Raw genomic sequence first — 62,310 nt, 5'->3', positions numbered from 1 at the left:
AGAGAGAGAGAGAGAGAGAGAGAGAGAGAGAGTGTGGAACTTCCATTTCCCAAACAGGGAACAGTTTTATATTCTCCAATGTTATACCTTGATAGCGTAATAACATTGTTTTCAACTTCTATAAACTGGAACTGTTTGGAAGACATAATTTCTTGAAGCGGTAGATGGTTATAGCTAATGCTGCATGTTAAAATAATTTCATAGGAATTTTATATTGCAAAACAAATCACAGTACTGGATTCAAAGAAGCTTTTCTATTCTCCTTCAGTCATACACAAGTTTTTATCTGACAATTTTAATTAAGTTTCCACACAACCTTATAAGTAGGAACATTATATGTGCAAGTAGAGTATAGTATACTTTGATCAGTGTTAAAAAAGGATTTAACTTTTGAAAGAAAAAGTTTAACTGATAAAAGTTAGTGAAAAAGATAAACAAAGCATCCTGGATCTCGTTTCAACATAGGAAAAATATAAGTAGGCCAAAGATTAAATAACAAAAAAAGAAACTTCCTAACCTTGAGTAGTAAGGAAGCAATCATAATTTTTTTTTTTTTCCAAGCTTAATATTAAGCTCATTTAATTTAATAAAATTGCAAAGAAGATGTAAACATTGAATAATTTTTTTTTTTTTAAAATGGGTGGTCTAGTAAAATTGATAAGATCGTGGTTTTGTCAAGCTAGGATGTTCAACTTACAGATTAGTGGACATATGAGTAGAAAAAAGATGTTGAAAGACCCCCAAGCATCCTGTGGTGAATTGGATAAATTTTTTTTTTTTACTTTATTTAGTTTATTCACAACTGTAAAAGTATTTTTACAACCAGCGAATGAGATGTAGAGAGAGAAAAAAAAAATAATAATAAAAAAAGGCATGAAGGTTAAGGTCATCCAATGATGCCTCTCCATTAAAATTGAAATTTAAAAATCAATTTAAGAGGTCCCTATTCCAGCTCCTTCGTAAACGTTGTTTCGTATCTGGTAAGTCTAGTGTTGATAGTCCTCGAATTAGTGGGTTAGTGTGTGTTGGAAGTGCGTCATGAAACCGTTTATACAATGATTTAATGGTTGTTTGTACGTAGGGATTGGATAAATTTAAAGCACAATAAGAAATTTAATAAAAAAAACTTTGAGTAGAGGAGAGTGAGCAGATGACAATGTGGTTTGTGACAGGTAGGAAAAAATTAAAATTAATATGATGGCCATTTAATAAAAAACATTTTAACTGACGAGACTGCTCTATTTTTGAAAGCCAAATAAAACAATTTACAGTCTATTAAGAGTTTAAAATGTAAATATCCTCACTTAATTGTTTTTTTAAATTTATTTAATACCAGATCGGCTTGGTGGGCCTTATGTAGTTAATGTAAGAGGTACATTTTTTTAAACAATTGATTACTTAATTGCTGTCTTGGTTGGCACTATAGAGCTAGAGAAGTTTTGGCTGCCCAAACCAGCCTTCTCCAAGCCTGCTTATCTTGGGCTACTGCTTTCCACTTTGCTGCATGCAGCTCCTTCACATCTTGGTTGATTTATGAATATACCTATAGGTATATGTTTTAAATAGAGGTACATGTATGACTATACAAAATAAAGTCATTATAAATTCTTTTCAGGCACTTCGTTGCATTTTCCAAATCCAATTCTCACTTAATTTGTTTTTTGTTTTTTTTTGCTGTTTGACGTTTTAGCCAAGTTCCTATTTTGAAATTGTTTGTTTTATATAATAAATTATTGTTTCTCAGTGATATCTGGTTAAGAGAAGTTTCATTGTTTACATCTCCTTCCATATTTATTGGACAAATCACAATGTTCTTAGATTCAGCTCATCCTTATGACCTATCCTTTACACAAAACATTTACAACATCCTTTAATCACATTTCCAAAATTCATTTTATAAAAACTACACTCCCCATTGAAAAAATCACAACACTTAATATGGAGAGGTCATGAGACTGTTGCAAGGGGTTATATCTAATAACTCAAAAAGTTATAGAGTTCTTAACGAAATACCACATTAATGAAAAAATAGACCTCTGAATAATAACTTTAAAAATTACAACGTTGACATGTTTCACAACTGTAAAATTACTTGCCCTGCAGATAAAAGAAAAACAAATAAAGCTATTAATAATAATCAACTGACCTGTCTACTAAATACTAAGAACAAATATAAAAATTGTTCAACTTTCAAGATCTTGATGTGTCAAAAAATTGATAGTAGTGATTAGACTAAGATTAGATTTGAAGAAGTACAGTAAATGCAACACAAGATAACATTTAAAAAATCAGGCTAATAGTTGATCATCAAAGATAAAAATTCAAATGAATTCATTAGACCTTTCTTCTGTAAAAAGTATGGCTTCTTTTCAAGCTATTTTGAAAAAATGGAGACACTTCGGTAATAAACCTTCATTTTATGTGATAGAAAGGATATATCCTAGGATTTTATGATACACATCCATGGGTCTAGAGGAACATCATCAAGAACTAGAAAAATAACAAAATAGGATATCTTTCTGATCACATGGGAATCAGTTAGCACTCAGATAAATCACAATTATATTTTTGGTAATACATATGACAGCTTCAAGTACTTTTTATCTTTTTTATTTTTAATTCACCATTTAAGTATCATGAAGTGCGAGTCATTTTTTTATCTAACAATTAGTTCACATAAATGTTAAAATAATTTTTAAAGTATTAATATATAACATATATTGGGAATTATTGTTTGAATTATTAGTAATTTGTACTTTTAGCCCTGAAGAAAAAAAGAAAAGCCAAAAACATTGCTAACAAAAAAATAGTTATAAGAAGGAAACCTGCTTTAACACTCTTACCAAGATTGAAAGGTTGGACAAAATAACTAATGCATCCAGAAAATTTAAAAAATAAATCGTAACACAAGATTAGATTTATACTAATCCAACAAACTTCTATTAGTAAAGGATAAATAAAACCAGTGAACACTATAAATAATGATCATAGTATAATAAATTAATAATAGGCCATAGACTGTTTTAAACAACTAGAAAATAAAAATTAATATAAATTGTTTGATATTATCTTACCTTTTTCAGATCTACATTGTCATTTTCCTTGTCTCTGTCTTTGTATTTTTTACTTGAAGGAATGATTTGTTCAAATTTGTTATCTGTAATAAAATATTTATGCCATTAATTGATGAAATATAAAATATATATATAAATTAAATTGAAGACAACTGTAAGGCAATACAGTATATTGCATAAGCCATAAAACCAGATTTATTTCCAATTTAAGATTGATTACTACAGCTACAGCACTAGGATGACAAAAAAAAAATAAAAATAAGGGTCCAGTAGTCTTGGGAGGACTGCATTTTTCTTTTCTTAGCTTTTGGTATAACAAATGAAAAATACTTTATATATTTCTTCTATGTTCATAAATCTCACACATGTGTAAATGAAACCTTTTAATCGGCCACCATTTTGAAATAAAATAATGGGAGGTAAGGTTAATTCTTTATCACAAGTGGCGAGGATAATCATCAAAATGACGATTCAAACATTAATTTTATTAAATTATTAAGAAAGATAGGGCATAGAAAAAAAATCCTTAAGAAATAACATACATATAAGGATTATGTAGACGTGGAATATCAGTAACTGGATTTATACATGGTATTGGTACCTGTCCCAAAATCACCAAGTTTTTGTTTCTTTCACTTTTGATGAAATAATTACTGTTTTATAGTACTTTTTGAATTTTAAAAATATTTCAATGAAAAAAAAAAAAAAAAAGAACTCCGACAATCAGGGGCTTCTTGAGGCTAGGAGATCCAAACCAAGTTGTCCCATTCGCTCCCATATTCCTACGCACCCGGCACATTCTGTTTATGAATGGATCTCAAAATACAGCATAAGAATTGCTTAAAATTTAAAATAAGAGTTTTTGGGCCTTATAAATCAATTTGCATGTTCCATTGCTCTTGCAAAACTTACTTAAGAAATGAAAATTGCAGACAAATGCAAAAAAACCTAACATTAAAAGATATTTAATAAACCTCAGTAATTTATCACAGTCAAATCGTATTACAAGAAATATTTTTATAATAAACAATGTATCTATTAAAAATTATATATTTTGTTTTTCAATTTGGTACTTCTGTACAAAACAAATCCCAGCAGCGTGAACTTCAAAATTCATGATTCCTATTGATACTGTCATTATTACTGCTTTAATTAGATCAGACCTATCAACATCTGGTTGCTACATTCACTCTAAAGGGATAAACAAACACCCTAAAGGATCCTTTTCAGAGAAAAGTGAGTTTTCAAGTTTCTCCCGAAGGAGTTTGTTTTGTACAAAATTAACTTCAATTTTATTTTCTCTTCATTTCTACTAAAATATAAATTTAAATATTTTCAAAGAAATCAAGGGACAATAAAATGAACAATTAAGAAAGTAGAAGCAGTGTTTGTTTTCTGTTTTGAACTTATTAATCATTACATATAAATATCATATGTTATAAATTTATAGTAGTAATCTATTGCATTAAATGTTGTAATAAACATACATTGAATAAAGTAAAATACTGCACAACATATAACTATTATATTTCTTTTATTCCACCTTGACTAATTAAATTAAATAATTTCTAGCATAGCTCAGTACCTAGACTCAAATCATGAACTAAAATATAAATTATATGATGAGCTCAAGAGTAAATAAGATAAAATAGTGTGGTTATACAATTATAGAAGGAAAACAAAGGTAACAACTTCAAACATTATCCAATCGGAAAAGAAAATTGACAAGAACATGGTAATGAAAAAGCATGACAATCTTTAAACACAAAGATATTCATCAATGTATGTGAATGTATTCAGATTCACAAACCCGAAGTCAAATTGTTCTTGTTTTGGTTCATCATGCATGCCAAAAAATTATAATAAACTGAAAAAGTTATCATGAAGCTCATTACAGATCAGATCACAAATTAGCGATCGAGAAACTGTAGATAAAACTGGTAATAAACAAGCAAACAGAAAACCGTTCTCTCCTGAAAAATTTAACCCAAACAAATTAAAAACACCTATAGAAAAAGAAAATTTCATATTAGAAGTAAAGAATTTATATTAAGTTCCAGTAACTTTAAAGGAAAGCAGAGACAAAGAAAAATTGTGGTCATAAATCAGGGAATATCAAATAGGTCAAGCTGTCATTGATGCTGATATCTATATTTTATACTTTAAATAATCTCAACGCTAACCCTAAAAAATAAATAAGAGATCATCTTTAAATAAAAATCAGAGAAATAGAAACTAAAAGAATCAAAAATAACATGGGAGATGAGGACAAGGATATTAAACAATGTTTTGAAACCTTTGAATTTGAAATGACTGACATTAAGAATGAAAATAAAAATAACTTGCTGGATCCTTAATATTGATTAAGACCTAAATTATATTTTTACTATGGTAAATAATAAAACTCAGATCAGAAATAGTAGTTGAAAAATTAAAATCATAAAAGGCAACCAGAATCAAAAATGGTCATAAAGTACAATATTCAAAGAATAGGCTGGATTTAATTTTGTCTACAATGTAGAAAATGGACTACTTCATCCTATTTCACCTATCTCGGGTTAAATAAAAAATTAGTGTCCTTATTTTTATTCTTTAAATAAAAAAAAAATTATATTAAAGCATATAAAATTGTCTACATTTTGTCTGTAAGATTTTTCTCTAAGATCAACCACTACTCTGCAAGAGCACTATAATAAGGGTCAAATTTGCCAAAGTGGCATAAACGTGATCAAGGTTTTTTTTTTTTTATCAACAACTCAAAAACTAACCATTTTTTGAATGCAAATATTCAATAAAAAATTAAAGTAGGGATTTCAAACAAATTATAAGCATCAATTATATTTTACTTTTGACCAACCCGCAACACTGTAAAATAGCATTTAAGAATGGTCACTTTTCGGTTTGTTGTGAAAAACACAATGAAACTTCCTTTTTACTGTCTGGTTAGGTCTAAGCATACCTGACATTTGTAGTTAGATAAATGTATACAACATTAATATAATATATGCATTTTTAACTAAGAACCGAAAAAAAAACTTTTTTACTCAGTCTACCAACAGGTTGGTCGAAAATGAAATATAAGATCAGCAGTTCATAGGAAATTTGGTTTGCTTTAATTTTTTATTATATGTTTTATTCAGTTTTTAAGTTATGAGCAAAGTACCCAAACAATTACATTTTTATTTTCTACTTTCATTGTGAAGCCACTGAGAAGACAAAAACCTGAAATTTGGATAGAGCACCACAAAAAACACATACAGAACAGGGACGACTAGCCCTGGTAGGGGTAAGTTTAAACCTGAAGACTCTACGAGGAATCAGCCTCGCTCTGTTACAAGCCCTAGAGGAGAGAGGTACCAGCTTAACAGGCAGCGAGTGTGGCAATGTCATAATTCATTAAAACGTCTTTTTTGCAGGCTAATTGCACATGTCATATATCTTCAAAAACAAAAAATAAAATAAAATTAATATCATAACAGTTTCAATAGTTTTTAAAAATGGTTGTTCACTTGCAAATCACAGGTTGAAGGTAGGTTTTATTGTTAGTATTGTTGATGAGTTTAATAGAAAAGGAAAAACGACTGTTAAAGGATAGTTTTGTATAGAAGTGATTTCTAAGCCAACCATTTATAAAAAAAATTTATTGAAGCTGTTATGATATTGATTTTTGTCTTTGAAGATATACAACATGGGCAATTAGCCTGTAAAAAAGACATTTTAATGAATTATGACAATTCAATGATTAGGGTATGTTCAAAAATATTAGTATTATGTGAGGAGGTAATACAGTAATGGCCTAAGGGCTGAAACATTGAAAGTTTTAAAATAACAAGTAGAGAGTAAAATTGGATCATTGAAGTTTGTGTAAATATTAATGTAAACCACCCTCAAGAAATCAAAACATTAAATCAGTAATCATGCTATTTATGTTAAATTGTAAGAGGGGAAAAGCAAAACAAAATTTGTTTCTAGTCTCACTGTGAGGGGAAAATGGATTTTAATATAATTTATATAATATTCGATATTAAATAAGTTTTAAATGGTTTATGGGGACATTATTTTTATTTATCAAAATTTACTTCTTAACCACAAGGATTCGTCTTAATTTTGTAGAAGGAGAAATAATTTATTTTATAATAGATTTACTTCAATAAGTTTTCTAAATGATAAAAGAAAATGAAAATTATATTTTATACTACAACTTAATATATTTAAAAAATATATAGATAATCTCATCTACAAATAAAATAAAATAGTTTTTTAATAATCTATATAATTTTGGCTACTTGGATTTCTTTAGTAACAATTTTATTGGCATCAAATCAAAAACCCTATATCTCTGCAATCTATAAAATCTTGGTTTCACAACATAATAAGGTAGTACTGCTTATATATACCAATGTCAATGCAAGGAAGTAATTATGCTAAACTACTAAGCTTCCCCTTCTAGTCCCTTGAACAATCAAGTACCTACTATGAAGAGTGTGAGTGTGCTTCAAGATGGTCTCCCAACTCCAGAGTCAATCCATGGTCCAAGACCCAAAAATCAATTTGTCAGTCTAACTCACACCATTCAGGGCTTAGGTATGAGTTAGACTGACAAATTAATTTTGTCCCAATGACAATGAGGCCAGTCCTAATTACTTCCCGAAATTAACACTCCCTAATTGACAATACAGTAGCTAAAATTATTTAGCTCCCATGCTCTATAATTTTGAAAATAGAACCTACTGGACATATCAACTACACAATTAATTAACAATTCTGCAAATATTTAAGCGTTTTAGTGTATATATTTATTTCCTAGATTTATAGGTTATGTATACAACTACAAGGTTAGAGGCACCGTATTATTAATTCTGTGGTTACATTTGTCAATTAAGTTTGTTCTCCTTTAGAAACTCTAACAGGTTCTTACACTTTTCTGGCAGTGAGGTTTGACGCTGTCCCCGGACGCCAAAAGAGGTTCTTGATGAGTCCAAACGCGAACAGTGCTCCAGGATATGCTCCATGGTCAGGATACATTTACAGTTATTACATGTCAGTGGAGGATTCCCTTCAAGGAGGTGCTTATAGGTTAAACTAGTATGTCCGATCCTGAGTCGGGTTATGATGGTTTGTTGTAAACAATTTCCTAAGATTGGTGGCAGAGATTGAGTATCACCAAGTGTTTTCTTCATTTTATTTGTTACAAGGACCTTAGACCAAAATAATTCCATACTTCCTTGCATTGGTTCAGAACTGATATATTATAATCATACAGCGCTAGGTTACAATTAGGTATAGGAAGTAAGGTGCATGCTTCTTTGGAAATTGTGTCAGCCAGGTCGTTCCCCATTATACCTGCATTACTGGGGAGCCACAGAGAAGCTTACTTTTTTATGTTTGTTTTTTTTTAATTAGTGTTATGATGGAAAATACAATGGGGTTGTGCGAAATTTGGAAATTTTGAATTGCCTTGAGGCTCTAGTAGGAATTGCTACAGACCACAATAGAGGTGCCATTTACTTCACGTGTTAGCGATAAAGATAAATAGATTGCATATAGCTCGGATGAAAACACTAAGAAAGTGAGTGCAAGACTGTAGCGGTTTTCATAGGTAGAACTACTGAACAACCAGCATAATCAAAGTATTTTGACTGACCTGAATAAAGACATGCACAACCCCTGTAGCTAAAGAGAGGACTTAAAAAACATTGCATGAGCTCTTCAGGAGGGTTATTTGAAGTAGTAATTCTGTATTACTATATGTACTAAGCGAATATATATTTAGTTTATATAGAATTCATATAGGGCTCAAATATTTCTGCATTTATTATATGGATACAAATAGTAAACAAAATAATCCTCCTAAAACAATAGATTCAGCTTATACTTTTACCAAAAACTTCTGTACTAACTTCAAGATAATACTTATCCATTACCACTGCAACCTTTCAACAGGTCTTGGATTCAGTGTATTGTAAGGAAGTATTGTTTCAAAACAAACTGTCTTGTAAGAAAGAGATTTAGTCAAGATCTAGCTCACAGATACGCTTATACCCCTAATTATGGATACACATTTTGAATAGGCTGGGTGTGCTCTAAGAGGGCTTCTGAACCCATAAGGTCAACCATGCGGATTTACCAGAATAAATAATTATCAACCACATCCAAACTCGAATTCAGCTCTGTGAAATAGCATGATAGCCCCTAACTTACTGCACTGCTCTCTAAATTTAATTCTCACACAGTAGATAATTATTGGTATTAAGAAAAGTTATAGATAAACACATTGGAAACTAAATAGTAACATTCAAGTGATGAATCTGAATTTTGAATATACAATAATTGGCTCTTTCAAGGGAAAAACCAAGTTAAATAAGTAATATTTAAGGATGTTAAAATAATATAAGATAAGTTGTAAAGGACATCTCTAGTCTCAACTAAGATGAGATATAATAACAATTAATATTCCTACTCGATGGAATTATTCCAATACATTCCACCTGAATTAAATAATTATTAAATAGCATTACTGCTCTTTAAAAAATCTATGATTAATCTGTAACAGAAATTATAAATGTAATAAAACAAACAAATATATAACATTTGAATAAATAATATTACATTAAATTTTCAGGCCAAAACTATAATAAAACATTTACTATCTGTAATCACTAATCATTAAATTCCAAAATATGCCTTAATATCCATTTAAAAAATTAAATGGTTTGATAAGACAACATATCACCCACTGTTAAGACACACAGGTTTAAAATAATGTGGCTAACAGTTCAAAAAGAAGAAGAATATAACAACTAGAATATTACTGTGTACAATAATTACAGTATAATAACTGTTCTCATCAAAAACAAACGGAACAAATAATAACTAAAAACAATATATCAAAATATATGATAATTAACAGCAGTAAGACTATTGATAGTTAACATTCATAAATAAAAAAATATTTTCATGGCAAAAAACACATACCGCTATCTTGTTAAACGTTTTTTTCGAATACCTCTAATTATACCCCTAACTTAGTATCCACTACTGACAATAATGTCAACATAAATAGTAGGCTTGATAAAATCTAAGATAAATAATAACTATCCTATATTTACATAAATTTAAAAACTATCAACTTGCAGAACAATACTCATTCAATAAGCTTGTAAATGATAAAAAATACTCACCCTTAGTTGTTTCAACAGCATCTTGTTGTGATTGTTGATTATCAAAATCTACTAAAGAATCACTGGGTTCAATGACATTTTCACTACCTGTATCACAATTAAAACTAATATCAGTTTTGCAAACGATATCAGTCACACTCACAAAATTGGAGTAGTTCCCATCTTCCAAAACATCACTAATATTATTTTCCTGTTCTGTTTCTCTCTTCTGAGAATCAACCAAGAGTCCTGGAAAGTTTAAGCGCGCAATACTTCTATTTTCAACAGCATCCATTGATAATCCTAAAATTGCTACATTTTCATTACAAGAATCACTGCTATCTTTAATGGGGTTGTCCTGACAATCAGAATCACAAACGATTGACATCCCACAAGTTTCCAATGCTTCAGCTGCCATTTTAGTTTGCAGTTGCTCTCTAACGCCTCTAAAGCAATTGAACAGAGAGAATCACGCAATGTCAAACAAAAACTAATCAACTTCTAAGCTTTCACTTCAATTGGTAATGATTTACCCATGAATAAAGACGACACTGTAAAACATTAGTTTTAATATAAGTTTTTATTTTTGAACAGGTAAAATAAACACGCAACTAATTTAGTGATCATTATATCGATATTACTAAGAGGTGACTAGAGATGAATTAAGACGTAAAATGGTAGACCTCGTTGTAGTTCTGGTTAGATCGTTTCAGGTAGAGATTCTTGCAAATAAACATATAAACATATATATATATATATATATATATGACTGTTTCAGGCTGTGACTGTTTTCAGGAAAACTATATTCAATAAGTAAGGTATGCTGGATAGGAAGTAAATTGACAACAATATTAGTGAGTTTTATGGATATTTGCCGTAAATCATCGAAGGATGGCAAGTCCTGGCGTTATTCGTCTTAGGTCCTTGCAGGAACTGATTTTACTCTATGTAAGGAATTTACTTATTGTCGAGAGGGTATTCAGCTGTGCAGTTATCCACTGTAGATCATGCAGAAAGAACAGAGGGTACAGGAGGTGAGATCCAGATAAAGTAGAGTGGAATAATATCACATTTTAACTAATCTAAAAATAATGACAGAAAGTACTAAATTACTAATGTATATTATTCTCACTGCCTCCTAAGGAGGTGAATCCGTGAGGCAGATTTTCCTGGTTTGTCAAGTGTGTTAAGTGATCTCTCTGGGCTAAAAAAAAAACGCCATCTAGAGATGCTACATATAAGATATTAGCTCATAGTGGATCAGAACATTTTATTGTGATCTTTATTGGTTCAAATAATAAATTAATAAATACAACAATATAATAAATGGTTATATTAATAACATAATAAATGATTTAACAAAATAAATGGTTTAAGTTAAAGTATTTACACAATTATTACAAATTAATATGGAATGATAGTTTAAAGACTGCAGAAGTTCACGTCTCGGCAGTTGGGCCACAACGGTTTTAGCGGTAGCTAGAGCGGTAACCAAAAGATAGTAGTAGTGTCGCTACAGCCTCAAACCTAAGTTCCACTAAATCATGCACTAAGGTGGTGAGATAATAATTAGTAGTACAGTGCGGAGAATTCCTGTAGTCAAGCAAGAACAGGCAGTGCCAAAAAAAAAATTACTCTACATTCCTCATTATATAGATGAAGGTAACTTACACTACACTAGTTTAATAGTTCCTGTAGAAGTCTACAGACCACTGAGACACACTGGACAATTTCAAATTTCAATGTCTGTCAACCAATTTCAATTTTTTTTCTTCCTTTTATTCATGTGTAGATAACAATTTAATGTGTTTTATTCAGTCTAATATAATAAATATATTTTTTATTAAATATCTAGTTGTTTTTATTTTACTGTTCCACGGGGTACATTTAGAGCTTATTTTATCCATACTCCTATAGTGGCGATATCTATCAGAGACCGGCCGTACTAGCATCGACAAACCTCCTCATGTCACCTTTCGTTTTTCTTATGAAAATATTGTATTAATTTATTTTTTTAATGTGTAAATAATATTTTATTATACACAAGTAAATAGCATTATAACTGTAAATTCGTTGAACCCATAAAGAAAATTGGCAAAGAGGAATATATTGTACCACAAACAAGTACGTTCTCACAGGCGGTGCATCTCGCCGGCCTTTGTAAATTTAACAGAATCATTACCCCATCAACATTATGACGTTCAATATATTTTCTCAAGGTATTATTTTTTGTTGAAATGAATTTTCTTAATTCAAGTTTCCTCCTCTGTGGTTACCTCTTTCCTCTACCTAATATCCTTTCGCAGGATCCGGCGGTAGCTATCCTACGGGCTTACGTACCTCCTCCGTATTTACTGGAATAGCACTGGTAGAACGATGGCACCTTTCTGCACGACCTGGCGGCTAGCTACCCTTCAGGCTTCCATACCTCTTTTGTAACTACAGGAATAATACCCGGTAGGTCGAGGTTACCATCCTATGAGATATTACGGCTGTCACCCGTTAGTCCCATTCTATCTCATCATCTTCCTTGTCAATCACCTTACCTTTATAAATTAAACACGCGTTGTCGAGGCCTTCTGGTCATGCGGAATCAGAAAGAAAATAACCACCTCGACACTCCATACAAATCGATCGTTCAATTTGAACATCGAAGGTAAAATAAGTGACTTAGTTGATGACTACTTTACTGATTTTTTTTTTCTGATAAAGATGATTATATTCATCTTACTAAAAAAGTCAAATTGACTTTATTTTTAACAAAAAAATTGGTTTGGATCACTTATAACTAAATTTAAATATAAATGTATTGGTTTTTTATTTGTATATTGCCCACTATTGACACCTTGGTTCTGTCATATTTGAAAATCGCCACAACTAAGGAGAAAAGTCACTATTTCTTGCTTCGAGGAGGAGAAAGGTGAATCTTTGTGGGTTGGGAGGAGTGGATAGGGTCTTAGGGAGGGGTGGGCGCCTCTGTGTAATATAATAAGTTAATCCGAGCTTATCAACATTAAATACGTGACAATGGCCAGAGGCTTTATATTGACAATTTAGGACCGTTCTGTAACGTCTTTAACCTAGTAATCATATAATACCCATTTAAAGTGGCATGAAGTGTTTCCTACATCTTTGATGTCTTTGTACATAACAATTTGTTTGCTGAGACCGGGTTTGTCAAATTTGGACTTTATGAGAAAATTGATTCTGACAACATTTGTTCATTTAATTCGGGAAAAAATATTAAAACACGATGATATAACATTAAAACATCAGGCACCTTTTCATCTTCAACCTTATGGCACAACTGAAAAAATTATAAACAGTATTTTAAAATTTACACATTCTGAATGCTCGACTGATATAAATGCTGTCTCTTCTTCAAATTCTTGCTCGATTTCAGGAATACTCCCCACTGTACCACTGGTATCTCACAAGCTAAAAGCATAATTGGGGTGGTAAGAACTGAGAACCCGACTAGATTTATTTCAACCCCCATCGAACATCTGTAAAAGTTAAGAGATGATAAGAAAATCAGATAAAAACAAATATGGAGGAATGTTAAGTCTTTTTTAGTAGCCCGTTCTGCTTGGATTCATAACTATGGAAAAGGTCACGAGTGGATTCCTGCTACAGTTATACTCTTAAAATATCTGTGTCCTCAACGACGTTTAGTTTTCATCCCTTCATTGTCGCTGAAGTGGCAAGACATGTAGGTCTCTGGGATTGAAGATTATTACAACAAAAGAAACAAGAAAGCTGAATCAAATTATGAAGAAAACAACATACAAGAGAAAAATTGGAAGAAAATAGTGAATTATATGAAGTAGATTGTAGGAAGAAGGTCCAGGAGGTGGTTAATAAAGGTACATAGTAAAAAAAAAACTATTTTCATAACTTCGTTAATAGTACAAGTAATGTCAGTTGACTAACAGTCGTATTACCTGCCACGTTTAACTGTCATATGTATACGCCTTGAGAGCGAACCATCACAACATATTAACCTTACCTAATATAATGACAGTAGGTGGGAAAACATTGTTCCTATATATTTGCCATTAAAAAATAAAATTTTTATCAGCCCTGGGCCCAAAGATAAACCGCCCCGGAATCCAAAAATAATCCGCCCAGGGCATCAAACACCAATCACCTACGGACCACAAATACAAATTTACCTTAGACCTTAAAATTTTATCAGGACCCGGACCCCCAAAATAATCCACCTATGATACCAGAAATGTTTCCACCCCAAGCCCCACAAATAAATCCGTGCAAGGTCGAATAAAGTATATTCATCCCACCCCTCAAAAATAAATCAATCCGGGCCCCAAATAGTCTAAGTACGCCCATGTTCTACAGTTCAAGGAACAATAATATATTGTCAGTAATAGGAAAAATGTCTATGGATTAACTAAAAAAATTAGTCAAAGGACTAGTGTGACAGCTTTAGCGCTCTACATGTAACATATAGCCATATACCCCAACTCCGACAGTGACCCACTAAGGTGAAAGATAGCCGAAAATCGGGTAAATACCCGCAAATCGGCAACATTGCGCGCGACTAGCTTCGTGTTTAGTACAGCTTTGATCCCCCATAATTTTTTCCCCGTCTACTTTAACACTTTGATTATTAAGAATAATTGTTAGAAGTATATAGATAGCAAACAGAACTCTCAACAGAATTACCGAAAAACTACACAAATTTTTGAACTATTTACAAACTGAAAAGTGATGAAAATTACAAATTCTGAAGGGTGACTACTAAAACTTTAAAAAGAACTGCCGGTTATCCATGAAATTTTCAGCAACGATTTCATGAAAATATCTAAAAAAACATACATGATACAAGAAGACATAATGAAAAAACCATCGTGACTCAATTGTTTAAAAAAAGTCTATTATTCATGGTTATCAAGCATGCTAGATTTTGTGAAGCCATTTTTGAACGTGGGTTGGGCGTAGGCTGTGCTAGTGCTGGGGGATTGCTGTTCTAAACCTACAATGCTTTAAACTAACGAAGATGTGACGTCATGAAGTCAAGTTTTGTAAAACGGCGGTAGGGAGAACACTAATTCTAATGCTTTGGTAGCTTTTTGATTCTCTACTCAGATGTTAGTCGTTCAGTGATTTAGTTGAGTCAAAAGTGTAAGCTAATGCCTTTATTCAAAGGTAATTATTTTTTAAATTTTGAATCGAAATATAGACAGATTTTTAATTTAGCTTTCATGGTGATTCAATTTAATAATTCTCCTATTCAAATTACGTTAATGAATACTTGATGCACAGTGACATGCATTTTTGTTTATATTGCACTCTTGTTGTTCTTATTGTTTGTTAAAGAATGATTCCTTTTAATTTTCATTACATTTTGTGTGAAATACGTTTTGCTTGACTTATTTTAATTCAAGGAAATGTACTTACTCATTTAAATATTATTATTGTTGAGAAGTCATCACTTTCTTAAGTGTTAGATGTTTATTTCTATTGAGCTCTATCTTAAAAACTAATTATGTGATTTCCCCTCCATAATATTGTTTTATTTTGTATTTATTAAAGATCCATGAATGTTTCTTGTTGAAAACTGAATAATTTTATATAATCTTAAATTTTATAAATGAGTTAAATTAAATCATATTGTTAAATAATAAGCTGTGATCACGGTTATTTTACCTATTTAACCACAAGATTGTTAATCAACACTGTTAACAGCATTAATGTAGATGAATATCTTTATTTATTTTTTCCATTTTAATTAATTAATGCTAAGGTAGTAGACAGAGAGTGTTGTGTCAGGTGATTATATTAATGATACCTTCATATTGTACCACATAACACTTAATAGCTCAGCTTCCTTATCCCTCGAATCTTCATTTAGGTATCCTCTTGTACATTTCTATGATGTTATGAATGGAATATAAATTTTTCTAATTAATAAAATTAAATATTGTCATTTACGTTAATTTAGATTGTTTACTGTCCATAATAGAAAGGTAACATTCTTTGTTTCATAAATTTAGTAAAAGGTAACAGCCTGGTTTTATAAATTTTCCATGGATCCTGATCTTTCATTCATCATAGATGTACGTTTCATTCTTCCCAAACAGTGAGTTCATTTTGTTGAAGTATGTATCCCTTAACCATACTAATTACCAGTACTAATTTGACATTAAAAACTATTGCTGTTGCTAATTTTTGATCCATGTTCTAGCTGGAGGAATATTTAAACCTCTGAAAGTTCCTGAGCCAATGTGACAAGACTTTATTTGCAGGAATGCCATTGAGTACTGTTTAGACTTATATTCCTCTTTTGTGTTACTACATAAAATAAAGCATAGGGGTGTTCAGTCAGTACTAGCATTGTTCTAGGTTTTTTGGTGGAAATTTTTACCTCTCCGCTTGCACAAATGGTCAGCATATTCCAGGTGCGACATCTTTGGTTCGTCTCAAGGTCTTCTGCCATCATATACGTAGTCCATAGTTATTAGTGGATCTCAGTAATCCTTCATCCTGACTACATGGCCAAACCACTTCATCTGGCGAGCCTCATGGAGCTCCTTTTGCATTAAAAGATTTGATGAAAAAAAAATTTTATTGCCATTTATTATTTTTAACAAAAATGCCTGTGGTATTTATTAGTAAAACATTTATACAGCATATTCAGGACTTGACCCCTTTTTACAAGTTTTGGGAATTTCTAAACAAAACTTGGTAGCTCTTCATAATTGGGAAGTTATAAAGTTATTGTTAGGGAAGTCAATTGTGTAACCTCCAGTTCAATTAAATCTCGAATTTCGAATGGAAAGAGGGTTTTTAACAAAAAATCAAATTTTAAAGCTATTTATATCAGTGATTTTTTCGATCCAAGGTAGGTATAAACAGCAAAAAACCATGAACAATTTTGTATTAGTTTTGATGATTTAAAGATAATTGGTGTGGAAAAGCAAACGAACATAAAGAACAAAATCATGTGAGAATTCAATGTCCTGTAAGAATTATCATGACATGCGATTAATTCTCCTCAGTAGGAATTAAGCTGGAAGGAATTTTTAGGCTGAGTTCTAATAAAATTGTTTGCAATTGTCCCTTAATGCTTGAGGGCTCATTGGATTCGAAAAATCACCAATTTAAAGTTGGATTTTCTATGAAAATCCTTCACTGAAAATATTTCTTTCCATTAGAAATTCTTGATTATTTTCTGTTAAGTGTTGGAGAATAAATAAAAGAGATTACAAGAACAACTTTTCTTCCATTTTTCATTACTGAGATCTAACAAGTTCCATTTCATAAGTCTCAAAACTCAAAAAAAGATGGGTTTCAGTCTCGAGTCTGGAACTATCTGCATATAGTTAATTTATGTCTTAGTTGTTTTTTATTTTAGTCATTTTTTCTTTTCAGCTGTGTATTATTGACATTATGTTGATTTGTATCATAGATAATTAAATTTATCAAATCATTAATCTAATTACTAGCTCCATGCTTGTTTTTAATTTTAGTGAAGGTATCAACTTTTAATTAATAAAATTGTAATATTATATTTCAGTTAATATTAAGTGGGGTCGTGAGACGTTCAAGGAGGTAGAGGTCAATACTGATGATGATCCTTTGGTTTTTAAAGCACAGCTCTATGCCCTAACAGGAGTTATTCCAGAAAGACAAAAAGTAATGTTTAAAGGTTCATCTCTGAAAGATGACACATGGAATGGTATAAGAGTTGAAAATGTAAGAATTTTTTTTTTCATTTTTCAATATGTATCCAAGTATTGTAGTACATATGATCTATTATCTTATTGTCTCTTTTTAAATTATATTTAGTTTTACTAATGCTGTATAATCTTTCTTTTCTTTTCAAGGGAAAAAATATGCTTACTACTTCCTATCTCTTTATTTTATGTTCCAAACAACATTTCAGACACATTCCTTTATCTAATCCAATTTTAATTATTCTGTACCTCATATCTCCCCTTTAAGGGATTTGGCCTTACTTCTACGATATGTTATATCTGTATTCCTAAAACTATCTGTTTCTCTCCTTACTATTGGATATATGCAACATTCCTTCATATTGGATAAATGCATTATGCCTTCTTATTGGAAATATGCAGTATGCAAATAGTTTCAGGACTAAAGATATGAATAAATAGGTTTAGAAGTCAGGACAAATCCCTTAAAGGAAAGATGTGAGACATAAAGTAATTAAGATTGGACTAGGTTGAAGAAGTCAGGACAAATCTCTTTAAGGGAAAATGTAAGATATAGAGTTATTAAGATTGGACTAGATAATCGACGGGTGCCCGAAATGTCAGGGAGATAAAATAGAGAAATAAGAACTAGTGTGGGTTTGTTTTCATTGGAAAGAAAACAAATAAGTACAAAATATTTTAAACCCTTTGCCACTGATTAAATAATGAAGATTTACCAAAACTATTTTTTAAGATCTAGCATTTTATATGTATTTAATAGTTCCATAACTGATTTAATGTTTGAGGATTTATCTTTTTTTTTTCTGACCCCATATATACCATTTATTTTAGTTTTATCATCATGATTTTAGTAATATGATTATTTAAGTATGTTCTTATTCTCTCTCAGTATCTATGATTACTTTTATCTGAATATGCATTTTTTTTGTTATTTCTTTTATATACTATTTTTTATATTTATGGCTCAAGTCTTCCGTTAATGCAGTAACGGATTGGGAATGTCAATATTCATATTTTGGGACCACCGTACTATAAACATTGACTTGGTTCAGGTGGGAATCGAACCCACAACGTTCTGAACCAAGCACTCTGGTATCCTAGTATAAAAAAGTTATGTATTTAAGAAATTAATTGATTCCTCAGGTTTTTTTTTTGTTACCTCGGTTTTTTTAAGTACGGACCCCTGGTGGGTTGCCCTATTCTTCTAGGGACGGAGTGACCTACTCGTGGGTTTTGGAGTATGGGGGAAGTCATACCTCTCATAAAGATAAAAAATATGCTTCTTGTGCCATCAAAACTTTTAAAAATAATTTCATAGACTAGATGTATTCTCTAGTGACTCTAATGGATCAGATGTTAATTAAAACATCATTCCTACCAACCCTACGTGTATTATTTAGGTATAGACTATTTCCTCTTTGTTTTCAATTATTTACATTAGTTAAATTGGAACTGCAGCACTAAATAAAATCATGGAACTTGAGCACTAAATCTTTGACTTTTCATATAATATTGAAAATCCCAGACATTAATTCAAACAAGAAATTTTTCAAAAAATATGAACGTTATTCATGTTATAAATGAAATATCGGTCAATAAATGCCCAAAAAAGAGCCAATAGAGAAAATGGAGGGAGGGAGATGAAGAGTTTGATTTCAGAATTTTGTTAAGGGCACATTGGAAATAAACATATTAAAAGTTTCTGCCCCTACTCCTTGCATAACATATGGATAGGGGGAGTAAAGGTCCCCTTTTTTTTTTTTTTTTTTTTTTTCAGTTTTTCACTTATACAGTGAAAACAGTATGTCTTATGAAAACAAATGTATCAAAAATTAAATCATTAAACACTTTCTTTATGAATGTTTATATTAGGTTGTTTTTTTTGTATCTGTTTTAGTTTTTCAGATATTTGCTATCTAAAATTGATAATTTCTGAAAAATTGATATTATCAAACTCATGTTTTGTTTTTTTTACAATTTAGCCTGTAGTTTAAAAAAAAAAAAAAAAAAAAAATCAACTGAAAGGAAGTTTTAGCCAATTTTATTTTCTTTAAAAGTATATATTTTTTAAAAGATGCTAATAGTTGACCATAGATCAATATGAGGAGAAGATGGTCAGGGGATGCGGTCAACAAATAAACACATATAAACAAAAACTTATTTATTTGTGCCGTTGTTTCGACTTGAATTTCAGCCCTTCATCAGGGATGCTCCAGCAGAGTTTCTGACCATAGTGGGTATTTCCATTTGCAATATTATTTCAAATTATCTCCAACACCCTCCAACTTTTTTCTTACAATTTTTCTCCCCTACTTTTTAAAATGAAGAGAAGATGGTTGGGGTAGGATGGGTCAGAAAATAAACTAAACTTAATTATTTGTGCTGACTTTTCGACGTGAATTTAAGTTCTTTACTCTAATTAGAGACTGCTTGAGCATCCCTGATCAAGGTCTGAAATTCAAGTCAAAACGTAGGCGCAAATAAATAATTTTTTGTCACTGCAGCCACTAAATTTTTTACTCATTAATCTTCATCTTAATAAAGTTATGGCACTTTGATATTGTCTGCTGAATTTTGTGATCTGTACAAAATGGTACTTTAGCTTTTATTTTAATTGTTATCATTTTATTCAAATATAATTAATTATACTCAGTATTATTGTTATTCATAATTGCTTATACAAGCCAATATGTTGACTACTTATGTATCAAGGGTATTTACTGTATCTTAATAAAGTAAATAATTATGTAAGTGGTTTATATATATTTGATCTATTAAAAAGTTACATTTTTTCCCTAATTGGGTCACAATCCCATTTAAAAATACATTAACCATGATGGCTTGTCAAGTGAAAGTCACAGTCACTCAAAATAGTTTTGTCTCTAGAACTGAAGGCACTGCCTTCTGTAGATACTAATTAATATAGTAATAACTATATTAGTTATTTGTTGAATTGCCTATATTAGTTATTGTTTTTTAATACTAATTTCACTATTTGGAAATAAATTTGTGTTCAGAACATAACATTATGTACTGCCTGTTCTTAAACAAATCTCAGGCTGGTTATACAGATGGATATTCAAATGTTATTTGTACTTATACTTCACATATACTCAATGTTTCATTCAGTTGTTTCACTTGAGGTCAACATTAGACTTTCTTTCACTATGACTTTGAACAATTTACGATCTTTAAATTGAAATATTACTATGATTATTTTAATCAATATTTAAATCATGTTGAAACAGATTTGAACCTGCTATTTACTTATAAAATGCAAGTTAATACATAAAATAATTTTATTTAATTAGGGAATTATCTATGAATTGTTAATAATTATTAATTTAAAATTATAACACTAATCTCATTAATTTTAAAGCATTTAATTTAAATAGTTATGAAACAATACTGTAATTGAATCCTCTTCATATAAACTCATAGCATTTAATAGGATAACATCTAATTTTATACAAGATGTTAGCAAATAAAAAGTTGGCCTATAATTATTTTCTGTTTTACTGTAGCCGTGAGTCAGCCCTGTAGGTTCGAGAGAGCCCTCTGGGGTTCACCCAGCCTTATTAACTGGGTACCCTTTATTGGATAAAATTCTGGCAGTTCAGCGTGATTCTGACCAAATCACCTCCTTGCACCAACCGTTGGTCTAGTAACAGTGCAAATTTAATTTATATAGATTTAGTGGGTAAACTATTTTACCACCCCTTGACTACGTTTAGACAGTAAAACATTGAGGGACATAAGGACGTGAACGACCCCTGTGTTTGACTATTTCTGATGCGTGAAGATTTTTTCTATGGAATATGGTAATCAGCCTTATGTCCAACCAGTTAAGCTTAGAACAATGTCAGACACAACCAGAATGTCATTGTATCAGCCTCTTGTGAGTTGAAGACCTCAAATTGGGCCATGTGTTCTTCCTTTGTGGATTACCCTTAATGCTGAAGTTCCTGGAAAACTTTCTTCAAAACTCCTTGTATCTCTTCTTGGGATTCTGTCAGTTGTTCATCTTTTCCTCAAATTTTTGTTTTTCTCACTTTATAACATCTAACTTCATGTTCAATACTCGTTTTATGGAGACTTTTGCCTAAATTGGGGTTTTCTATTAATCTTGGTATCAGAATCTGGTCTAAAGCATTCTATCTTGTCTAATTAATCTTAGAAATAATATTTCATCTCATCTTATTTATCATCGGTTTCATACATGTTAATAATTGTGGTATTCCACCAACAGCCTATTATACTTATCCTCTCATTGATCGGGGTGAAGTTTATTAATAATTTACTTTCTGCCATACTTACTATAAATCCAATAGGGGTATTCATGATCTTTGGTTTAACATGTTAAAGCGTGTTAAATGGAAAAACTCATGTTAAATCGAAAAAAATTGCCTTCTTTTACCGTGGTAAAACGAAATAACATTTAACATGGCTGAGATTCTGTTACTTGGTCTGTTAAATGGAGAATGACGTCACACAATAGACCAGTTGAGATCGTCGCCATTTTTGTTGTGACAGCTCAGTTCTTTCGTGTGTTTGTGGTATTCATATCCCTGTTATTAAACTAGAATGGATAATTTTAATGATACATTTGAGAAAAAAACAATGTAATTTCATTCTACTATCTGAAAATTTGTAAACGCTCGCCAGATAAAAATCTCACTATATGAACCATGTAATTATTCTTAGGAGACATATGTCCCAGAATAAAGTTATTTTTTCATTTCATTTCATAAGCTAAACTTTCACACAAATTCCACTTTTCACTCACTCTAGGCATGTTGTAATTAATTACTTAAATCAAAACTGAAGTAAACAATAACATGAGGGTCTGGAAGGAAGGTTATAAACATAAAGGCTTATACAACAAGTTGCTGAGAAAATCCGCTAGGGGCTCTTATGCATTTAACGTTTAACATGACTTCAAATAGGGCTGCTCACAATCTTATAGTTATAACATTTAACATGGTAAAACATTTAACATTTAACACAACATTATGAATACCCCTAATAGATATAACTTCTGTTTCAATCTTTTTGTTTCTTCCAATGTAGAACACAGTGTAGCCATCGATTGTGGTTTCACCATCCTCTGGCCATTTTACACACTTAATAATTGGTAACGGTATGTTGAACCTTTTTACTTTATTCACTACCATTCGGGCAGCCTTTGTTCTGTGTAAGCTCCCAATATTCCAATATAGAGTCTTTTAAAATTCAGATTTTCTGAGGATTGTTTTAGGTTGCGTGATTAGATATTTTTTGGTGGAATAAGATTATCAGCCCTATGCCCAACCTCCAACTTGGAGAGCCTGTATCTATGTTATACAAAGGGGTTGCTTAGCTCTCTATGCTTTTCAGTATGTGAGAACATTACTGTCTCCATACAGGAATGAAAGATATATTGACCTGAGTTCTTGAATTATATAATCTTCCCTGGTGTGCGGTCTCTATTTTCTTGTGGTCAGATATCTAAGTACTGACCATGCTTGATATTATATTAATTTGTGATTACTTATTGAAAGCACCTTAGCCCACACAGCCACCTCAACTCCCTTAATATATATGCACATATCATTGTTTACTTTATAAACATACATTTTGTACATACTTACATACCCATTATGTGTTAATAGTCAACATACTAGTTCATATAGGAAACTATGAATAACAATAGTAACAAAAGCATTACTTTGTTCAGATATCAAAATCCAGAAGACAATATCAAACTGCCATACTTTTTGACCAATTGAAGACCAATGAGTAAGAAGTACAAATATATATTTTTGAAGAAAATAAAATGGTCTAAAACTTCTTTGAGTAAATTTGTATATAAAATGTTAAGAAGTTAAAAATACAAGTTTTAAGTTAAAAAAACGTTTGGTAAAAATAAATTTTGAGGTATTTCTCAATATCTCGAAAACTATAATAGATTTCAAAAAATAAATTAATATAAACATTCTGAAAGAAAATGTTAGCCTTAATTTTTCATATATTTATTTCTTTATCATGCACCGTTCTCAAGAGATAAGTGAAAAACTGGAAAAAAGGGCATTTGCACAAGGGGTAGAGATGGAGACTTTTAGTATGTGTAATGTATCCTTAACAAATTTCCAAACTTAAATGTCGCCCCCTCCTTCATATCCTCTGCAACCCCTTGGTTGAGTGGACTACAGGGTGAAACCTAAATTTTGCCTTTTTCATTAACTTTGCATTATATTTTCTTTTCTTCATTCCCTGTACCTTTATTAATTGATTATTTTAATGTTTATAATTAGAATGGCACAGTCCTACTAATGGGTAGTAAGGAAGAAGATTTACCTACTGAACCAGTTGTAAAACCACGTTTTGTGGAAGATATGAATGATTCAGAGCTCGCTTCTGCTGTAAGTATTAATTTCTTAATATAAAATTATTTACTGGTTTTCTATTAATTTTTTTAACCTTAGTTGAACTTATTTTTCATTCACCTTTATTCTGAATTGATGAAAGTGTCGAATTTTGTAAATATTATTCACCAATTGTTGATGAAACAGTGCTTATCCAGAAAGTAGCTCAACAGAACTTGGAGAGGTTGGTGTAGGATGATTGGATGTGTCAAAGGACAACCAACATGATGAGTAAACTAAAGGTATTTGCCTTAGAACTTCAAGAAGGATGTCACACACAAAAATTTCTCTATAGTTGCCTCCAGATTTTGGAAAAGTAAGATTTACAGCTAAGGGGTATTCGCCATGGACACTGTATTTAGGAACACCCTAAACAGGGGGTATTTGCCTTATGACTTAGTATTAGTAGAGAGAGGAAACACAGTCGTGGGACAATTGCCCTCATACACTGTAATATCTAAGGAATACCTTCGATAGGATATAGGACAATATCTTGAAAAAAAAAACCCTGATAAATGAGAACCATGTGAAACATTAATAGTAGACACAGATTTTCTAAACTGTTATTATAATCAGCTCAGGAGAGATTAAGAGAAAAACAGAATTACGAACTAGTCAAGACCTTTATGAATCAGATTGAAACCAGGAGGTGTTTCTATCAATTTTAATTTTTAGCTGAGATCAGTACACCTCTATGCCATAGCTTTTTTGTAAAGTAATTGTGTATGTATTTACAGAAAAAAATGAGAAGTATACAATATGAGAAAACAAAAATGTTATATAAAAGAAACAAAAAGTTTTGTTTCATTTATTCGGTGACTGCATGGTTTGCCATGTACTACTAGGTGGTAGTTATATACCGTACTCTTATGTAATTTGGCTGCAGTCTGAGGCTTTTTTGCTGTTCATTAGTAACATGTTTTCTCTAATATCATGGGGCTAATTATGAGCCTCTTGTATCCAGGCCTGAGAACAGCTATCATCCAGACTAGCATTGCTACTACCCCCTTGGTGGATTTATTTTTTCATGCTCTATTGTGGTTTAGAAAGTGGTACCTGTACATTTTGTAAGAAAGAGAATTAATTAATGATCTGTATTAAGTATACTTTGCTCGGCTCATATGAGCGAGCCATTTTACTCAAATCTAACACATGACTATTATCTATAAGCCAATCTGGTGACCAACTGAAGTAAAATCAGACTGTCACTCATAACTGAGCTAAGTTCATACAGGCCAAGTATCTCTTCAATTTGAAGTTCATTTAATATTGTTGCTATTCTTTTATTTATTTTATCCATTAAAAGAATAACAATATATGTCATATTTATCCAAAAATTTTCTTTCCTTTCTCTATTGAAAAAAGTTGAAAAAGAGAGTTAGTATTGTTTTGATAAAAAGTAATGTACAGTATGTGTTATGTAAATCCTCATAAATTCATATGAAAAGGTATTTTGAAAATGATGTCCTAATGGAATATAACTGTTAAATAACAAAAAAGTCTTTTTGTTTTTTGTTCTAGAGTGGGATTGGGCTTCTTAAAATCTATTATAGCATTTTCATTTTCTACTTCTTTGAAAACATATTAAAGGACCCTTTTTATTAGAACTCCAAAAAGTTAAAATCAAATAAAATAATTCAATAAGAAAGTGCTTAACCTTAGGATTGATGGCATTTTCATTTTCCATATTTTTTAATACATATCAAAGGACCTTAAATTGTCCGAAATCCAAATAATTAAAATAAATCATTATGCAAGTGTGTGATCTTAAGATCAATACTATTTTAATTTTCTACTCCTCCAAAAACATATTAAAGGACCCCAATATGTATGAATTTTGTAAAATTAAAATAAATCGATTGTTTTTTGTTTTTGTACTATTTCTGCATTCTACATATATACATTTGGAAGTAGATTGGAATCAAGAGTGAGTTACGATGCAAATAGGTTATTTCTTGTAAAATCCACAATGTCTTTTTTAATGAATGAAGGTCATACTAGAATTACATATATTTTAGTAAACATAATGGTTTACTTTTTAAACATCATCATCATAATTGGTGCGACAGCCCGTTACCGAGCCTGAGCCTCCTCTAGTAGCTCTGCCTGGCCATCCTGTCTTCTGCTGCCACTTTTCAGTTTCGGGTTCCCAGAAGGATCCGGGCATCCGTTGATACAGCGTACGACCATCTCATGTTCGGCCTCCCTACTCTTCCGCTGTATGTAGTCGCTCGGATAGGACCTTATTTGGGATGTCATCGGCGCATATCCTTGCCACATGACCCGCCCATCGGAATCTACCCTACCTTATAAACTTGTTACTTCATTGTCTCCGTACAAAGCCGATAGCTCCGCAATCTTACTTCTCCATACATTGCCCTCTCTATTAGGTCCAAATATTTTTCTCAGAATGGACCTCTCGAAGATAAAGAGTCTTTCTTCATCAGCTTTAGTGAAGACCTCGGATCCGTATGTGACAACAGAATGTACAAGTGTTTTATAGAAAGTTACCTTGGCCCCATTAGAGAGCAACCCGCTTCTGAAATGTCTTGCCAGGCCAAAGCAACGATCCTTTTGCTAATCTGAGAGATATTGTTTTGGCTTTTCACTTAAGTTCCCACTTTTTAAAACAATGTGATCTTAATATATAAAAGATGTAGACAACAATTAAATTTATACTTTCTTTTTTTCCAGTCAAATGTGCCAGCAGGTCTTGCTAATCTTGGCAATACTTGTTACATGAATGCTACTGTTCAGTGTTTGAAAACTGTTCCAGAACTTAGAGATGCCTTACGCAATTTCAAAGGTGGTAGGTATTACTTAGTTTTATAAATTCTGTTTCACTTTCTAAATTTTTAGTTATGCGATTTATAATAATTCTTTTTAAAAAAGTTAACCTTTATCTGCAGTTATTGAAATTCTTTTTTTTTTTTTTTGTTTTGTTTTTTTTGTTTATATGTTTATTTCAGTTCATTGGTGTAATCACTAAATTTTTTTTAAAAACCCAAAAACATCTTGGTATAAAGCAATCAATTGAAAAACCAGACTATTATGGACTGCTTATTTTTGTTAACTAATCAGTCTGTTATAGTGAGGTTAAAAACAATAGCTACTGCTTGATAATAAATAAAATAACAATTTAGCAATATTTAATCACTTATTTTTAAAATTATGTTTTAAGATGAATAGTTTTATTTATATCCATATATTTTTCAAACTTCTGCTTCCTGTTGCTTGAAATTGTCAAAGAGGTGTCTTGATATAATTATTATTAGATCATTATTCTTTTATAAAGATGTGAAATAAAATATATTATCATTAAAAGTATTATTTCTAGGGTTCAGAGTACTGAATACTAGTTAAATAATCCCATTCAATACTATTTATACAAAATATAACTCTAATCACAGCCTTGGTACAAAATGTACCAATTAATTAGTTAACAGGCATTGGTTACTGTCAACTATTTAAAAAAAGTTACTGTCATGTTTTATATACTAAGTGTCTAGCATTAAGGAAAATAGGAATTGGCTGGGAATTTAGAAGTCCTGGAAAAAAAAAATCAAATCAACTACCTCTTAAATTTCTGTAAATATCAGAAAATTTTAAATATTCATAGTAATTTTTAAAAATTTAAAAATAAAATATAGGTTGCCGGGCTTAAATTGTATAGTTCATGTTATGTGTAGGATTTCTTTTAAATTAAAACCACTGAATTGAATCAATTAAATAAACTTTAATACACTAATTTAGTAAACTTTAATACACACATATAAAAATCATACATCAATTAATTCAATTAAATCATCTGTGTAACCTCCTCCCAGTGTTACCTGCTACCTATATTTCTTATAAAATATAAAATTAATATTTTATATACAGTTTACTACATCTCTTGTTAAAAAAAAAAATTAAATGAAGTGTGCAAAACACAACAAACATAGAAAAGAAACTCGGAATGCTGTGGATCATACAGGGGATCCTAATTCATAATCGTTCAACCAAGATGGGGCCCTTAGATTTCTATGAGGTCAACCTGCCAGGGTAGTTGGCACTGTTGTTTCATCCAACATCTCATTTAAGTCCTTTTCTACTAAAGACTCAGGGCTTGTTTTGCAGATGTAGTTGAACTCATCTCCTCACCAATTGGCTGTGCGATTCATGATTCCGACGTCTCGTTGGCAGGAATATAGGTTTGAAACATCTGGAATCCTGAGTCAGCCTAACACCATCTGATGATACATCTATGACCGAATTTCCGGTTTTCTTCACTTCTCTATATGGAATGGAATGAAATGTAGGTGTTTACTTATTGGTCTTAATATTGTTCTTTTTTAGGACCAAGTTATTTTTATATTCGCATACTCCTTCCCTTTCAGCTTATGAAGAGTATCCCTTTCTTTCAACTCCTTGTCTTTTGTCTTCCTTGTGTATCAATTCCCTGGAAGTATTTTGTCCCTAATTTTTCGGCCAAAGAACAAATCGCCTGGTGGAACTCCAGTAACTGAATGTGGTGTGATGTGATATGATACTGAAACAAGTAACGTTGCAGTTCCTTCTTTGGTCAGTTTTGATATTTTTAGAAGTGTTCTATTCTGCTTCTCCACAGCACCATTGGCTTGCGGCCAATAGGGAAGCGAATGATATAATTTGATATTGTTCATATGACAAAATTTCAAAAATTCTTCTGAAGTGAACTGTTTCCCATTGTCTGTAGTAATCAACTCCGGCAAACCAAACCTGTTAAACAGTTATTCTAATCGCTCAATAGTTTTATTAGCCGCAATCAATTTCACAATCGCCACTTCCGTATAACGGCTATAATATTCTGTAGTCACTAAGAAATAATCACCTAAAGAGAACCAATGAAATAAATTGCAATGTCAACCCATGAAACATCAGGAAATTTTCATCGAGACATAGGTTCTGGAGAATTAGCGACTCCCTCTACTTGACATAAATGACATGATCTTACCAATTTTTCATCAGCTACATCAATGCCTGGCTACCAGACCTTCGAACACAACTTCTGCTTCATAGCAATAATTCCAGGTTGTCCTTCATGTGCTAAACTCAGAGTTTTAGATCTCAGAGATTCTGGAATAATTATTTTTGTATTTCTCAGAAAATTATCCCCAACCAATGAGATCTCTCTCTCTCAATACTTTTAAATTCGATTAATTTGTTTAGTCACTTCCTGGAAGCTAGAGTGCGTTTAACTTCATTCTTCCTTGTTTCCTGACCAACCTCCTCCTAAGTCAAAACTAATGGGAAATAACACCAAGCAAGATGCAAAAGTGGCCTATTATCTACTTTACGGTTCTTGTTTGCACTAACTGTGGAAAGTCGGGATAACGGATCGGCTATATTGGATGGTCCTGGGCGATATTTAACTTCGAATGCTTGAATGACTTTAACCGCAGTACCCATTGTTCAATGCGAGCACAAGGCCTGGAACGAGGACCAAATATGAACTGCAAAGGGCAATGATCCATTATTAAATTGAACCTTTTTCCATTCAGAAAAGTACTGAACCGCTTAACGGCCTAAACAAGACTCAAAGCCTCCTTCTCAGTTTGAGAAAACTTTTTTCAATTGCCTTTAAGCCTCGACTGGCAAAGCGAATAATCATTGGGCCTTCCACAAATCGCTGATTGAGAACTGTCCCCAATGCACAAGGTCCAGCATCAGCGATTACCTCAATGGGGTCCTCAGGAGAGTAGTATCCCAGTGTGACAGCATTAGCAACTCCATGCTTTAACTTCTGAAAAGTGTCATTTTCAGCAACTCCCCACTTGTATTTTGTATTCTTCTTCACTAATTCACGTAGAGGTTCGGATTGGGATGATAGATTTGGTATGAATTGGCCTATAAAATTTACAAGTCCTAAGAAGCTGCATCATAGGAACCTCACTCTTGTTACTAGGCGCTCGAAAATCCAGGACGTCCTTGACTTTACTTTCGGGTAACTTCAACCCATTTGCTGTGATATGGTGTCCCCGAAAATCCAATTCTTTAACTCCAAATACACATTTCTTCTCATTCAGTGTGAACCCTGCATTCAGCTTATCGAGAACAAGTTTTAATCTCGCATCGTGCTCCTGTTTCGTTGAAGAGTACACTAGGATGTTGTCAACGAATGCAAAACATCCGGCACAGCCAGATTACATGATATCAATAGTTTATTAAATATTTCAGGTGAAGAAGTCAATCCTTGTGGCAATCTGTTGAACTGGTACATACCCGTCAACGTCTGAAAAGTTGTAAAAGGACGGCATGAAACCTTTAACTCAAGATAGAAGAATGCATCCTTTAAGTCAATTTTTGGAAATTTTTGACTATTGTGCAGCTCTGAGAGGCAGTCATCCAATGTCGGTATCGGGTGTTTCATACTGAGAACAGCCTTATTTAAACATCGATAATCGATTGTGATTCGTCCATCTCTTGAGCTTTTGATGATTGGAACCGCATCAATTGGTGCTCGGCGATATGGGATATGCATTGGTGTTTTTTCAGGATCCACCTCTATGTGCACCTTAATCCCCTTCAAAGAATTCATCTCCACACCAGAATACACTGTCTGTACTGCCAATCCAACCTTTAAAACACCAAGTTCCTCAGCCACAGTCTTTCCTAGGATTGCTTCCCCATCTAGCGCTTATTTCAATTACAGTTTTAAGTTAATCAACAATCTTTAGTGCTGACTTGCCTCCATATACACACAGTTGTTGCTCATCCTTACTTAGTTTATATAATCTTTTAGCCACACAGCCTCTCTTCTTTAGAGATTCCCATGTGGCTCTGTCAATGACTGAGCATTAAGCTCCTGAGTCAACTCTCATTACTTGTTCCACATCTCCAATTTTGCATCGAATCAGGATGTTATCATTCATAGATGAATCTTGGGCTCCAACTGTTGATTTATAAATTTGCCAGCTGGCCAGGCTGCTTTCTGTGCTGCTTGTGTCACTTTCTTCAGAGGAAGAACAGTTTTTACAATGAACTGTTTTTACATGTTTCGTTCGAGTTTTTTTTCGATTTTCTCCTCGTCCGGATTGATTCGATTTGTAGTTCAAGCACTCTTCCTTTGAATGATAAGCTGCTGCCAGGTGTAAGAGTCTAGCACATAATGAGCAAGTTGAGTCCCAGCCGGGACAAGCAGGGTTATTAGCAGAATGCCCTACAGCATTACACCTGTAGCATTTCGATTGCTTAAATTTATTTCTGGACTGTTTTTGATTCTCAATTTTTCTAACAAATTTAGAGTCATCTAATGACTTTTCTCCTTTCATAGTGAATAATTGAATCTCTAGTGCTTCCAGAGGCTTCTCAAGATCGTATATAGTACTTTTTCCTAGGGCCTGCTTTTGAAGTTCGGAAGAGGAAAAAGCAGGAGAAAATCAGTTGATCCCTTAACTGATTTTCATTATCTATAAATTCACATTTGGCAGCCTGTGCAGGCAGACAAACCAAAAATTGTTCGATATTTTCTTCATTTTTCTGTTTCATATTTCTCATACACAATATTTTCCTAGGTGTAAAATACTTGTTTAGGCTATTAATACATAGTTCAAAAACAGATTGTTCATAATCAGACTGTTGTACTTTTGTTGTGTTATCTGGAAGTTTCACTGTTGGTTTAACTTTTTCTTTGGGGAAACAATAATAAATATTCTGTAATTCTGTAGCTCCACAATGTAATAAGGCCTTTCTGTCCCAATTTGTAATGTCCTTAGCTATAATATATACCTCAAATGCACGTACCCATTGTGGCCATTTCCATTTTTTTCACCTTTTCGGAAACTTTTAGGATTTCTTTTAAATAAAAACCACTGAATTGAATCACTTTAATAAACTTTAATACACTAATTTAATAAGCTTTGATGCACACACATAAAAATCACACTTCAATTAAATCATCTGTGTAACCTCTTCTCAGTTTTACCAGATACCTATATTTCTTATAAAAAATAAAATTAATATTTTATATACAGTTAACTACATTATGTACCATTTTAAATTATATGTTTAGGTTAAATAGGATTTCAATTAAATTTTTGACTTGATATAAACCTATTAAATGTTTTAGATTTGTATTTAAATTACTGTAAGGTCAAAAGTGAAGGAAAACACAAATTTAATTTTATTTCCTGTAAAAATTATTTATTTATTTTTTCAGTAGGTTACAATAAAAATGCAATCAAAGACTTATTTGTCGAAAACTTTGAGGGTCTCTTGAGTCCCAAAAAAATTATTAAAAAAAGTTGATCTGTTGTCATCGTCCACATTTCCTCTTTTACAACTGAACTATATTCAATAAAACTTTGGGAATGATTAAAAATTACATCATTAAACTTTTTTCACAAAATTTATTTTTGTAAATTGAAATATATTGTTAGTAAAATTAAGTATTTAAAAAAAATATATATTATAATTACAGTTAATTGTTAGTTGAAAATGAAATCATGGACTAATGCTTACATTATACAAATTATAGAGTCTTAATAATGTAATGTTTAATGAAGTGTAACTTTTAAATATTGCCGTGTATATATGAATAAAAAAAGGTGAATATAACTTATGACTTATGATCCTTTATATGTACATTTATTTATAGTTTAATATTTTTAATAATACTTATTTTATTTTCATTATTCATTATTAGGTATGTCTGGTATATCTGCTCACACAGTGACTGCTGCTTTACGAGATTTGTATGAGTTGATGGATAAGGGCTTGTCAATACCCCCTATTATGCTGTTACAAGTTTTACAGATGATTTTTCCTAGGTTTGCTGAAAAAAACGAAAATGGTACTTTTGTTCAGCAAGTAAGCAATTTTTTTTTTTTTTTTTTTAATTAACTAGATATTTCCCAATGCTGAAACTAAGTATACAGTATTTTTTTTTTTTTTTTTTTTTAATTAACTAGATATTTCCCAATGCTGAAACTAAGTATACAGTATTTACTTAATTGAACTTATGAATTTATGTATGTAATTTTGTCTCATTATTATTATTATTTTTTTTAATTTAGTTTAATGATTCCTATTCACAAATAATTTGGACAATGTAAGACTTTATTAATTAATTTTAATATTTTGTTTCAGAACATTAGTAATAATATTACTTTTTTTTTTTTTAATTTCCTGAAAGTATTTTGTGTTACATAAAAGTATGTTAATGTATGTACCTCCGCAATATTTAGAATATTACTTGAAAATAGATAAAAAATTAAAATATACATAGAGATGATTTTCCATAAGATAATTTGAAGGAGAGGTCAGGCCTGTGGTCAAGAAGGAAGAAGAAATAGTTATCAACTATTTATTAATTTTTTCCAATCTCAACTGTCAGTTGAGGGATCCTCTGTATACACTTCCAGTTAATAACCCTGATGAAGATAGATAGACCAAAACATCAGCCGAAAATAAATAAGTAGTTCGTAACTTTTTTTCCTTCTGGACTCTAGCCCTGATCATTTCCTTCCAAAAATTAAAATATATGTTTTTAAATATTTATTTTACAAATTAAAAAAAACAAAAAGTGAGCATATAAATCAGACCCCCCCTTTATATATTTATATGGGATATGTAAATGTGTAGGTCAAAAATAAAAAATCTTTAATCCTTTCGCTCTCAGTGGGATAAAACGTCCTAGGGGATGCTTTGAATTATCTGTAGAGTAAAGTAACTGTGGGAAATGGGATTATTTCCTAGTACCACTGGGACTCCTTGGGACAACTTACCGCTACTACAGGGACACCTTACCCCCACCACTGGGACACATTAGGACACTTTACCCCTACCACTAGCTAATTTTTTTGTTTTCTCAATTTTTTCATAATTGGTGGTGAAAGAAATAAATCACAATTATTTATATTGAACTAATAGAAATATACTCATCTGATCCTTTTGCACCAGGTATACAAATAAATTTTGTTTTGAAATTAAACAATAATACTGTTTAAATAAAAATATCAATATAAAATCAACACAGTTAGTTTGATTTTCAAGTTTATATTTAAGTTGATTCCCTGGATATCCTGTTCTTGTTATGTTATCTGTTGTTAAAGTGCTTGCATATGCGTGTGTGTACATTTTTTGTTTTTCTTTAGTTATAAGGTTTTTATTCACTATTGATTCTCATATATATATAATTTTTTATCATTAATAGGATGCTAATGAATGTTGGACAGAGATTGTGCGTATGTTGCAGCAGAAACTTGAATCTGTGAATAATGATAGGCCGTCTTCTAATAAGTAGGTTGCCTGAAAAGTTATTGAGTTTTCTTATAATTAATTTAAAACACCTAATATTTTACTACTTTATCTTGACAGGTATTTTGTAGATCAATTTTTTGGCGGTGTTTTTGAAGTTGAACTGAAATGTGATGAAGCTGGAAATGAGCCTGTTTCAAAGTCTGAGGAAAATTTTTTGCAGCTGAGTTGTTTTATCTCTCAAGACGTTAAACATATGCATACTGGATTGTTATCGGTTAGTTATATTTTTTCTTGGTTCTTGGTTTCATATGTCTTCTAAATGATATGTCTATTTCCCTATTAAAATGACTGTATTTTGTCTTAAAATAGCATGTGTGACCTGCAGCTAATATGGAGATCGGTAGGTTATTTAAAACGATGTTATTGATTCTGTTACTGAAACCTGTTATTTGTTTCTATTAATTGTAAAAAAAAGATTAAATGTTTATTCCGTTGAAATTAAAAATTGTTACAATGTTGTGAAAGTTGAAATTTATTCTAAATGGCCAATAAAATAATAATTTCCCTATTCAATAAATTTATTATGGTAGCAATGGTTGGACCTTAGTTACAAAACCAGTGCTGAAAGTAGAAGTTCAGTTAAACTTTTGCAAGTCTGTTTAGTGTAGTTAAAAGTAGCTGTTGTCTTGATTACAGATAAATGAATGTGCCTACTGAATCTGTATTTCCAGGTCACCAATTTATTAAAGGTGTGTGATTTATAGGATTTACTTTCATTGATAAGTTAATGTTCATGCTTAATGTTGTTTTTAATATTTTAGTTATGATTTTATTAGTCTTTATGTGAATAATATGTTACTACCGAGTGATCACATCATATTGAGGTACATCTTTCATATAATATAAATGGGTTATATTGAATTTTATTTTACCTAAAATTATTCTTAAATCTTTAATTTTCTCAATCCTGTCTTTACTTTAAATACCCTCTGTAATGCAAAATCAATATCTATTATTTATTATAGATTAACACGTTCGTTGCTGAATGGGTGTGTAGGAAGTTTCCCAGAAATCAATTATTTTTTTTTTATAAAACTTGTTAGATATGTATACTTTATTGTCTTATTTGACTTTTTTTTTTTCATGTTTTCTTATAATGCCATCCATTTGTCACGAAATCCCAGGTTAGTAAATCCATGTGCACACACATACATATCACTTGCTTTCTGTGACTTTTATCATGTTATATTTTAGCTCATAACAATTATCCAATAAATAACAAACATTTTTTTTTTTTTTAATTTTTGGAGTTGTTAGGGGTGAAAACTCTATTACAAGCATTTGCCACATTAAAGCATGAAACTAGGCCACACATCTGAAAGAAGTGGTGAAGGTGTTTATTGCCAAGACCTACCCAAGGGAGTGTCTGTCGCAAGATAATAATGAGGGATTCATAAGATGTTCTTTGTTATGCCTTCCCAGTATGGTTTGTGCCTTGTGGCAAAGGGCTGGTCGTGCTTCTGGTTTTGATAGGATAGATTTGTAGTTCCTAAGAATAGTATTTTCTATATTGGATAAAGTCTGTTGATGGTCTTCAATGTTTGGCTAGACAAGGTATACTTTCAAAGGAGCTTGAGCTAATTTTAGATTCCTTTACAAGATAGGAGACAAGAATAAGAAATTAGCCAAGTCTTAGAGGACTGTATGTCTCTTCTCCTTCATGAGCAAAGTGTTGAAGAACCTGTTGGTCAATAGCCTACTGCAGTTTTCTCAAGAATGGTGAGCCATTCATGCCACTACAGATTCACTAAAGCTAGAGGGCGCTGTTAAGTTAAAATGAGGCAAAAAAGAATGTTATGGTTTGATAACATAACTCTTTGACCTATTCTTGACCTTTGACAGTGTTTGGGGGTCGAGCATACTCGAGACACTGTTCCTGCAGTATTTGATAAGTAGTTGGAAGTTCTGGGAGAGGTGCGCTGCCATGATTCAGATTGATGATTTGGTTGTTGTGACCATTCTTATGAGGGATTTGACTGACAGGACTCGCCCTGTTATTCTTAATATACACGGAGAAAGGATATTTCCAATTGTTTATTGAATATTAAAAAAATTATATTTCTATATAAAAGGGAGATGGTTCGTGTGCCGTAAAAAAATAAAATAAAAATCAAACTCAAATAGTAATTTAACTATTTAATGTGAACCAGTGTTGCACCCCTGGTTGTAGGGCTTCATCAGGGCTAAAAATGATACAAACAACTAAAATTAAGATTTCATTGAAAAGTATAAATAAAAAATAATGATATAAAGGTACTAGACAATTGATGAAAACAGGAATAAATAAAAAATAGACATAAAAGAAATAATAAAAGACAGTTGCCACTAAAAGATGTAAAAATAAGGGAAATAAGAATAAAAGTCAATGATAATGAACAACATAGGGCACCCACCTTACTGAATGGAAGTTAACATAAAAATGAGCTGAAGACCAACAAGATAGAGGAGTGGGGGGGGGGGAGTGGCAGTTAAAAGATATATTACATTTGAAGGCAAAAAGATATAAAATAATGTTAAAGTAAATATAATATTAGGAAATATGTAATATAGGCAGACATACTGCACAAAATTGAATAGAGGTAGAAGGTATGTAAATTTATATAACAAAAACAATTAATTAATTATTAGTATTATTAATACTTTAATTGTAAAGTAATAAATGTTAGATAAAGTGGAGGTAACAGATAAATATAAAATATATTAATAAAAATATAAAAGATGAATTGTAAACATTAAATATTAAGTATTGAATGAAGATATAAGGGGAGAATATGAGACAAATAAAAAAAAAAACAGAAAAAAAAAGATATGGGTGGATAATAAGTTAGTTGACTTCTGAAATGCAGAACATCAACTTTATGATGGATTTCTGTTGTAAATTGATATGTATTGATTCCAAAATGAGGCGTTTTTTTATGGTTGGGGACAGTAGCGAGAATAGATATGTGGTCAAAGTTAATACGTTGATTGACATGGCAATTTCCAGAAATCTGGCCTAAAATGACAATTTGATTTAATCACATGATATTATTAAAAACTCTAATTCTAGATCATCAAAAAAAAGCATAGAAAATGTGTTTTGAAAAAAAAAAAAAAAAATCTTACAAAGGTCTTACGAATCTTACTTCGTAGTTAGCTTCTGTAACAGAAATCTCTTCGCGGAAGCCAACTACGAGTTAATTCACATGCAGACACGCTTTGACCTGTCACTTCTCTGAAGCTCAATCATAGATACACATCCATATTCGTACTCAAGCAAAAAACATATTATTTCTGCCCAGCCTGTAAAGAGAAGCCAGCCCTTTGTGTGAAAGATTGTTTTAAGAAGGTCCACAAACAATAAAATATCATTTTATTTTCTGAATTTGAACTAATTTTTATAATTATATTTTTGTTCGTTTTAATAAATTTTTTGTTTATGCAAGCCAGGATTGATTTTTCTGTTCTTTTCCCAGAAGCCATCTATCGATATTAGCACTGATATATTTCGAGTTTAATCGTAGCTGCACAAAAATAGCAGGTAATCACAGGACGAGATAACTGGTAATTGGCATCCTAGAAAAGAACGGAATCTATGAGTTATCTCGTAGTTGGCAGTCAATGTGTTAAAAGAATGACCAAGAGTTGAAATATGTTTAGAAAGTTTAGATGCAAAAGGTTTACAGGTGTTGGTAGAAGTTTTGTGCTGGAAAATACAGTTTTTAAGTTGGTTTTTAGTTTTGCCATTATTAGAAGAATGACAACTAGGGGTAGAACAGGGAATCCGGTAAACTACATTGGAACAGTGTTGGAAAGGAACAGGGTCTTTTAAATTAGAGGAAAAGGTAGGAAATATTGTTGTGGGACTTCAGGCCAAGACATAGGGTATGTTAGAGGATTGTAATAGTTCTTTATTTATTTCCATTTTCTGGTCAGCACCTTTCTAAAACATTTGAGCCACACCCTGACATCCTTAATCCAACTCAAATCGAATACAATGAAGAATGTATTAAGAATATCTGAAGAATCCCAACTTCAGATGACACTTCCTCCTAAAGCATTTCCTCCTTAAAGATATCCAACATCATTCAGAAGTTACCTTCCCGCAAAGCTCCCAGTTATGACCTAATTACATCCCATATTCTAAAACATCTTCCTCAAAAATCTGTTCTATTCCTCACCTACATCTACAATACTGTCCTCAGATCCACATATTTTGCTGACCCTTGGAAATTATCCATAACAAAAATGGATTGTTTGGATTCCCAAACCTCAAAAGCTGCCAGAATACCCATCCTCCTACTGTTCTATCTCTCTGTTACCTATCATGGGCAAAATCCTTGAGAAACTCATCTTAAAACGCCTGTATCCCATCCTTGATTCCAACCACATAATCCCAGATCACCAGTTTGGATTCCGAACATCCTACTCCACTATCCAGCAATGCCATCGTGTGGTTGATGTTGTCTCGTCTTCATTGGAGCACGGAATGTACTGCTCAGGTGTCTTTCTTGATGTAGAACAGGCTTTTGATCGAGTCTGGCACCCAGGACTGCTATACAAGATCCGTAAATTCTTACCCCCTACATACTTCCTCATTATCCGTTCTTATTTCTCCGACAGATTATTTCAAGTAAATTACAACGGCGCTTATTCATCCCTATTCCGTCAGTCTGCTGGTGTACCTCAGGGTAGTATCCTTGGTCCTATCCTTTATACAGTTTTCACAGCTGACATCCCAACACAATCCTTACCTCGTATGCCGGTGACACATGTCTATTGTCAGTGAACAATGATCCTTACATTGTATTCCAATCCCACATCACCACCCTTGAAGAATGGTGCCAAAATTGGAGGATTAAAATTAATTCTATTAAATCACATTTACCCTTCGTCGTTAACCCATGACCTCTTGCCCTACAGTATCCTTTAATAATACCGCAAATGTACTTTTTTATACAGTTGTAAATAACAATAAATAAATTATTAAAAAAAAAAAAATTCCATTTTCATTAATTATCTTGTACCTTTTAGTAATTGTTGTTTATTTGTAGTTTTCACTGTAAATCTTAATTATAGTTATTAGTATCTTTTTTAATCCTGATGAAGCCCTGCAACATGGGGTCAAACGTTGGCTCACATTATAATTACCATGGTATATCAATAGTATAATTACCATTTGAGTTTTTTTTATCGCACCTGGATCATCTTCATTTTATATGTTACCCACCATCAATTAACAGTCTTCCAATCATATTTTTCAATAAATTATATTATGTGTCAAAGATAATTTAAGAAGGCGCTAACAGATATATGTTTATTTATCATAAATTATAAAATAATGTGTACACTTTCTTTGTTCAGCTTTCTGTTTTTTCCTGGTGAAAGATTTTCAAATTCTTGAATGTCCGGGTCCTGTACCTGGACTTGAATTTCCTAAAAATTAATATATGATATTTTAAAATATTGAAAAAGAATTTTACTACTTATAGAAGTTTTACACATTCCAGATTTGAAATCAGCTTTCCTTTTCCTTTCAGTCCAACAGGATTCTAAATGAAAATTCAGTTTTGTAATTAATAAAGACATGATATTCAATGTGTATGTATATTAAACAAATACATCTTACGAGTTTCTTTCTTGTGTCAAAAAAAAAAAATTATTTTGTGCAAAATCTTAAGATTAAAATTAGAAAAAATATTTTTCTGAATTAATATACAAACACTTATTAAATATTTAATTAGAAAATACAATTTTTAATGAGAATATGAAAGCCAAAATGTGTATTGATTTTCACCTACCTTTAGTATTGAATATCTCTTGAACAGTGAGTCTAAAATGGAAGTGAATTTCAAAGCTGGAAGCATAGACATTCCGTTAAATATTTCTACCTACCACAGCAGATATTTTCCTACAACCTCCAACTGAAACTATACAGAATCATGCTTGTAGATTGTTATCTTGAGGTGCCGCAAGTCAGCAATCGAAAGCCACCTCGCATCTTATAATGCCATTCAGCAACAAACGTGTTAAGGGACTGACTGCTAGCAGGCAAGAAATTATTTCAATAAAATATTTGAAGAACAACTAATGCTTTCTTAAAATAATATTGTGGATTAATGAAAAATTTTGCTTTTGTCTGTTTTTTCTCCAATAAAGCCTATTGTGTCTCTAATTTTGAACTTAATGCAAATTTGTTGGTGACCAAATGTCTTACTCGGATCTCCCCTTTATTGGTTCTTCATTGGCTGTGATAAAAAGAAATAGGTCTTTAACACCTCTTTCTTTTTTTAGGAAGTGGGATCCATTTTTGATCATCTATCTGGATTACAACTTGCTTGGCTCAATGTTTGAAGAAAAAACAATTTTTTGTGGGACAAGATCATTTTGAAGATTATGGTATACTACCATCTTCTAAATATTTAACATTGTTTCGGAAATAGATATTTTATATTAAGTATCTTTTTTACAGTAGACTGACCCAATCACTTGCCTATTTGTCTTAATGTCATTTTGATATCATTCCAAGATTTTCCAAGTTAGTGTATTCCCATAGACTCCCTGTTGGAGTGTTCTTATGTTTCCTATAATTTTGGCTACTTTGAATTGCGAAGTTGGTTAGATTTGTTGTGATTATCATTTTTTTTTTCTTACTCTAGTTAGTAAGAGTCTGTAATAAATTCAGGATCATATCGAAAGGTTCTTAAACAACTTCTTAAGAGATGATCAATACTTATCTTAGTGCTTATATGATTGTGGAAAATTTAATTGACATATGCACGATTTTTAATCTTAGAAGGAAGGTAGGTTCTAGTAAATTGGCTTTGTAGAGAGGTTGGTTTGATCCCATTGTCCTTAAACTGCTTAAAAGCAAGTCTTGTTTTAGGAAACATGAATGCAACCAAATAAAATAAAGCAATTTTCAGGCTGAATATAAAGCTATTCCTGAAATATGTAACTGTGATAGTGGTAAGCCCTACTGATTGCTTATCAGCTATTATTATTGTGATGACATGAATAAATCTAGAATTTTAAGAATAGTCCCTTGAAAATATTTTTTTAATTGAAGTTTAAATTTCTTATTTTTTATTATAAATCCACACAATGTTTTGCTTTAGTAATTATTCTTGGACCCTGGTTTTCAACATAATTTTTAAGTTCTATATTTTAATCATATATTCCCTCAAACTTCAATTAATTATTTTATTTATGAAATTCCTACTTATTTTCCTAGATAACTTTGAAATGTAAACATTTCAGTATAATAAGTTAAACTTCTAAAAACATTTATTGAAACATTGATTGTTATTGAAGTGTGTACCAGGTTTACAGATTTGAAAATCAAACTGCAAATAAAAATGCTTACTTTTCTTTAAGCAGGTATTTGATGTTTTTACATTCCTTTTTAAAAATCAGCCCATAGTCCATTTTTTTTTTTTGTAATTTTTGTGATCCTTTGAAATAAGTTTGTTTCATTTATTTTGATCTAGGCATTGTAGGTTCATTATCACTCTTGTAGCAAATAAGGTCTTAAAGGCAAACCAAGTGCACTACCAGATCAGTAATAGCATATTTGTCTACTGTGAAGTAGTTCAAGATATGAGGCACATGGATATACATCAATATATCTCCTGATCCTCAACTACAGTGTTGAGTGCGGGATGATGCTGCATATGCATAACACTGTAAATATGCTCAGCATAGTTTTCCAAGCATGAATATAAAGTCTATTGTTCAGAGATTTGCTGGTTCGAATCCGGCCTGGGGCACTGACTTTTTTCATCAAGTGACGGTCCCACAAAATGAAAAACTTAACACCCCACCATGGTTAGAATAGGTTGGTCACCTGTATATAACTAGGCAAACATCACCATTGCTGTGGATTGCCTTAAAAATATATATATATCAACCTCTAAACCAAAAAAATATATATATAAATTGATTATATGGAATATTATGACATGTGGAGCATAAATAACAATCTCAAAAAAAAAAACCTTTAGAGTACCAAAATGGAATACAAGTGTGGAGCAGGAGACTTGATTGGGAAAAAAATAAATTAATTAGAGAAAAAAATGGAAATGATTTAGACATTTAAAAAACATATCAGATATAAGATTGCCAAAGGATGTTGAGGGGGATTGTTGAGATGGATATATTCGAAGCACGTATGATTGTTACCAATGGTTGAGGTGTAGTGATGTAGGCAGAGGTATCAGATGGCCCCGAACAATTTGTATTCAGATGAATGCCTCGGAATAGGTTGAGGAGAGGTTTCAGATAGGATGATCGGATATGTTGAAGTAGTACTTAAGATATTCAAAGGGAAACCTATCATGTTCAAGTTGAAAAGGGTATTAGCAGTGTTGGCCTCAGACATTTGGTGACACCAGGAAATTTCGTCTTTAGTCAGGCTCTCTAAAAATTCATTCTATCAAAAGAATTTTAGATGACTTAATATTTGAATTGTATTTCATTCAATATATCCATTAGTAGTATGTTAAAATGAATTAATCTTTTACTTTTTTATTAATTCACTAGTGATGAGCACCCGCCAGTGTTGGTCGAGGTTGCCTCACCCTGATTTAATGGGTATTTGTACCAGTCCGAACTTTTTGCAAATATGATACAAATGCAATAAATACTCTTCACAATGAAAATTGTCCTAGTCTTGTTCTAAGAAAAGTTATGCTTGATCTACTATTTTTGATTCATCAAAACAATATAAATTATAAATTATTTTTTGACTTCACATATATTACTTCTTTATATGAACCATAAAATATTTGTTGTACGTTGGCTAGATAATGATCTGATGACGCTACGAATTTTGGCCTGCTGAAACCACTTGTACAAGTAAAACAGTGAGGATAGCATGAAAGAATTTATCTTTACCCCCAGGCTAATGTAACCTCTTAACTCAACGTAGCGAAAATGCAACATTTTTTTTCTGGGTACGTAGAGCACTTGTAATGAAACAATTAATTATTATTCATCATTTAGGGTACCAATAATTTTTTTTTTTCAATAGAAAACAAAAATATTTTAATTGTTTTGTTGGGCAGAAATTGGTTAGTAATAGTTACATAGAGGCCAGCTAAGGTTTATCAAGCTCAATTAAAACAAAGGCAATTTAATAAAGCTGGTGAATCAAGGCATACCCATTCATATTTACAAATTTTCTTAAAGTATATTTTGAACTGATGACTCAGAAATATGATCAGGATAATTAAAAGAAGTAATGAAGTAAAGTAGAATAACATTCTTTAAGTAGTGTTATATTTTTTTTTATTACATAGTGTTGGTTCATCAACTGCATACATACTCCCGAACATCTCGGGCCACAAAAAATAATTCAGGGGCCTACCTGCAGCCACTAATTTGACAGCTCTGTGTTAGATAAGTAATGTACTAAATATATAGTGACTAAGAAACAGAGAAACAATCATGACAATTCAGGAACGTGTTCCCTTTTGGAATAAACTATAATCTTTATTCTATGAATTATTGTTCTAAAGAAAACAGGGACAATATGTCTTAGATATGTTCTTTAAGTTCTTAGTGTTTATGTAGGATGTTGGGTTAGGAATCAAAGATGGAAAAAAGAAAAGTTCTTTGAAAAAAATGAGATCATTCTATTCCTACATGTCCAATCCCGTTACAAAAGAAAAACATATGAGTAAATCATAAATCAGGAACTAAACATTTCTTACTTTACTAAATAATATATTGATTATGCTTGTTTAAAATAAACCACACTATTAAAAAGAGCATGGAAAATCCATTAAAATAGCTTTGTTCCTCACTTAAGTTCCTCAAAAAGTGGAAATTGTTTTGATCCTACACTACTCATATTTTCTATCTCTTTCCCCTGTTCTCACACCAGCAAACATGAACTTTTTTTTGTTTTTTAGTCATGTTTTCACCAGTACTTGATAGAGGTTACAGTTTGAATAAAAGTTGTAAAGAATACAATTTTGTACATGTTAATTATTTGAAGTATTTTTCTAAGATTATTGGCAATGGAACTCTAGGTCCCTTCAAAGTTAAGTAAAGTGGCAGAATTATGATATTTTTGTGAGTTTTATTTATACTTTTTTATTAATCTGTCAATACTTATAACTTAAATAAAATGAGAATGTAAGAATGGGTCATCAAACCCCCCTTGAATGGTCTTAAAAAGAGAATGTAAGAATGGGTGGTCAAATCCTTGTTGCATGGTCCAGCTGAACAGAAGGGAAGCAGAGGTGTGATGGAGACCCTCTCCAGACTTATCTCCCATCCTTACATCCTCATTTTTTTAAATGTTTATTAGGAGTTACAAAGAGAAGAAAAAAACTTAATAAAAAATAGTATAAATAAACCCTTTCAGCATCGAAGCAGCTTTTGTTTAGTGATTGTTTCCATTTCTTTTCATACTCCAAGTTTGACATACTACATCAAATGAAATCAAAAGTTTAAGGCTCTTTTCTCAATAATTGTATTCCTTATTTCTTAAGAATTGTATCCATTATTATTCCTGTGATTCACTTCACTTGGATTAAATTGTTGTGAGTCTTAACATATTTATAAAATAAATTAATTCATTCTAAGATATATAAATTTAAAATAAGCTTTTTATCCACTGTTAGTAATTTATTTATTTCTTCTATGTCTACAAGTAAGTGCATAATGTGGCCTTGCAATGTCGATAAAAAATTTTGAATTTGAGTTTTCAACAGAAATACACATTTTGAGGTCCCCAACTCCAAATAATCTAGCTACGCAAAATGGTCTCTGGGTGTTTTTTTTTTTTTTTTTTTTTTGCTGATTGGTTTAAAATCTTTATAAGATGAACTGCAACAAATAAAAAGTAGGATTCTTACTCACTAAAAAAAAACCACATCCTAATTCTTGTTTAGAACCGCTGTTGAGCATTACTTCATATGGCTGAATGGCTATATACTTACTTCTTTGCCACTGCCTGGCCTCTCCTTTCTAGCTCTTGTGTTCTGAACCTTCCGCTGATTTGTGCTCCATAGTCTGCTGTTGTACTCCAGTTCTGCTGCCAAGTTATCATCAAAATGACTAAGTTTTCCGGCATTGATTTCTTGCCAAATTTGCCCTTCTTTTTCTTTAGCAAAACCTCAACAACAGAAGAACAAATATTCAGCTGTTTCATTCACTGCATCACAAGGTGGACACAATGATCTGTCCTCAATTTTGGAGCAGGCTAAGTTTGCCCTGATGTAACTGTGTCCTGTAAGTAGTTGGGTGAAGTAATAATGCACCTCCCCATGTTTCCAGGATATTCATGTTGATTTATCGGGAATCATATTTTGAGCCAATTTTCCAGTAGATGAGGCATTCCAACATCTCTGCAATCTTTCAAAGATATGATTCTCTCTTCTTTTGCTTATGTAGCTCAATGAGCATCTTCTTGTTTTATTCGGAATATCCAGCTGCGTTCATCTGCCAAAAGATTAATCGGAGGCATAGCTGGGCTGTCACACACAGCATTGTATGACACAGTGCAAAAAGCTTGAGCAACACACAGAGCACTTCTTTGATGAACTCTGATAACTTTACAGACATATGTGGTGTGTGTGAACAGACTAGCTTAAAATAAAAAAGTTATGCAAAACTGAAACTACATATTTAAGGCATGTATATGCTTGGGATACGACAGCAACTTTTTCAGTAATATCAATCAATGGGAAATGCCACTTTATAGAATAGATTTTTCAAATTTCTCCAAAATGGCTATAACAATTTTGATTAAACTGAGTGAATCAATGAGCAATTAAGTGCTCTTTAATACCAAATAGGTCTTATCCTCATTGAAATAGTCTGACAGGGCATAAATGCCATATTGTCAAAAAATCTTCCTCTAAAGTACCTTTATAATTATGAGATATAGTTGACCGTGGATGACGTACGAGGAGAAGATGGTTGGGGGTGCGGTCAAAGAGAAACACAAATAAGTTGGTGTAACCTATTTTATTGTGCCAACGTTTCGGCTAGAGTTTCTATCCTTCTTCAGGGCTAAGAACAGAACAAGATAACAACCACAGTAAGTACAGAAAAAAAAAAAAAGTATAAACAGAATAACATAAGATGAATAATTATATAAAATAGAATTAATAAAATGAAGTGATGAAAGAAGTGGGAAATAAAATGTATTCATAGGTAATTGAAAAAGTGGGTAAAATAACATAATTAAGGAAATGAAATAAAAATGAAGTTATATAATGCAAAGGAGTATGAACATATTAAAATATAAGATGATCAGGGTTGCGGTCAAAAAAAGAAGAACAAATAGTTTAAAAAATATTTGTTCTTCTTTTTTTGACCGCAACCCTGACCATCTTCTTATATTTAAATCTTTACGGTCAACTATATATACATATGTATAATATGAACACATTAGTTATTAATAATTTAAAAATTGAAATATGGAAAGAAAAAGAAAATTGAGAGGAAGAAAATATATGTAACAATAATAATTCCTAAAGAGGCAAAATATAAGTAAAGTATACCATAAAAAATGAATAGAAAAAAAATTTTTTTGAAAACACCAATAATATAGTGAACATAACTTATAACGTGGGTAAGGAAAATGGAGAAAAGAAGAGGTGGTAAAATAAAGAAAGGGGAAAGAAAAAAAAGAATAAAATGAACCTGTTAGCTTGAAAATCAAACGCCTAATGGATACTGTACCAATGACAGCCAAACTCTGAATTAAAAAAGCCATTACAAGAATGACTAAGTGTTGTTTAAGAGGAAACGTTATGAGAGGGTAAAAATAAAAAGTAGAAAATGTAATACTTAGTCATTCTTGTGACGGCTTTTTTAATTCAGAGTTTGGCCGTCATTGGCGCAGTATCCATTAGGTGTTTGATTTTCAAGCTAACAGGTTCGTTTTATTCTTTTTTTTCTTTCCCCTTTCTTTATTTTACCACCTCTTCTTTTCCCCATTTTCCTTACCCACGTTATAAGTTATGTTCACTATATTATTGGTGTTTTCAAAAAAAAATTTTTTTCTATTCATTTCTTATGGTATACTTTACTTATATTTTGCCTCTTTATCAATTATTATTGTTACATATATTTTCTTCCTCTCAATTTTCTTTTTCTTTCCATATTTTAATTTTTAAATTATTAATAACTAATATGTTCATATTATATACCGTAAAGATTTAAATATAAGAAGATGGTCAGGGTTGCGGTCAAAAAAAGAAGAACAAATAGTTTTTAAACTATTTGTTCTTCTTTTTTTGACCGCAACCCTGACCATCTTATATTTTAATATGTTCATACTTCTTTGGATTATATAACTTCATTTTTATTTCATTTCCTTAATTATGTTATTTTACCCACTTTTTCAATTACCTATGTATACCTTTTATTTCCCGCTTCTTTCATTACTTCATTTTATTAATTCTATTTTGAAAAATTATTCATTCTATGTTATTCTGTTTATACTTTCTTTTTTATTTTCTGTACTTACTGTGGTTGTTATCTTGTTCTGTTCTTAGCCCTGAAGAAGGCTAGAAACTCTAGCCGAAATGTTGGCACAATAAAATAGGTTACACCAACTTATTTGTGTTTCTCTTTGACCGCACCCCCAACCATCTTCTCCTCGTAAAGTACCTTTAATTTTGTTATTTTAAAATACATAACCAGTTCTCATTGTTAACAATGATAAACAATGTTTAAATACAAAATATGAAAGAATTTCATAAATAACTAGAGGAGAAAAAAGAAAAATAGATACAGCAGATTCTAACGGGAAAAGCCCAGATCTTTCTCGCTTTCATGACAGCCTCCTTACTTTTTATTAAACTGTTGTATTCTTTACGGGAACAAAATACTTACTTTAACCCGAGCCCACTAATCTACACAAAACTTGGGAATGTTAATAGGGTGGTAATTGAAAATTTTGTGATATACGAACTGCCCCAGATTTTTTTTTTTAATAAATTGAAGGAAAATACAAACATTAAGAAATATTTGCTTGTTCAAATAAATGTTTAATTTATTAGTAAATTTGACTTATAGATTTTTTAAAACCATAACACTCCAGATTTGGCTTTGGTACATCAAAAAACTTCCTACCAAAAGTATCATAAAAAATAAAAATAATCATAATAAATAAATCAATTCAGAGGGGTTTTTAAAGTTTGTATTGAAGTTCAGATCTCGTCTTCAGTTTATCTGATTTCAACATTCTATTCATTAGAAAGAGTAGAATTTCTTCTTTCCATAAAATTAACAGCTATTGGACATAATCTTAGAAGAATTATTTGAACTTTGTAAACAAATATGATTACAAAATAAAGTAGAATTGTTTTTTCAAATAAAGGGTTTCATTGAAATCGGTGATACCAATCACTAAGAATAAATTCAGTCTTTCAGTGAAAAGATTCACTAAAATTATATAAGTTACATTTAAAAGTTTTACCTTGGTGATTTGACAAACAATTTAATAAACCACTCTGGGTCGTTTAATTCTGTTATCACTTACTGCTGAAATCAATTAATTGATGGAATAAGGATTAATTCTAAGTATTTTACATTGTTTAATTTTTTTTCTTAATTCAAAAATCTGCTATCAAAATTTTACTGATTTCTTTATGACATTGATTATCATTAGATATTTGTAAGTGATGAATTATGATAAATCACCTATTTAATTGACTTATTTATAATATGAATTTCTAGGTAGTACTTTACATAATATTATATTATTAATGCAAAGAAAATATATGTAATTATGCTGAATTATCAATAAACATAAGTTTTCCTCCTCAGTTCATAAAATAATATTGGTTGATTACTCTATAGACTCAGTTTTTTACAAGTTTTATAATTTGAGAATAAATGTTGGGACACATGTTTAATATTTTTGGATATGGAATCGCCAAAAAAATGTAATTAAAATTTGTGACTCCCTCACTCAACCATTATCAGTTTCTATGTTTTTTTTTGTTTTTTTTTATTTTAGGTTACAATTATTTTTCTATAGATTAGTATTAGTTTTGTTGATATTGGTATACAACTGGGATAAATTAATTTGTGAATAACTGGAAAAAAATATATTTTTATACATTTATAATTGACAAAAAATATTCCTCTAAATTTTTCAATAATAAAACCAAATTCAATAGGATAATCCCTTATTTTGATTGAATGACTGTCTTATACCATATGAATATAATAATTTGTATGATTTACTCCCATGTCTTCACCTAAGCTGTTCTTAGTTGCTCCAAGTTTTCAGGATGGCCAATTCTTTCTACTTATTTATTTTTTTAAAATTTGTTGGAGTAATTTGTTAAAAGTTTAAATGCAACTCCTATAATAGTGTGAGTGAATCTGTTATTATTAAAAATGAGGGTCATGTTTTATTGCTCTTATAGATATGCAATATAAAAATTTAATATACATTTCACTTTATTTGTACAATTCATTAATTTCATAACTAATTTTTCAGAAACTGCAAGAAAAGATTACAAAACATTCAAAGGTACTTGATCGCGATGCCATTTTTACCAGAACAGTAAGTAAAATATTTTTAATTACTTTTTATTGTTATTTTTTCCATCACTATATTTTAAAATTATGTTTTTTGCATTTAACCATTTTCTTACTAGCTGTCCAAGACAAAAAAACAAAATTTTTACTTCTTTAAAATATAATTTTTTGGTTATTGAAAATGCTATTATTTGTTTTCTAGCAACCCAGTAATGTTTTAATATTTTGGTGTAATTACTCTTAGTGTTGATGTATCCATTTCCAATTTAATAATTTTCTATGTTATGTGAAGGCTTTTAATAATAATCAATGAAGGGAAGAAATATAGTTGCCAATAAGTCCTTCATAGTTCATAAATGGTTTGTGTATATGGTAGTGATTTTGGTGGATAATTTGAAAGTAAGAAAAATTAGATATTTATGATTTTAAATTTAAAAAAATAGGTTTTTAACTTATAATTAATGAATGCCCTGGGCAGAATAGCCTGCAAAAGAAATTCTAAATTTAATGTGAGAAAGAATTTATAATTGAAGATGTCCTTGAGGATGGCTAAAATGGCCGAAACATTGGACCGATGAAATAAATAAGTGTTGAGACAAAAAAGGATACAAGTTTTGATTTATTTAATAAATAATTACCTTGTCTTAAGAAATTGAAATAATATAATTACTATTTTATGTTATATTTATGTATTTAAACATGTTTATAAATAAATAATCAGTATTACGAAATAGTAAAAGAAGCCAAATTATCTGGTTGTTGATCATAGTGATCTGTGTGATTAAAATGCATCAAAACCATGTCTGATACTAATGTTAAGATCCTTTAATTACTATTACAGACAGTTGGTGAGTTGAAAAGATAAGACGGACAGTGACACAGACCTGCGGCTGTATAGTAAGAGAGATTAAAAATTTCCGTTGCTGACCTCTCAGATCGCCCGCCACTAATGCTGGGTTAATATTCCTGTTTCATGTGCATTGTAGATCCATCCTGTCCTCTGTGAAGTTATGTTCATCCATTAGTGTTTCCGATGTGTTGACATTTTTTATAGAACTTAAGTTGAAACCCATGGCTCTTCCTACAGATCCTCTGCATAGAGCTTTTCTTTAAAATGGCATATTAATATTCTTTACCTGCTACCTCTTTTTCGGTATTATTTGGTCAGTTGTTCAATTTAAAGTTATAGTTTTATTGAGAATGCAAAACTTATCAATAAAAGTTGGAATTGATGATCAATGTGGATAATATGGTGGAACTTCCCTCAATAGACACTATTAACACATGGATATCTCCCATATGAGGACAGTTTTATTTTCCCCAACATCATACCATTTACTTTTTATTTTTTTCAACTTCTGTTAACTGGATCTTCTAATAAATGGACACGGACATAGATTTAGCCCTTTTTGTTTTGAAAAATGCTTTCTTAACCATAATTCCCTGGAACGGTAGATAGTTGTTATTAATGCAGCCTGTTATAGTAATTTCTTAGAAGTTTATATCGCAGAACAGCCAACTGTTTTTATGTAAACAAATTTTTGAGTGGAGAAAGAGCATTAGGAGATGCCAATATGATTAGTAACTGATCGAAAAAATTTCTAATTTCTTAGATGGCTATTTAGCCAAAGACATTTTTAATGTAAATGAGGAGAAGATGGTTGGGGGTGGTGCGGTCAGAGAAGAACATTTTTAATAGTTTTATTTGTTAAAGCACTGCCAAATAAAACAATTACAGTTTACTTAGTCCTTAAAATTTAAGCATAATTACTTATTTGATATGTTTTGTAAAATTATATAAATAAGTAAACATGTGCGATTATAAAAAATAAAATCACTTCAAGCTCTTTTTACGTACTTTGTTGCATTTTCCAATTTAAACTCTATTATTTTATTTATTTTCTTATGGTGTTTCAGATTTTAATCAGGCTCATATTTTGAAAACTTTTTTTCCCATAAACTAACACTTCTAGTAAGTGGACCGATTAATATTTATTAGAAATCTCCATTTAAAAGAAGTTTCACTATATATATAATAAGTTTTCTTTCTTAAGTTTAATTTAATGACTTTCATTTTTATTATTAATATTGATTATAAACAATATATTTTATTTTATTACAGTCAAGGATAAAAAGACTTCCAGCATACCTTACTGTACAGTTTGTTAGATTTTATTACAAGGAGAAAGAGGCAATAAATGCCAAGATCTTAAAAGAAGTGAAGTATCCCTTTGAATTTGATGCATATGATCTTTGTACTCCGCAGCTTCAAAATGATCTGAAGCCAATGAGAGATCGTTTTAAGGTAATTTTGTATTCTTGAATAATGTTTAACCAAATTCAGATTTTAGAATATTGATCCTATTGTCAGTAGTTTAGTGTCACTGCCTAAACCATGGAGGTATGTGTTCAATCTTGGAACTATTGAATTTTATTATAAAGAGGACAAGGTTAGGTGAATGGAGTCTACTCAGGTTCAAGATAGCTACTGATTGGGCATGTGCATAATGAAGTTGTGATACATTTTAACAATTTGAAATAAAAGTTATGAGGAATTGTGTTTAGTTATTATTACTCTATTTTTAACTTTTACTCAATCTCAATATAGTTACTATCACTCTATTTTTAACTTTTACTCAACATAGTTACTATTATTCTATCTTCAACCTTTACTGAACATTGTTACTATTACTCCATTTTTAACTTTTACTCGATATAGTTACTGTTTCTCTATTTTTAACTTTTACTCAATATAGTTACTATTACTCCATTTTAACTTTTACTCAAAACCAACAGTTTTATTAATAAAAATTATTATTATAGTACCTCTTCCTTATTTCTTTATTTAGCAGTTTTAACCCTTTTAGTTTTATACTGCTCATTTTGAATCTTCCCTATTTTTAACATATTTACAGTCATTTCATGCTGTAAATCCTTCTTTGCCATTATTGAGTAAATCAAGCTGGTGTGGGTGTTGGCCTCTTTATCCACAATAACCTCAGCCCCAAGTTCTTTTCTTCTCAACAAATTCAGGTTTCTTTCTCAAAGATGCCTGTTTGCAAAAATCAATCAGTTCCTGTTTTATGCTTACTCTATAATTACCCTCACGTATCCTTAGAGTGTTGGTCTTAATCTCTATGCAATTTCTCTCAAACCTAATGTTCCATTTTCAGCATCATATTGATACCTGCTCTTTTTGCTCACTCCTTAATATCCTTCTCCTCTAATGTTTTTATCACCTTTTTAGCCCCTTAAATTTTTTACATTGTGTAATATTGATTCCCTAATGTTTTTCCATTGGACATTATGAACTCAAAACTCCCTTCTTTTGATCAGCATTTGAACAATCCTTTCTAACTTGAGTATCATGCAGGGACTGCAGTCTTTAAAGAATTTGGCTTTAAAAAAAGTTGACTTTGTAATTGGAAAGTGATTAATTTTTTTTTATAATGAATTAACCTCTCAGTGTAAACTCTGTGAGATGGGTATGAAAATAATCTTTATAATGGGGGAGGGGAGAGTACTGTGCTCTTTGAAGGAGGTTATCCGGCCAAGTTTGGTGGAATTTAGTTCTGCTGCTTGAATTTTTGAGTAAGTGGAAATCAACCATTGTGATCCAATTGCAGTAGTAATAATAAAAGGATTGGTTTTAATCTATTTGAGAACATATGTTTGATAAGGTAATATGAAAGTATCCCCTTTTTCATTTTTATTTGATTGTTTCTTCTACGAGATGTTAGAACAAGAAAACTCTCCCTCCTCCCTCTTGAGTTAAAGAAAAAAATATATCTTACTATTAATTTACAGTCTAATTTTTTTTTTTTTTTTTTCTTTGCAGGAATATGATGATAAAAAGGCTATGGTCGCTAAATTGAAAAAAATCCAGGATGGAGAGGATGGTGACAAAGAAGATTTTGAAAAGCAGCCATTTTATTTTGAGAATGGTGATTATAATATTTTCTTTATTATATTTATCATTTACTACTGCGAATTAAGCATTCTTCCTTTTTTGCAATAGCACCAGTCTATTCCTATGTGTATATCATTTGAATTTATAATCTCGTATATTTTGGACTATCTTCTGTATGATACTTGAAACTAATTGATAGTTTCTTCTAATTATCAATTTGTTTTCACTTATTCGCTGTTTACCCTCTTGATTTTATTATTACACACATTATTGTTTGTTTGATTATAGAAGCATTGCTACTGATGTATCAAATGCATTTCATCTAATTAATTAGTTTTAATTCAATTTGGCTAAATTAATTTGACTAATTGCCCTATTCTCAACTTCTTGGTAATTCTTATCAATAAATGAAATAAATTATTGTAAATTAAATATTATTTAGTTGATTTCGGAATATACTTAAGGAGAGTAATGTGTTTTGTCTGTCAATTTCTTGGTACTAGCAATTTTTTGGGTGAGTTGCTGAACAAATTTTCATGCTTGATGGCTCAAATCGCCCAATGACATTTCATCAATGTTTTGAAATAATTTGATACAGAAATACTGAAAAATATTTTTTTTTATATTTTAAGTATTCTCAACTTGATGATTGAGAGGCCCCACTTAGACCACCAGAGAGCGACAGTCCTATATCACTATCAAAATATTTGCTTAAAACAATAATTGCTCTTTCTGTTTTAAGCAATTATTTCAATAGTGATATAGGACTGTCGCTCTCTGGGCATATAATTCCAAAAGAGATTTTTTCTAATTGTCATTTAAAAATCTTTTTCTGAAGGATATGTTCTTATTTGTTATTGTATTTACATACTTGTGGAAGCACAGTGGTAAGGCAGTATGCTACTCTGCAGTATCCCACTTCAAGGACCCAGGTTCAAATCCAGCTGTGGCAGATAATTATTTACTGTTATACTAAAGCCATGAATCAACCATGTGGGTTCTGGAGCCCTCTTGAGGTCCACCCATCCTCATAAAGTGGATACCCTTAATTGGGAGAATTCTGGCAGTTGAGTGTGATCTTGGAAAAATCATCTCCTTGTATAACCATTGTTCTAAAAACTGTGCTTTTTTACAAAGTACTGAAACCATGACCCTTCATGGGTCGAAGGAGTTCACATTATTATTTAGGAATTTTCCTTATTCTCTGTTTTCACTGGAAGTATAAGTTTCTGATTATGCTCGTAGTCCCGAGCAAAACAACTTTCTGCATAAGTTCCAGAATATTCAGTGACAGATCCAGGTCCTTAATGCTCTCCAGTGTTGTCTCTGGGATCAGACCATTGGTTGAGATAATCAACGGTAGTATCCTGGCTTTCTCAAGCTTATACAGTTGTTTTAATTCCTCTCCTAGATCCTGATACTTCTGAATTTTTTCGGCTACCATCTTGTGAAGGTTGTCATCCGATAGTACCCTTAATTCTATAATACTTGCATATTTCCCTCTCATAGAGATTATCAAGATATTAGGCTTATTATGAAGAATAGTGTGATCGGTAATGATGGCCTGGTCGCAATAGAGCTTAACATCCCATCTATCAATGATTGCTTGTGGGCTGTACTAGTAATAAGTTCTGATGTTGTTCAGAAGTTTCAATTTTTTGGCTAATTCTTGATGGACAATTTTAGCTATATTGTTGTGCCTTAGTAAATATTCTTTCCCAGGAAGCATTTGCCAGCTTGATGTTATGTGCTAAATTAATTATGATGCTGTTCCACAGAGTTGACAAGATTCTGTTATGCTTTCTGCACATATACGGCATCTGTAGGTCCTGGTTGCTATCACCTAGTCCTGTATGGCAAAAATAAATCCTTCTGTTTCTGTGTAAAGGGCACCCTTGCGAAGCCATATTAAGGATGCACTTCTATAGATTCCTCTTTCCGATATACTAAAAAAAGTCTTCCATGCAGTTCCTTAGATTTCCAGTTTTCAAGCAGAAGTTCTTGGTTCACTGCAGAGGGAAGATTTTCATTTTTAAGGCTTAGCACGATGTTGCCGATGTCCAATGCCTCAATAATTGAGATAACTCTTGAAGATATGTTGGCTTGGAAATAGTTCCAAAAATTTTCTTCTTCACTGCGGCAAGCTTTTAACGCCCTATGTGCCCTATGAATTTATCCTCGAATAGCTTTTTAACATCTAGTAGCTGTTGTATCCCCAGATATTTGTAAGATTAATTTTCGTCAAGGCTCCTGATTACATCATTATTAAAGAGCTCCATATTATTTAAATCTATCACTTTTCCTTTTTTTGATATGGAGTACAGCACATTTATCGAGACCCATCTTGATATGAATGTCCTCACAGAAGACCCTTACTGTTTTGCAGATCATTCTCATTCCTGGCACACAATTTGATGTCGTCTATATAAAAGGATGAGAAATAATCGTTTCTATGCCGAGATGATACCCTTTGTTCGATGATCTTAAAAAAACGCTTAAAGGGTTTATCGCTAAGCAAAACCAAATTGGGCTCAAAGAGTCGCCTTGGAAGATTCCTCTATTAATTGGTATCTTCTCATTGGATAGCGGTGCTTTAGTGCCAAGGATATTCTAAGAAACGTTCCACAACTTCTTAAGGCGCTCTAATAAACTGACTATAGTTTTGTCTATCTTATAAATATTTAGACATTCCAGAATCCAATCATGAGGAACAGAATTAAACGCCTTCTGGTAGTCAATCCATGCAAAAAATATATTCCGCTTTTTAGCTTTTACTCGAGAAGATATGAAGCTGTCAATGACCAGCAATTCTTAACATTCCTTGGCATTTATTATTATTATTATTGTGTACATATTTGTATTTTCTGTGATATATTTTTTATTTTGTGTTTTTTATTTTTTATTTATGTGATTGATTATATGTATAAGTATAGTCTATCTGTATTTAGTAAAAAAAATTATACATATTACATTTTGTTTAAAAAATTGTTTCTATTTACAGTATTAACCTACTTATTCTTGTTATTCGGATATTACAAACTTTATTTTAATGAACTGCTGAATTTCTCGTTCTTTTGAATTCTATTATGAGGGTTTACTGTATTATACTAATGGTAAAATAAAATATTCCCCAGTGTGAAATATTTATGTAATATGATATATATATATAGTTGATCGTAAAAATTTATATATAAGAAGATGGTCAGGGTTGCGTTCAAAAGAGAAACAAAAATAGTTTACAACTATTTATTTTCTAACGTTTTCCCCCACTTTGCAGGGCTTCATCAGGGCTAAAAAGATATTTTAAAAAAACTGAGAATATTACAACAATAAGATACCATAAGGCAATTTAAGCTAGGATAAATATTATGTAAAAATAAAGTGATAAGAAATTACATATAAATAAAAGGAAGGAAGATGTAAAATAGTATCAATATAAAATAAAATTGAATAAACAATGATAAGAAAAAAAAAAAAGGTAACAATGGTAAGAGTAAAAATTTTGAAAAATAGGTAAAATATACAGTTTAAAAAGTGCAGGAGACAAACATTAAAAAAAAATAAAGATTAAATAAACGTCTTGAAAGAATAATTATAAATAAAAAAATAATAATGATATAAAATGATAATAAATGAGCAAAGAACAAGTCAGGACCACCTACCTGTTCAAAGGTAAAGGTATATATATAGCCGTTAAACGGCTGGCCACCTCCTCCACGCTTCTGCTTCATTGTCGCCTTCTGTTCAACCTTTACCTTTGAACAGGTAGGTGGTCCTGACTTGTTCTTTGCTCATTTATTATCATTTTATATCATTATTATTTTTTTATTTATAATTATTTTTTCAAGACGTTTATTTAATCTCTATTTATTTTTTTTCATGTTCGTCTCCTGCAATTTTTCAACTGTATATTTTACCTATTTTTCAAAATTTTTACTCTTACCATTGTTACCTTTTTTTTTTTTCTTATCATTGTTTATTCAATTTTATTTTATATTGATACTATTTTACATCTTCCTTCCTTTTATTTATATGTAATTTCTTATCACTTTATTTTTACATAATATTTATCCTAGCTTAAATTGCCTTATTGTATCTTATTGTTGTATTATTGTCAGTTTTTTTTTTATCTTTTTAGCCCTGATGAAGCCCTGCAAAGTGGGGCGAAACGTCGGAAAATAAATAGTTGTAAACTATTTTTGTTTCTCTTTTGACCGCAACCCTGACCATCTTCTTATATATTTATGTAATTTGAGTACAGATATTTTCTACCTTTCTTTAAAATTGAGTATATTTATCAATGTGCCCAATCTTTTGGTTTCATCCCTTGATTCCACTTATCACTAATCAAGTCGTGGTTAAGATCCTCTGTATTGTCATTCATTCAACCTTTTATTGTTAACCCTTGTTATAACCAATAAAACAAACTTTTTCTCAAATTATAGAGGTATTTCTCGCGTAGGAGTATTATATTTTACCATTAGAATAGTTCCTATTAAGTTCTTCAACTAATCTGTCCTTGACGGGAGAAGTTTTTAAATCCTTGATTGCCAAACCAACATCATCTCTTTCAGGTCTTTTAATGAGTGATTGTGGACAGAAGAAAAAATTCACCTTTTCTTCTTCTATTGTAGCAGTATGCTGCACATGTAACATTTCTAAAAATGGCCAGTCCATCATTTCTTGTTTTTTTTTTTGTCTTTCTAAAGCCTCATCTGTTTTACTTATGCACTTGTTCATTTTCGTTTAGTGCTCTTTTCTGAACCAATTTATATCCTTATAGAATTTTTTACTTTTATGTCCCCAGTTCAACTTTTCCACTACCTCCAGGAAACTATTCATCGTCTTACTTTTTTCTACTCTGAAAACTTTTTTAATTATCTTTTAACACAGTATGTCGCATCATTTTTTTTCTTGTTTACATAGTAAAACTTTCAGTCTCCAGATTTTTCAATTCTATTACTTTCTTTCATTGCTCATTAAACCACTCACTCATAACTTCTATTGTCATTTGCCTCTCTTATTGTTTCCTCTGCCACTGCCCTTCACTTGTTGAGTTCATTACAACCTTCCATTTTTCCTTCCTGTAATACTTTTTCTTTCCCTCTAAAAATTAGGTTCAAACTTAAATTTTTCTTTTCTTTATTAATATTTTCTTGGAATTTTTTAAGTCCCTCCTCTGATTCAAGTTACAGGTTCTCTTTTTTTTTTTAATAACATTTAGACATGCCACCTTGATATTCTTTACCTTAAATTGGCTTTCATAACAAAATAATCAAAATTACTGCTTGGATCCCTGATATTTCTTGAGTTAGTAATATTTGAGGAATGGCTCATGGATATCCGAACATACCAATTTAATCACCAACATCTCTTCCTTGTTACTTCCAGGATCCTTTATGGATGCTCTTTTATGAAAAGTATGTAAATAAGCATCAAATGTATTCACCCCCTTCCAATCCAAAATCCTGCAAACTATAGTTCATGCCTTATGTTACATTTTCGAGAACACACTACATCATAACCTTAATATTCCTCATGTCTTAAATTTAAATTGTTCAAATTTTCAAAATATTATCTGAATTTTTCTAATCACCTAATTCCTTTAGTTAAACCTTAAACCTGTTCCACTTATTCCTGTAATACTCCTCATTGGTTGAAGCAGCAGTGGTCCATGAAATATTTTGTAAAATATGACAATTGGAGTCCTGCCAATAGCCAGCTTCTTCTCTTCAAATCATGAATGCCCGTGGCTGTAGTATTCCTACTCAGCCTTCTCTTGCTTTCAATCAGTGATGGGGCTGAGCGATAAGTGCTGGAATGTCCTGGAATCCAGCTTTACCCTTCGTCTGAGGGGGGATGTTCTGGGGTCCACACGCTAATTGTAAATAAGTATAGATGTGTTTTATTTTATTATGTTTTTAACAGTTAATTTTAATATAAATTTTTTTTTTTCTATTTGTAAATTAGTATTATAGATATATATTTTTTTGGAAAACAGATTTAGGTTCAAATAATTCTGGATTGTATACCCTTCAAGCAGTCTTGACACATCGTGGTAGATCAAGTTCCAGTGGTCACTATGTTGCTTGGGTGAAACATACAGATGACACCTGGATGAAATGTGATGATGATGTAGTTACCCCAGTACCTAAAGAGTCAATATTAAAGCTTTGTGGAGGTGGTAAGTAGTAACCAAAACATATTTTCTGTTACATTTATCAAGAGCCACTCCCTGATTCCCAATACCATTTTTATTTTTGAAATTGATGTTTCTTATTTACTATCAAAATTTGGAAATATGTAGCAACTTATTATTTATACTTTTTAAAATTGTTTTCTTTATTTATTAATATTAAAAATTTGTTTCTGTTTAAAGACTTAATAGTTATTTTATTATGATTTACTATAATATCATTTATTATTTTATTACGTGTTAATTCTTTTGTTATTATTTATTTTACTCCTAGGCTTTAAAGTACATCCACTATTAATCCTATAATGTAACTCTAATGGTGGTACTTGTCCTAGAATAATTAAAGAATTTATTCTTATTAAATTAGAATCTCTAGCTCTAGTTAGCTTAATTTTGTATTAAATTTCTGATAATTAGTAAGTGAAGTCCCTTCATTCTTTTTAAAACACAAAGAACTCAAGATATCAAATTCATTGAGTGAATAAATTCTATTTTTAATTTATTATTATAGATAACTATTTTTTTGGAAAACAGATTTAGGTTCTAGCAATGCTGGATTGTATACTTTTCAAGCTGTGTTGGCATAGCGTGGTAGATCAAATTCCAGGGTTCACTATATTGCTTGAGCCAAACATACTGATGACACCTGGAAGAAATGTGATGATGATGTAGTTACCCTAGTATCTATTTGGATTCTTTAGCTTTCCCTCATTCAGAAAGCCCTGCAAAGTGGGGTGAAATGTTAGGTCTCGATTACTATTTGAGTTCTTTTGACCACACCTGGACCATCTTCCTTTTATATATTATACACCAGGGTTGGCCAACTTTTCAGAATACAAGATCTACTTTTTATCTTAAAAGTATGTCACTATTGAATTATTTTCATTTGCGTAGTCTAAGGCGATGAATAATATTGATTTATAATAATACTGTTAATACAATAGAAAAGCAGCTACCATATAACACTAGCAAATATTCGAGCTAACTGTCAGTATTCTTGAATAAGTCGAGTCTGGTGACAAGTGTAACACCTAAGTCAAAATAAATTGTTCTGGGTGAGCGGAGATCACAGTGTCAGGCTGTCAGAATTCTAGGAATTTGTGACCTTGGTAAATTCCCAGAATGCATTAAACTATTGCTAGAAAGTTTTGTCTTCTTCAATCGCTTCAAAGTTAATGGTACACGGAATTTCGCCCCAGACGTTGCAAGTGATCAATGATCGACCAAATTTGGCTTCGCGTTCGACTTGTTGGCCACCCCTTGTTACACACGGTCAATCAACAATCTTCTAATAAAAATTTAATAATTGGATTACTGAATTAGATTAAAATACCTTCTGATGAAATCGATGAACAAATAAAAATAAATTTTGTGATTTCAGGTGATTGGCATGTTGCTTATGTTTTGCTTTATGGCCCGAGGATACTGGAAATACCTGTTAATGGTAAAAAACCATAAATGTAATGTTAACATTTTTTATTTTAATGTTCTTCTCTTTCTTTTTTCATTCAATGTGTAAACTCTTTATTAAATGGACTAAACATGGCTATAATTTTACTCCTTCCTCTTTATTTGTATTTTTGTATGTGTAAATATTTTATTGTTTACTATAAAGATGATTGAAAAGTGGTCTTCTATTGCTTGCCTATAACTGATATATATGTGTTATTAAATTTATCCTTCTTCCAAAATTCCTTATGGTCAATCACACTAAACAATTTTTCTTATGGCTACACTTATTTGTTAGTGATACATACCTAAAAAAAAATTGTGAAATTAAATATCATATCATTCTGGCAGTAAAGATCTAGGATAAACTAAATTCATTAATTAATGTGACTTTTTTTGTCATTTTAAATATGTTCTGTAGATATACATACATAAGGTGTATGCATGTTTTAGTTTTTGTATCACTGACTGTTTACTATTTATCTTTTTCTGATTTCCATTCACCCCTTCCAAAAAATAGCTGGAGATTAATCAATCCTGAACAGCATCTGGGACTTACTCATCAAGAAAGCTATCTGAATAAAGAAGTAGAATTCTTATCTGAAACATTACCATATACCTGTTGGTTGTATTTAACATAA

The 62,310-nt window shown here is 31.1% G+C and overlaps 2 protein-coding genes across 2 annotated transcripts in view; one reads left to right on the top strand and one right to left on the bottom strand.

The window, feature by feature from the left end:
* LOC106677950 (lysine-specific demethylase RSBN1L) overlaps positions 1-10,864 on the bottom strand; it is a gene marked incomplete in the record, with an annotated part of 60,226 nt that extends 49,362 nt beyond the window's left edge. The window contains 2 exon segments of the mRNA XM_067044668.1: positions 3,075-3,157; positions 10,256-10,864. Of these exon segments, the coding sequence (XP_066900769.1) occupies positions 3,075-3,157; positions 10,256-10,652 (480 nt within the window).
* A 4,438-nt stretch (positions 10,865-15,302) lies between these two features.
* Positions 15,303-61,875, top strand: Usp14 (ubiquitin specific protease 14). The gene is made up of 12 exons (XM_014416185.2): positions 15,303-15,403; positions 17,775-17,953; positions 24,228-24,335; positions 27,033-27,147; positions 33,004-33,167; positions 34,513-34,598; positions 34,677-34,833; positions 50,074-50,139; positions 52,237-52,419; positions 53,953-54,058; positions 60,026-60,208; positions 61,602-61,875. Exons 1-12 carry the CDS (start codon positions 15,388-15,390, stop codon positions 61,676-61,678), a joined length of 1,440 nt encoding a protein of 479 aa, XP_014271671.1. The 5' UTR covers positions 15,303-15,387; the 3' UTR covers positions 61,679-61,875.
* The last annotated feature ends 435 nt before the right edge of the window (positions 61,876-62,310 follow it).

The sequence above is a fragment of the Halyomorpha halys genome, unplaced genomic scaffold (assembly GCF_000696795.3).
Source record: "Halyomorpha halys isolate HHAL.00 unplaced genomic scaffold, Hhal_1.1 Scaffold115.1, whole genome shotgun sequence".
NCBI lineage: Eukaryota > Metazoa > Arthropoda > Insecta > Hemiptera > Pentatomidae > Halyomorpha > Halyomorpha halys.
The sequence above is the reverse complement of the archived record's forward strand: the minus strand, read 5'-3'. Positions and strand labels throughout refer to the sequence as shown.

Excerpts from the sequence above, each read along its gene's own strand:
- Usp14 (XM_014416185.2), top strand. Across the intron at positions 17,954-24,227 it reads ATGGTATAAGAGTTGAAAAT|AATGGCACAGTCCTACTAAT; the intron begins GTAAGAATTTTT and ends GTTTATAATTAG. Across the intron at positions 52,420-53,952 it reads CAATGAGAGATCGTTTTAAG|GAATATGATGATAAAAAGGC; the intron begins GTAATTTTGTAT and ends TTTTCTTTGCAG.